Source organism: Rhincodon typus, chromosome 33, assembly GCF_021869965.1.
Source record: "Rhincodon typus isolate 14 chromosome 33, sRhiTyp1.1, whole genome shotgun sequence".
Lineage (NCBI taxonomy): Eukaryota > Metazoa > Chordata > Chondrichthyes > Orectolobiformes > Rhincodontidae > Rhincodon > Rhincodon typus.
The window spans coordinates 33,169,498-33,231,217 of record NC_063364.1 but is presented as its reverse complement, the minus strand read 5'-3'; the positions used below and the strand labels follow the sequence as shown (position 1 = coordinate 33,231,217).

Genomic DNA, 61,720 nt, shown 5'->3' with positions numbered 1-61,720 from the left:
TCATAGGAGCAGAAAGGCTGACGTTTCAGGCTGCTGTGGCCTGCTGTGTTCATCCAGCCCTGCACCTTGTTGTCTCACTCTTTCCAGGTATCAGTCTGGTAAATCTCCTCTGATCTGTCTCTAATGTATTTACATCCATCGTTCAATAAGAAGACCAAAACTGCACGCAGTCCTGTGGAAGTGTATCAGAACTTCTTTACTTTTATATTTTAATTCCTCTTGTAATACAGAAAAGCATCTCATTAGCTTTTTGATTACTTGCTGTACTTACAAACTAACTTTTTGGGACTCATGCACTGGACACCTAAATCCTTCTGCATCTTGGATTTCTGTAGTTGCTCTTAATTTAAGTAATTCTCTGCTTTTCTATTCTTCCTGCCAAAGTAGATAATTTAACATTTTCCCACATTCCTCCATTGAACAAACTGGAGACCTTCACTTTAGAAAATAGCAGACTGAGGGGTAAACTGATAGAGGTCTTTACAATTATGAATGGGTTTGACTAATAAATTCAACTGGGAATTCGGGAGAAACTTATTTACCAGAGTGGTGAGGATGTGGGTGGAGGAGGGGTGAGTGGTGTGGTGGTGGCACGGTGGCTCAGTTATCAACACTGCTGCTTCACAGCGCCAGGGACCTGGGTTCAATTCCAGCCTCGGGCGACTGCCTGTGTGGAGTTTACATATTCTGTACATGGCTGCCTGGGTTTCCTCTGTGTGTTCTGGTTTCCTCCCACAGTACAAAAATGTGCAGGTCAGAAGGATTAGCCATGGGAAATGCAAGGTTACAGAGGTAGGATAGGGCGGTGGACATGGATGGGATGCTCTTCGGAGGGTCAGTGTGGATTTGATGGGCTGAATGGCCTGCATCCACACTGTGGGGATTCCACGATGATACTATACATGATGAATATGCATCTTGCTACCATAAAGATGGCTGAGGCAAATAACTTAGGTGCATCAAAGGGGAAAGTGGATAAAGGTACCATGGTCCCTCACCCTTGTTAGAGAGACATCCGGTCATGGTTTAACCTGAGGGGAGAGGTTGAGAAGTACAGCCCTTCAGGGTAACCTTAGCTGGCACAGGAATTGAACCCACACTGTTGGCATCACTGCATCACAGACCAGCTGTCCAAATTAACCAACCGCCTGAAAGTAAATAAATACGTGTGAAATAAAGAAACAGAAGGATATGTTGATGAGAGTAGATGAGGAATGGAAATGCAGTGCAGGTTTGAGGGGAGACTTTGGTGGAACATTAATGCCACCAAAGACCAAGTTGGTGGGGTGGTCTGTTCCTCTTGTGTAATATAAATTTGTTGTAAATAGTAGCCAGCACGAAGTATTAACTATCACATGTTCAACAAATGTAACAAATACCAAAACTGTATATATCTGCATGTCTCTGTAAATAAATAGTTACTTTGCTTTGTGTTATATTAAGAGGCAGATGACATATCAAATAGACACATTTCAAGCATTTGGCCTCACTTCCCATCCAGAAAGCCAGGATAGTTCCTCATTTCAACATCTAACAGTCTCTCTACTGATCCATACCCCGGGCTGCATTTACCTTCAGTGTAGAATTTTCAGGGGGCTATTGGGGAACATTTGCACAGGTAGTCGAACATGTCACTTGAATCACGTGGCTGCATGACATCCAGATTGTAATTTTAGATTGTAATCCAGATTAGCATTTTTTGACATTTCTCCACATAAAGAAACAGGTAAAGTTCAAACAACAGTTTCAATTTAACAGAAAACATAGAAATTAAATGATGAAATATTCATCCATCCTGATGTTAAATGTAGAAGTTCACAACACAAATGCTTCCCACTTGATAAATCTGAGCAACTTTGAATTTATTTACATTTCAATGTATCAGATTACAACTCTGCTACATTACTGCCAATCTGTCATAACAGGAAATGTAAATATTGTGCATTTGTTTTTTTAAAATAAAATTTGCTGTAAAGAACAATAAACTACGGAATTTCCACGAAAATTCACATAGAGTCAAAGATATATACAGCACGGAAACAGACCCTTTGGTCCATCCTGTCTATGCTGACCAGATATCTTATATAAATCTAGTCCCATTTGCCAGCATTTGGCCCATATCCCTCTAAACCCTTTCTGTTCATGTAGGCATCCAGATGCCTTTTAATTGTTGAAATTCAACCAGCCTCCACCACTTCCTCTGGTAGCTTATTCCATACGCGCATCGCACTCTCTGTGAAAAAGTTGCCCCTTGGGTCCCTTTTGTATCTTACCCATCTCACTTTAAACCTATGCCCTCTAGTTTTTGACTACCCCACCCCAGGGAAAATACCTTGTCTATTTACACTGTCCATGACCCTCATGATTTTATAAACCTCTATAAGGTTGCACCTCAGCCTCTGATGCTCCAGGGAAAATAGCTCCAGCCTATTCAGCCTCTCCTTATAGCTCAAACCCTCCAACCCTGGCAACATCCTTGTAAATCTTTTCTGAACCCTTTCTAGTTTAACAACATCCTTCCTGTAGCAGAGAGACCAGAATTGCATGCAATACTCCAAAAGTGGCCGAAACAATGTCCTGTACAGCCGCAACATGACCTCCCAACTCCTTTATTCAATACACTGACTGATAAAGGCAAGCATACCAAAGGCATTCTTCACTATCCTATCTACCTGTGACTCCTCTTTCAAGGAACCATGAACCTGCGCTTCAAGATCTCGTTGTTCAGGAACACTGTCCAGGACTTTACCACTAAGTGTATAAGTCCTGCCCTGATTTGCCTTTCCAAAATGCAGCATCTCACATTTATCTAAATTAAACTCCATCTGCCATTCCTTGGTCCATTGGCCCAACTGATCAAGATCCCATTCTACTCTGAGGTAACCTTCTTCGCTGTCCAGTACATCTCCAATTTTAGTGTCATCTGCAAATTTACTAACCGTACCTCCTATGTTCACATCCAAATCATTCATTAAATGACAAGAAGCAGTGGACCCAGCACCGATCCTTGTGGCACACCGCTGGTCACAGGCCTCCAGTCTGAAAGCAACCCCCCACCACCACCCTCTGTCTTCTTGAGCCAGTTCTGTTTCCAAATACTTAGTTCTCCCTGTATTCCATGTGATCTAACAAGTCTACCATGAGGAACCTTTTTGAATGCCTTACTGAAGTCCATAAAGATTGCATCCACCACTTTTCCCTCATCAATCCTCTTTATTACTTCTTCAAAAAAAACTCAATCAGGTTAGTGGGACGTGATTTCCCAAGCACAAAGCCATGTTGACTATCCTTAATCAGTCCTTGCCTTTCTAAATACATGTAAATCTATCCATCAGGATTCCATCCAACAACTTGCCCACCACAGATGCTAGGCTCACCGGTCTATAGTTCCCTGGCTTTTCCTTATCACCTTTCTTAAACAGTGACATTACGTTAGCCAAACTCCAGTCTTCTGGCACCTCACCTGTATCTTTTGATGATACAGATATCTCAGTAAAAGGCTCAGCAATCACTTCCCTAGCTGACCAGGTCCTGGGGATTTATCCACCTTTATGCATTTTAAGATGTTATCACCTCCTCCTCTGTAATATGGACATTTTTCAAAATGTCGCTATTTATTTCCCCATGTTCTGTAGCTTCCATATCCTTCTCCACAGTAAACACTGATGCAAAATACTCATTTAGTATCTTCCCTTTCTCCTGCAGTTCCACACATAGGTGGCCTTGCTGATCTTTAAGGGGCCATATTCTCTCCCTAGTTACCCTTTTGTCCTTAATGTATTTGTAGAATCCCTTTGGATTCTCCTTAACCCTATTTGCTAAAGCAATTTCATGTCCTTTTTTGTCCTCCTAATTTCCCTCTTAAGTAAACTCCTACTGCCTTTATACCGTCCTAGGGATTCACTTGATCCCTGCTGTCTATACCTGACATATGCTTCCTTCTTTTTTTTGACCAAAACCTCAATTTCTCCAGTCATCCAGCATTCCCTACACCTACCAGCCTTGCCCTTCACCCTAAAAGGAACATACCGTCTCTGAAGTCTCATGACCTCATTTTTGAAGGCTTCCCATTTTCCAGCTGTCCCTTTACCTGTGAACATCCACCCCCAATCAACTTTTGAAAGTTCTTGCCTAATACCGTCAAAATTGGCCTTCCTCCAATTTAGAATCAGATGTACATCCAAATTGATCAGCTTTGGTAAATTAATATTAAATGACTAACAGTTCAGCTCCTGAGTGCTGGATAAGGCTCCAGATTTTATCTTACCTGTTATCCCTTCTTTATGTGTGTAGAGTGGGGAGAAAACATGATCTACAAGCAACTTACAGTGTTCAGAGAATCAACTCAAACAGATCCAAAATACCTCGCAGCCCCACACAGCTCCAAATCTAGCAACACTTTGAAGAACAATCCAGCACATTATGCATTGAGAGCAAACTTCTTTTGGAATTCAATGATGTGTTATTGAAATTAGCTGATCGACACACTTCTCTTTGTACCCAGTGAGTTTCCTGAGGTAAGCAAACATTTTGCTGTATTTAAACCAACAACTCATCTGTTTTATTGTTTGATGACATTGCTTTACAAAGAGAAGGGACAAGCTCTCCAGCATTTGATTGAAATAGTTCTGAGTGGAAGCGAATCCCTTAGAGAGACAGTGCAGTGCAATACATTGCAGACATTCACCGAAAGATTGTAAACTGCAATCACTGACCAAGTCATTTTTTATTGCACGTAAGCCTGAATGGGATTGATGAACCATTTGGGAATGTAATTATTGTAATTTTTCATTCTTCTGAAACGTGTTCTTCCACTTTTTGGAAAAATTTGCAGCAAACATGGACTCCCTGTTGTAAATCAGAATGAATTGTTGCTGCCTCACCAATTGGATAGAGGGAATTGTTGTTGTAATTATCTTTAGCTTTTGTTGGTGTTCTAACCCTTCAATGGGTTCAGGAGAGATGCAAGAACAATCCACATCTGTCCATTCATGCAGCTGTGTGTTCAACCTTAGTCACAGGGCTACAGTCACCATCTTCACTCAATGTCCCTGAATGACAGAATGAACCAGTTAGAGTCATAGTGTTGTAACAGCACTGAAACAAACCCTTCAGTCCAACGCATCCATGCTGACCACATATCCTAAATTAATCTAGGTCTATTTGCCAGCATTTGGCCCATATCCCTCTAAACCCTTCCTAGGGATTCTATGATGATTCTATGATGATTCTATTGATGTATCCAGCCAAATGCCTTTTAAACGTTGTAATTGTACCAGCCTCCACCACTTCCCCTGGCAGCTCGTTCCAAACCTCACCACCCTCTGTGTGAAAAAAGTTGCCTCTTAGGGCTTTTATTGTCTTTCCCCTCTCACCTTAAACCTATGCCCTCTAGTTTTGAACTCCCAGACCCTGGGAAAAAGACCTTGGCTATTCACCCTATCCATGCCCCTCATGATTTTATAAATCTCTATAAGGTCATCCCTCAGCCTCTCACACTTCAGGGAAAATAATGCCAGCCGATTTAGCCTCTCCTGGCAGCTCAAACTTTTCAACCCCGGTAACATCCTTGTAAATCTTTTCTGCACTGTTTTCAAGTTTAAAAACATCTTTCCTGTTGTAGGGAGATCAGAATTGAATGCAGTATTCCAAAAGTGGTCTAACCAATGTCCTGTATTGTTGCAACATGACCTCCCAACTCTTATATTTTATGCACTGACCAATAAAGGCAAGCGTACCAAACGCCTTCTTCACCGCCCTGTCTACCTGCAACTCCACTTTAAAGGAACTATGAACCCACACTCCAAGATCTCTTTTTTTGTAACACTCCCCAAGACCCTACCATTGAGTGTATAAGCCCTGCCCTGATTTTCCTTACCAAAATGCAACACATGACATTTATGTATATTAAACTCCATCTGCCAGTCCTTTGCCCATCTGATCAAGGTCTTGTTGTATTCTGAGACAACCTTCTTCACTATTCACTACACCATGAATTTTGGTGTAATCTGCAAACTTACTAACCATACCTTCTCTGTTCATATCCAAATCATTTATATAAATGACAAAAAGCAGTGGACCCAGCACTGATCCTTGCGGCACACTGCTGGTCACAGGCCTCCAGTCTGAAAAACAACCCTCCTCCACCACCACCAAGTCAAATGGTGAGCTCTTCCTGGATTCCACATAATCTAACCTTGCTAACTAGTTTACCATGCAGAACCCTGTCGAATGCCTTGTTGAAGAATGCCTGGTTGAAGAATGCCTTTCTGAAGAAGGGTCTAGGCCCAAAACGTCAGCCTTTCTGCTCCTCTGATGCTGCTTGGCCTGCTGTATTCATCCAGCTCTACACCTTGTTATCTCGAATGCCTTGTTGATGTAGGATTATGCCTGGGTAGAAATGGTTCTCCTTGGAGATGCTCACATTCCCATTGGAACAGAAAGTACCAGCCTCTCCTAAAGTGAATGGTCATGGCCTTGTGAACAAAAGGACAACTCGATATCTGGAGATATTGCTCTGAGTGGCAACAAACCACAAATTCAGTCTGAGTTACCATAGAGTCAACCAGAGACTATAATCTCACACTTGGATTTTCTAAATTCCAAAGCTGAATTTTGGGGTAATTTTCTTGCATTTTTATGCTTTTGTGTTATAAATGCTATTTTCAAAATTAAGTTCTCAGTGGAGAATATTAACTAATTATTTGGTTAATCTCAGTTATTGGCAATCATCGCTGACTGCCATTTTTTATGCAAACGTTTATCTTGAGATTTGTGGTTTAGAATTTTCATTCCCACTTGTACATGGATCATCAACTTGTCATCTTCTTGTGGCTCTGCTTACAGTAGGCTGATGACAAATAGTTTTATAATGACAGGTGTACTGTACCAGTTGTCAGTGCCTCTGCAATTTTAACTCTCATTTCCGTCAAAATCCTCAGAATTTAATTATTTAGTCAGAAAGTCTTGCATATTGTAAGTGCTTATCAGATTTAACTTCAGGTGAATATGTGCTCAAAACTAAGTAATTAGCTTGTTTTGTTCTGAATCAATGTGTCCTGCAGTCTGTATGTGACTACTTATTATTTTATTGTTGAGATAGATAGTTTAATGACTTTCTCTGTTGTTTTTACACAGCAAACTGGGTTCCGTACTCCAACACGCTTTCTACGGATCTGGTGGCTGCTTAAGTAAAAACCAGAAAATGCTTACTAGCATTGACATCCTGAAGATTGATTGATTGATTTATTGTCACGTGTACCAAAATACAGTGAAAAGCTTTGTTTACAAGCAGTACAGGCAGATCACAGCATGCAAAGGACGTACAGATCAAAAAGACTTAGAGGCATACAGATCACATTGCAGGTTATATTATTTGATGCTAGAGTTCATTCAACAGTCTGATAACAGCCTGAAAGAAGCTGTTCCTGAGCCTGCTTGTGTGTGTGTCCAGGCTTCTGTATCTTCTGCCTGACGGCAGAGATTGTAGGAGATCATTACTTGGGGTGCGATGGGTCTTTGATGATGTTGGCTGCCTTTCTGTGGCAGCGAGCCGTGTAAATGGAGTCCGTGGATGGGAGGTTGGTTTCTGTGATGGTCTGGGCTGTGCACACCACCTTCTGTAGTTTCTTATGGTCCTGGGCAGAGCAGTTGCCATAGCAAGCCATTATGCACCCAGACAGTTTGCTTTCAGTGCTACATCTGTAGAAGTTGGTGAAGGACCTTATGGACATGTCAAATTTCCTGACTCGCCTGAGGAAGAAGAGGCTTTGTTGTACCTTCTTGACTGTTGCATTTATGTGGGAAGTCCAGGACAGGTCTTCGGTTATCTCCGAGGAACTTGATTCTCTTCACTCTCTCAACCTCATTTCCATTGATGTAAATGGGGGCATGTTCTCCTCCTTTCTTTCTGAAGTCAATAATCAGTTTTTTAGCTTTGCCAACGTTGAAAAACAGATTGTTTTCATTGCGCCATGTTACCAAGCCCTCTATCTCCCTTCTGTACTTTGTCTCATCATCGTTAGATATCCATCCCACTACAGTGGTGTCATCAGCGAACCTGTAATGGCATTCATTTGGAATTTGGCAACACAATTGTGGGTGTACAGGGAGTACAGAAGGGGTCTGGGGAATGCATCCTTGGGGGGCTCCAGTGTTGAGTGTTATCGTGGAGGAGGTGCAGTTACCTACCCTCACTGATTGCGGTCTGTGGGTCAGAAAGCTGAGGATTCATTTGGAGAGGGCGGAGCTGAGACCAAGGTCACACAGTTTTGAGACCAGTCTGGAAGTCATGCATATTGTAAAGTGCGTGTCAGATTTAACTTCGGGTGAATATGTGCTCTATGTTAAGTAATTAACTTGTTTTGTTCTAAATCAATATGTCCTGCAGTCTGTATGTGTCTATACATTGTTTTAATGTTGAGATAGATATTTTAATGACCTTCTCTGTTATTTGTGCAATCACTAATGTCTCAATTGTTATGATCCAACCAAGTGACCCTATATGCAGTAAGGTATATAAACAGAAGTTGCTGAAAAAAAAAAATCAGCAGATCTGGCAGTATCTGTGGCGAGAAATCAGAGTTAATGTTTCAGGTCCAATTCTGATGAAGGGTCACTAGACCGGAAACGTTAACTCTGATTTCTCTCCACAGATGCTGCCAGACCTGCTGAGCTTTTCCAGCAATTTCTGTTTATATACCTTACTGCATAGAGGGTCACTTGGCTGGATTTCTGATTTCTAGCATCTGCAGTTTTTTTTCCAGTTTTTATTTAGCAGTAACTGGCATCTGCCCAAAGCTGTCAGAATGTAACTTCCCCGAGAGATGCATTTCTGTGCAGGTGGAGAGTGGGGTGTAAGTAGTGTTATGGGTCAGGCCAAACCCTCTCAAAAAATATTAAGAAGATAGCCTAGACGCTATTTTTTTCTTCTTTTAAAGGCAAGTGCCAGGCAATGCATTCCAGATGCAGTTTGATTGGTCAAACTACCAGCCTTGAAGCAAAACACACTTTATTCATACACTATTATTAAAATGCAACAACAAAAGAAATTGGGATAATTAAACTCTGTTGATTTTATTGTCACATGTACTTTACAGTAAGAATACAATAAAATAGTGAAAAGCTTTCATTGGTCACCATGAAACTGCCTTGCCAACAACACCTACATCCTGAGAACGAATTCTTTAGTGGCTTTCTTGAATACAGGTTTGGGCTCAGGCTGTGATGATTTCTTCAAATGGAAAGCTAATGGGATGCTATTCTTTATTACAAGAAGAGTTGAACCTATAAGCAAGGATGGGAACCCTCTTGTGGTGCAGAGGTAGTGTCCCTACCACTGAACTGAGAGACTTGGCTCAAGTCCCATCTGCTCCACAGGTGTGTAATGACAGGTTGATTCAGAAAATAGGATATGAGCAAGGATGTTCTGCTTCAGTTATACCAGGCATGGGTGAGACCACATCTTACATAACGAGTCACTTGTCTTCCTTATTTTAAGGAAGGATGTGTATCCATTGCAAGTGTTTCAGAGGAAGTTTATTTGATTGATACCTGTAACAAGCAGGTTGTTTAATATGTAAAGGTTAGAGTGACTGGGCTTGTTTTCACCGGAGTTTTGAAGAGTGAAGGGGACTTAACTGCACTTTAGAAGTTCTTGAACAGGCAGCACAAGATTAACACAGAAAGATTGTTTCCACTTGTGGGTGAAACCATTGATAGGGGACACTCCTAGAAGTGTGACTCCTACTTTTAAATAGAGATGAGAATTTATTTCTTCTGACTAACACCTGCTACAGTGCAGGCACTAAATTCTTTGGCTTCCTGTTGTCGACAATTGGGTCAGAGATGAGGGTGAAAGATTACAGTGGTTGCCAGTACCTCTGGGACGTGCATGACAAACAAGCATACAGCAACTACAGCAGTTTGGCACATCAGACATCTCCCTCTGTGACAGCCCTGAAACGGGGTCGGTGGGGGGGGGGTTGTTCAGAAATGATCTGATAATGTTGCATGATGCACTAAATTACCAGCTATCAACAAAACCATTATTCAGTAAAATTCCTTTACACAAAGCAGCCATTGAAAGATCAAAAATTTTCATAATAGAAAGAACTTCGTGATAATCAAAAACATAAATCACTTTCTTTATCAAACGGTACATATCAGTACTAAGAGATGTAGGTTGATAGTGAAATAGTATCTCACACCAGGCATCCTTGAGCTTTAATTTGCTTTGCTTTGGCAAAGGTACCAATTGGAAGTCAATTACTTTGTAGACATGACCTTAGCAACCTAAAATGACATTTGGCTTGAAACAGAATGGACAGAAGTTGTTCAATTCTCACAAAACAAGGTTTGTTGTAGGAAAATGACAGCATTTTGTCAGTCAGAGATAGCAAGAATCACATAGAATCCCTACAGTGTGGAAGCAGGCCCTTTAGCCCAACAAGTTCACACCGACCCTCAGAACATCTCTTCCAGACCCAGAAGCCTATAACCCAACTATTCTATACATACCTGAACACCGGGCAATTTAGCATGGCCAATCCACCTCATCTACACATCTTTGGACTGTGGGAGGAAACCCACGCAGACACGGGAAGAATGTGAAAACTCCACACAGACAGTTGCCCGAGGGTGGAATTGAACCCAGCCCCTGGTGCTGTGAGGCAGCAGTGCTAACCACTGAGCCACCATGCTGCCCCAGAGAGGCCAGTATCTCATCACCAAATCACCCTTTATTTACTTGTGCCAGCTTGGAGTAAGTTGCCTAGACTGAGGAGATTCCCACCTCCTGGTTATATTAGTTAGCCAGGGCTTTCCTGATTGATTGGGGTTGTTAATGTGGGCCATTGATCCCGTAGTCAATGGTGTGTACCAGACTGTAGCCTATCTCTTGCATCTGGAGCATCTCGGGAGAATTTCCTCCTCTTCTTCTGATGGCAATGGTATCAAGGCTGCATTCATCTTGGACTCTGAGGTTTGCTTCATACTATACAGAGGGGAGAACCTGCACTTTCTGACAGGCCTTCTGGCTGTTCTGGGGGGCCAGGTAAGTTTTGCTCCTGCCCCGTTTGCAAGGTAACAGCTTTCAGGTGATCCTGCTGCCATTTCACCCTTAGCACTTCTTCCCACCCCAGGTCATGTTTAACCTAGTGCAGAGTCTTCTCCCCAATATTAACTCTGCTGGAGCTATCCCAGTTGTTGAGTATGGGGTATTGAACAGCAATTGGGACAGTTTGGTATCAAGTGATGCTGTAGGCTGCTTCTTTAAGCCTGCCTTCAACATTTGGACCTCTCTTTCAGCTTGACCACTGGACGATGGATGGTTTGGAATTGTCCTTATATGCCGAATGCTATTTGACTTTAGGAAATATTCAAAATCCCTGCTGGTAAATGACGTCCCATTGTCCGTAACCAATACTTCTGGGAGACTGTGTATCATGAATGATGCTCGCAGTTTCTTAATCGTCAACCCCGAGTTTGCCAAATGAACTTTATGCACGTCCAACCACTTTGAATGCATTCATGATGACCAGGAACATTGAGGCCATGAAGGGACCAACATATTTGACATGCAACCAAGTCCAGGATTTTCCCTACCATTCCCACGAATGTGGGGGCACTGCTGGTGGCCATTTTTGTCCTTGTTGGCACTCTAGGCACTGCCCCACCAACACAGCTATGTCAGCATCCAACCCCAACCACCAGATATAGTTTCTTGCTAGCATCTTCACCTTGGAAACCCCTGGATGATCCTGCTGGAGTTCGGCCAGTATCTCGTGGTGACTTTTGCTCGGGACAATCACTATTGCTCCCAAAAACTGCAGATACTGGAGTCAGAATCAAGACAGTGTGGAGCTGGAAGGGTCTAAGCCTGAAGCATTGACTTTCCTACTTCTCTGATGCTGCCTGACCTGCTGTGTTCATCCAGCATTTTGTCAGTGACTAATCCAGAGGCTGTAGTGTTAGATTGAAGTTGACCATCTCTTGTTCAGCAGGGGAGCAGGTAAAGAAATATTTTATGCAGAAAAATAAGAATGAATTTAAAAAAAAACTGCAACCATTGACATTATCAAACTGTATCAAATATCTTTGTGCCTTGAAATCAATATGGATCATTCACCATCTAAAATCTGCTTATATGGAAAAAAACTGCTTTTCTGGAAGGAAGGTTACATAACAGGCACCGTGCTTGAGAAATAATTTATTGTTCAATGTCAAAGTGTGAAGCTGTTATGCAATTCCGGTTCTTAATTATTTCAGTCAAAATATTATCCATATTACCTGTGCACATACTGAAGATTCTTAGGCTTATGGCAAAGCGGTAATGTCCATATCTCTGAAGCAGGAGGCCAGAGTTCAAGTCCCATCCGTTCCAGAGGTGTATAACATCTCTGAATAGGTTGATTTAAAAAACAAACTGAGGAAGTTAAGAGAGGCTATGCCAAACACTTCACTGTACTGAGCTTCCAGCTTTGATACCTTTGATTTTGGCTGCTATGTGTTAAAGGCTCCCATGGTGCAGTGGTACCTCTGGGCCAGGCCTGGGTTCAGATCCCACCTGCTTCAGATGTACATCATAACACATGCATCCCTTTTAATCAAAGTATCGAGATTGAAGATGCCCAACTGTTTCTGTCCTTCAGTAAATTGTGACCAGTGGTGGGACTCAACTGGTGCTTTTGATAGTGACTATCACTGGGCTAGTTGACCTCACAATTAAACCTGATCCCATCCTCAATAGGGGAAAATCACTGGATAATGATCATGAGTAGAAACTTTAACTGACTTTTCCCTCCCTTTTTGGATCGAAGATTTGTAACCACTTCCTGAAGCCCTGAATTAAGATCAGCCACCTTAGTACTAAAAGGGAGTCAAAACACGAGCCATAGTGGTCAGTCTGGTCAGTGCACTTGGCACAAGACACAAAGTCCCATTTTAACAGAATATTGTCTAATTTCCCACCTCTCCGCAACCAGCACTAAACTTGCTGAGAAATGAGTGTGTTTCACAGTGAATGTGCATCATCCTTATCAGACGTTGTGCATCTAGAGCAGGAAGAACGCCTTTAAAGTGAATTACAGGGTCAGTATATATTTAATTTTCTTTTCCATTCCATCCTAGGTGGGTAGCCCATTGGGATGTAAATTACCAAGGCCAACACAATATTCTGAAAAAGAGAAACTTCAGTAATTATACTGAGTGGGCAGCACTGCTGCTACGGTGGTCTCCATTTGTCATGTACATTTCCATTGTATTCATAAGTGAGTTACTATTATCACAAGAAACAAAAATCAATTTTATTATTCATTAACTTTGTAAGAGTGCAACTAATTAGCTGCAAAAATCTTTCACAATTTTTCACTTAAAGGCCGACACATTTATCTTGCAACAATACTCAAAATATGTCAATAGGCTTTCAGTCAGAAAAATACAACTACTATGTGTGTCCTGAAACAACTTGACCAGTCTGGTGATAAATACTAGCACTATTATTCTCATCTCAAAATTTCTTCACGTACCCCCAACTCCTCAACAAAGTCTCGAATGGCCAGCTTTACAAACCCTTCAGCAGCCTTTGTTAATTCTGAGTGTGCCTGCCAGAAGGGAGAAGAGCTTTTGTCAACTGTGTTTTCAGTTTTACCTACCAACTCTTCCGGAGCAAAAAATCACAAAAATGCAATCCATGTTTAGCTGGCTCTAAAACAAGTTCACTGTCCTGGCATCACCACCTTTCGAGCTCATTTCCGTTTGCACATGCCTTTATAGTGAATACTGCAGCTCATCACTAGCTCTCATTTCATCAACCAGGACACTGCAGGTTAGTGTTAACTATTGGCCACATAATTTAACTGATGAGCTCAACTTAAAATGAACTCTAATGAAAAACAAAACACAACATACATGTTATTTTCACAGACAAAGAAAAGCTGTTCACTTGCCATTAAGATGTTACAGGGCACACATTTTTCTTCTGTATGTTTTACACAGTTTTACAGTGTTTTAAAAATAACTATTACATTCACAGTTTCAATATCAGGCAAAAGCTTAAGAATTTATTTGAAGCTGCGAGGCAGTATCTCAAGATCTTGACCATAATAACCTAAAAGCACATTCATGGATTTACTGATAACGCTACAATAGTAAAATAATACATATGTTTATAAAGCAGTCATTAATCCATCTCCCATATATTAAGAATCTGCATACATTTGATGTCAACTTATTTTCTCCATTGTAAATTCTTGTGTCCGTGACGATAATTTAAAGTTTTAATCATAAAATGTGCCACACTGAAATTATACATACCTGCAATTGGAGGTCTTGCAGCATTACCACTGCCAGGACACTTTAAAGACAGTGCATTGTATTTAAATTGGAATTTATAGCGGATATATAAAATAAAAGCAGAATTTGTAACTTCAAAGTAGGCATCAAATTATCTCTAGTCCTGTCAAATTATATTCAATCTTCTAAACCTGCTTTCACCTAAAGACAAATCTCTTAAGGTGTTACCATAGGAAACCCACTCTTTCAAAATAAATCAGTTGAGAGCTACCCACAAAGGAATATCATGCAAATATATGATTTTACTCTTAAAAAAACTAAACGAAAACCTTTTAGATGGTTTCAGACACAAGAGAAGGATCATTTTGCTTGCAGTACCTTAAGGGATCATTAATCAAAATATTCAATTTTGGAGAATGCTCAAATATGCAGCTTCATACCTAATGCTATAGAGTCAACATTTGGTGTGGTTTGAATGAGCGCAGAGAGTCATGGTGCATTTCATTCAAGATTGGATAGTACTTCTCATGAACGGCTTCATGAACCACTGAAGACCCACGTGACCTGGCACAGTGCCACCTCTATGTTAAAAGGCACACAAAAAGTCAACAAAATGGTGGCTCTTTTGAAAAAGGCGTGGTTACGATATAAATGCATCCCATACAAACATTTTTGGCTTGACTAGTGGACTCAGTGGAATAGGCCACAATGCTGGGAACTCAGAAGATAACTGCATTTTAAAAACACAAGCGATAACTGAATTAAACTCAGCGTTGTATAATTCTACACTCCTGCTCTGCTTGTTTGGAGGCAAGTCTCAGTAACTGACACCGACATATTGTCTTGGAGTCAGGCTCCATGAATTCACAAAGTTAACCTACAGGTGGGATACACCTGTAGGCTGCAAATTAGCTGCATTTGTGCAAGTCAATAACAGAGTGATTGTGGATAATCTCAAATACAGCGACTGTGAATCACAATGAAGAGACTAGCTGACTGAAGTTGATGATTACAGGCTGCAGTAACTGCTCTTCATGGCTTTATAATCAAAAAAAAACAAAGTTGTCAACATCTTGTAGAACATTAAAATCTCTTCCAAAACGCAACAAAGAATGTATCCATGCAGAAGCAAAACACTGAACCACATCCAACTCACCCTCATTATTAAATACAACTCTATTATTCAACATATTTAACACTATTATTTCAAAGGCATATAGCTCAAGGCCAACAATCTTCAATTCTTTTGTAGTTCTTTTACGTAAGAATGTTTGTCACAAAATACTGCTGTGGTATCAGTTACCCACCATTAGAGAACCACAGTGAGGCTCACAAACAGTAAAGTCTCGAATTAGCTGAGAACAGATATGACAGGATTCATACATACTCCACAGACCTAACTGACTTTTAAATTTGCCTGTTGTTCTGATGTTCTTACAACAATGCTTCAATAAAAGCTCAGCACTGTAGAATCTCAGGCCCACTTTTATTCCTCAGCCACATTGCGGCATTTTAGTTTAAAATGTTCTTAATCCAAAAATTCTTCAATGTTTTACTGTATCAAAAATGTTTATGACACTTAACTTGCTGTATAAAGGTAACAAATTCCCATTTTCTTTTCATCTTCAGTCTTTCTTTGTTTCTCTCAAGAAAGAGGCATAGCAAGGAGGATAACTATTTCAAATGCACTCAATATCGCAATAGTTAGCAAGCTGCAGGCTCAGAGATGGCAGAATCTGTCCCCTGAGGCAACCATCTTTCCAGTGCACATATATTGAAAACTATGAGCTCTGATACACTGCTGTAAAGAATGAAGTCTCTGAATACAAGTGCAGTTCAACACTCCAGCTTAAAATGAAATTTTGTTTGTACAACTTCTTTGCATTCTTTTCTGAAAATTGACCCATTTAGGAGTTGCATTCTTCTTCATCCTCCTCCTCTTCCTCATTTTCCTGCGATGCACTTCTAACAGACTGTAATGTGCTCAACTGAAGCTGGGTTTGATTGATAACACTTGCATCATCTACCTGCATTGAGGACTGCAGAAAGAAACAAACACAGCCATCAACTGAAATATATCACAATAGTGGCAATGTCAGACCAGGCTAAAACTTTAACATCTCTAGTTTCTCATGTGCTGAGAATACTACTTCTTGACTATCATTCTGATGTAAAAGATTATACTTCAGAATCAAAGTAAATGCCGTCCCATTCTCCTGTTCAAAGATGCGCAGGTTAGCTGGATTAGCCATGGGAAATGCAGGGTTACAGGGATACTGTAGGGAGGTGGGTCTGGGTGGGATGCCCCTTTTGAGGGTTGGTGTAAACTTGATGGGCCAAATGGCCTGCTTCCAAACTATTAGTCCACATTGTGGACATTAGTGAACCAGATGGACATTGGATTAATGGTTATCATTAGACTCGTAATTACAGATATTTATTAAATTCAAATTCTACCATCTATTTCAGGGTTCGAACCTGGGTCCCCAAAACATTACCTGGGTCTTTGGATTAATAGTTCAGCGATATTACCACTAGGTTGTCTCCCTGTACTTAAATGATTGGTAAAAGAACCAAAAGGGAAATAATTTAAAAAAAACACAGCTCAGCTTTTTCGATGAAGAATCCTATAAGTCATATTTCACAGGTTTTTTTTCCCTGGAACCCTACTATTTTCTCAGAGAAGAAATAGAAGACAGAGTGACCAAATGATGGGTGGAATGAAGCAAGGACAGCACAAGCCAATATCAGATGGGGATGTAGAATTAAAAACACAAAAGTTATTAAACATGCATTTGCAGAGTGCTGGTTACCTGAAATTTTAAAAGAAAAACGTACTAACATTGATAGCTCAGGTCAGATTTCTCACCTGTACAGGTTCAGCTGCTTGACCACCGTTATCATTGTCGTCATCACCATCTTCCCTAGTCATGATCATCGAGCGAAGGGCCAACTCTTCTACCTAAAAAGGTACACACATACCCACTTACCACAAGGATACTTTCCAAAAGAATGCTAGCATCCCTGGATGAGGGCGTAGAAGGATGGGTTAGTAAATTTGCAGATGACACTAAGGTCGGTGGAGTTTTGGATGGTGCGGAAGGATGTTGCAGGTTACAGAGGGACATAGATAAGCTGCAGAGCTGGGCTGAGAGGTGGCAAATGGAGTTTAATGTGGAAAAGTGTGAGGTGATTCACTTTGGAAGGAGTAACAGGACTACAGAGTACTGGGCTAATGGTAAGATTCTTGGTAGTGTGGATGAGCAGAGAAATCTCGGTGTCCATGTGCATCGATCCCTGAAAGTTGCCACCCAGGTTGATAGGGCTGTTAAGAAGGCGTACGGTGTGTTAGGTTTTATTGGTAGACGGATTGAGTTTCGGAGCCATGAGGTCATGTTGCAGCTGTACAAAACTCTGGTGCGGCCGCACTTGGAGTATTGCGTACAGTTCTGGTTGCCGCATTATAGGAAGGATGTGGAAGCATTGGAAAGGGTGCAGAGGAGATTTACCAGGATATTGCCTGGTATGGAGGGTAGGTCTTATGAGGAAAGGCTGAGGGACTTGTTTTTGTTAGAGAGAAGAAGGTTAAGAGGTGACTTAATAGAGACATACAAGATGATCAGAGGATTAGATAGGGTGGACAGCGAGAGCCTTTTTCCTTGGATGGTGACGGCTAGCATGAGGGGACATAGCTCTAAATTGAGGGGTGATAGATATAGGACAGATGTCAGAGGTAGGTTCTTTACTCAGAGAGTAGTAAGGGGGTGGAATGCCCTGCCTGCAACAGTAGTAGACTCGCCAACTTTAAGGGCATTTAAATGGTCATTGGATAAACATATGGATGATAATGGAATAGTGTAGGTTAGATGGGCTTCAGATTGGTTCCACAGGTCGGTGCAACATCGAGGGCCGAAGGGCCTGTACTGCGCTGTAATGTTCTATATTCTACATTCATGTCGCGTCTTTAAGATACCAAGCCTACCATGACACGTAGACAGGAATAAAGCTGCACTGAGCTATGGGAAGGGACTAACAAACAAGAAATCGTGCAACCTCTAATTTAATTAGATCACTGCAGGTCTGTACCTTAATTACACGTATGTGTCTTTTATGGCATCATATCCCCCTACCAGCTGCAGATTAATGCAGCTGATTATTTGGCTAGCCCTGTCAGGGCCAGGGCATTAGAATCCCATAATCCATTACAGGCAGGTGGGCTGGGGCACCCAAAGCTTTGAAATGAATAGCAAAAAGGTTTGGAGGGATATGGGCCAGGAGCAGGCAGGTGGGACTAGTTTAGTTTGGGATTATGTTTGGTGTGGACTGGTTGGACTTAAGGGTCTGTTTCGGAGCTGTATGATTCTATGGGAACATGCTGCTTGACATCAAACCAGAATTTAGAATCAGAGTTCGACTCCTCTGCAATGTGTCTAGCTTTCCACTGATTGACCCTGAAGCAACACTAACCATTAAATTCTCACACAACTTGTTACCTTTACTTGAAACAAAATCATTTCATAATCTTCCAGTGACTCTACATATCTACAGTTTTGTTTGGGGCTGTGGGGTGTGGTGGCTTTTCCACTACCCTCTTTCTGAGTAAATGTTTACTGGTATTGTTCTTAAATGGTCTAATTTTAATTATAAGATTAAAATCCTTTTTCCTAAATATCCCCTTAGATGCAATTGTTTTCCTGTGTTTAGATTTGAAAGATTAGCTGAGCTAAATTCCTGGCTGCTGTGCAACAGAAATGACTTAACAGTTTGTTTACACTTTAGGATGGGGTATAGCCGAACAGGATTTTAAGGAACACCTGCAGCCAGTCGCTGGCGCTGTGATGTTTGTAAAGACGTAATCAATTAGGAACTTTAATGCCAGCTCAGCTCAATTTATAGCAGCAAGAGTAAGAGGGTACTGCACCTTTAGAGGTCCTGACTTTATGATAAGACTCCCACTACCACATAAGTTTCATGTAAAAATTTGACATGTCACTGCCAGTGAGTGCTGCTCAGCATTTCTTCCTCAACCAGAAACTTGCCAGGTATAAGACCATAAGAAAAAAGGAGGTGGAGTAGGCCATCTAGCCCTCTAAGCCTGTTCCACCATTCAATAAGATCATGACATGATCTTTTTGTGTCTCAGCTCCACTTACCTGCCCGCTCACCATAACCCTTAATTCCTTTACTGTTCAAAAATCTATCTTTTCCTTAAAAACATTCAATGAGGTAGCCTGAACTGCCTCACTAGGCAGGGAATTCCACAGATTCACAATCCTTTGGGTGAAGAAGTTCCTCGTCAACTCAGTTCTAAATCTGCTCCCCCTTAGTTTGAAGCTGTGCCCCCTAGTTTTAGTTTCACCTGCAAATGGAAACAACCTCCCTTCTTCTATCCTATCTATTCCCTTCATAATTCTATTTGTTTCTGTAAGATACCCCTCATTCTTCTAAATTCCAATGAATATAGTCCCAGTCTACTCAATCTCTCCTCATAGGGGAAGCCTCTCAACTCCAGACTCTGTTTGCCTGGAATAGCAACAGTTAGTCACACATGGGAAAGGTGCGGAAACACCCCGAGACCTCAGATGAATTATAAACTGCAAGCTCCCAGTGAATGAATGGCACAAACATGGAGAAGTGAAGAAAACACCTTTTAAAATAAAGTAAATAATTCAATGTTCTACCCAATCCGAGCTGTAGCTTGTTTATTCTTATCCCATCAGAGATGAATGTATATATCAGCCCTATGCAACACTGCCGGATCTGCTGATATAGAGTTACTGAAATATGCTACAACAAAGCAAATGCAATCAAATTAAGCAGTTCAGGGACATTGTTATTTTAATCACAGGAGAGAACAAAGACTAAGACTCAAGAGTGTGTTTGAAAACAACAAATGCTGGAGATCACAGCGGGTCACACAGCATCCATGGAGAGACAGCAGGCTAACATTTCGAGTCTAGATGACTCTTCATCGGAGCTGACATGATTGTTGGATGGGACAGCATTTATGCTATAGTTTTGGTGGGGGGGACACATGGATGCAGAGAGTGGAGAGTGCTGATGAAGAAAAGATGTTGATAGTTCAGATTAAATGATCAGAAGCACCTCCCACCCTAAATTGTCTCAGTGCAGCAGGAGCAAACAATGTCAAAAATGAGGCAATGGATTTGGGGAGGAGGAGGTCCATGAACTTTACTGCCTGTCTGTGCTATACCTCACTGGGGAACATCTGTTATGGCCCTGCTTGTAAAGGCACTTCATCCACCTACAGGGAAGAGCAAAATGTAAATATTTAAATAAATAATATGGGATATTTGTTGTATGTAGGTATACCTTGAGTCGGTTCAATTGATCTTGTAGAGTGGTTTTGGCTTTCAGTAGAGCTTCTTCTTCTTTCTTCAACTCCTGCAGTCGGCTGAGCATTCTGAGTCCTTCGGAGTTTTAACGTTCACCTGCAGGAGAAATAACTGCACCTTATGGAGAATGGTGCAACAAGATTCTGTGGATTGTACATTGCACTCTCTGTAACAGCAGCAGCCTGTGAAGACCAGGATACAGGAGAGCACTGCACACTGCTAATGAACATCAGAAAGGGGCATCAAATGAAACAGAGATTCTCACTGCCAGGCCAGTCAACACCTAGAACAGAAAGATACATTAGCAGTTTTGATGGACTTGCGTACACAATGCTAACTAATTTTTTATGATATCACTCTAGCACACTGGTCATTTACACCATTTTAAAGAGCAAAGGCATTTACACCCCACCTACACCCTATCCTGTCTAAACAAATGCCTCTTAAATAGATAATGTCTAGGATTTCCCCACCATGCTACCAACCCCAGGTTTAGAAGATTCATGGATAATCTAATTGACAGGTATAAAATGATGTGTTAGGGTCAATGGAGGGAAGATATTTACTATAACTAGAAAAAATGGGGATGCAACCTTAAAATTAAAGTTAGGTAATTCTGGAGTGAGATCAAGAAACAGCCTTTTTCACACTAGTCACAGGCCTCCAGTCCAACAAGTATCCTTCCACTATTACTGTCTGCTTCCTACTTTCAAGCCAATTGTGTATCCAATTTGCCAGCTCTCCATGCAATCCAACCTTCCAGAACAGCCTACTATGTGGAACCTTATCAAAGGCTTTACTGAAATCTATGTAGACTATGTCTACTGCCCTGCCCTCATCAACCTTCCTGGTCACTTCAAAGAACTCTAAGAAATCTGTGAGGCATGATCTCCCACGCACAAAGTCATGCTGACTACTCCTAATCAAACCCTGTCTTTCTAAATGCATGTATATCTTGTCTCAGAATCTTCTCAAGTAGCTTACCTATCACAGATGTTAAGCTTACTGATCTATAATTCCCAGAACTTTCTTTGCAGCCTATCTTGAATAAGGGCACAACATTTGCTACCCTCTAGTTTTCAGGGACCTCATTCGTGGCTATCAATGATGCAAATATATCAGCCAGGGCCCCTGCAATTTCTTCCCTAGCTTCTTGCGGGGTTCTTGGATATATATGATCAGGACCAGGAAATTTATCTTCTCCTTCATACATGCTACTATGTACAACACCTCCTCTACTGTGATATGGCCTGTGCCCAAGATATCGCCACCAACTTCCCCAAGTTCCCAAGTCTTCATATTTTTCTCCACGGTAAACACAGGAGAAATATTTATTGAAGATCTCGCCCATCTCTTGCGGTTCCACACACGTGTCTACTTTGGACCTTGAGGGGTCCTATTTTTTCTCTAGTTATTCTTTTTCCTCTAAGATACTTAAAGAAACTCTTTGGATTCACCCTAATCTTCTCAGCCAATGCCATCTCGTGCCTCCTTTTCGCCCTCCTGATTTCCTTCTTCAGTAAACCCCCTGCATACCTCCAGGGATTCCCTTGATCCCAGCTGCCTGTTCCTCAGCCATACCTCCTCCTTTTTTCTGGTCAAAGCCTCAATATCTCTTGTCATCCAGGATTCCCTACTTCTGCCAACCTTGCCCTTCACCCTCACAGGAACATATAGACCTTTAACTCTAGCTATCACACTTTTAAAGGCCTCCCACTTGCCAGAGGTTCCTTTGCCTGCTATCAAACTACTCCAATCAACTACTGCAAGCGCCTGTCTAATTCCATCAAAATTCACCTTGCCCCAATTTAGAAGTTGAATCTGTGGACCATAACTATTTTAAAATTAATAGAACTACGGTCACTGGTCCCAAAGTGCACCCTCACCGTCACTTCAGTCACCTGTCCTGCCCTATTTCCCAAGAGTAGGTCGGGTTTTGCCCCTTCCCGAGTAGGATCCTCTATATACTGCTTGAAGAAACTTTCTTGAACACATTTAACAAATTCTACCCCATCTAAGCCCTTAACACTATGGCAGTCCCAGTCTCTGTTCGGAAAATTAAAATTCCCCACTATGACAAACCTATTGCTCCGGCAAGTCTCCCCAGTCTCCCTGCATATTTGTTCCTTTAATTCCTGTTGACTGTTTGGGGGCCTACAGTACAACCCCAATGTCATCACCATCCCCTCCTTATTTCTTAGCTCCACCCACAAAGCCTCACTAGATGATCCCTCAGTTATTTCATCTCTGACTAATGCTGTGATACTCCCCTTAATCAAAAATGCAACTCCCCCTCCTCTCTTTCCTCCACCTCTGTCCTGCTTAAAACACCTGTACCTTGGTACATTAAGCTGTCAGTCCTGTCCCTCCCTTAGCCATGTTCCTGTAATGGCTATAATATCCCAGTCCCACATACTTATTTACGCCCTGAGTTCACCAGCCTTACCTATCAGCCGTCTTGCATTGAAATAGATGCAATTTAATCCAATAGGCATTCCTTGCTCCCTGTCCTGTTTCAGCCTGACTTGTCTCTTCAACTTGCCATTTCTGATTACTGTATCTCCTTCCAGCCTCACACTTGCCTCGCTGCTATTGAGGATTGCAACCCCCTGCCAATCAAGTTTAAACCCCCCCCTTGCAGCGCTAGCAAATCTGTCTGCCAGATATTGGCCCTCCTCCACTTCAGGTGCAACCCATCCCTCTTGAACAGGCCACGTCTACCCTAGAAAAGATCCCAATGATCCAGGAATCTGAATCCCAGCCCCCGGAACCAATTCTTTAGCCAGGCATTCATCTGCCATATCCTCCTATTCTTACCCTCACTAGCATGTGGCACTGGAAGTAATCCGGAGATTACTACTGTCAAGGTCCTGGTTTTTAAACTTTATTCCTAGCTCTCTATAATCACTCTACACGACCTTATCCCTATTTCTACCTATGTCATTTGTGTCAATGTGCACAAATAAGTACTCTGTGATACCAGGTCCACAACAATCCACTCCTCAGTGTGGGTAATAGCTTCCAGGATCTAACGTAAACAATGAAGTGATACCTCTCCTTCTTGGTCACCCTCTGCTGGATGGTTGAGGTACAGATTGAGTATAAAAGAATGGTGGAAATGGCTCAAGAAGCCAAATGGTCACTAAATACTCTCTACAAGAATCACAACCATGAATAGGAGCTATGAATTTTGGCAAAGTTTTGTCCTCAATTCGCTCATGGGATTTGGGTGTTGCTGGCTATGCCAGAATTTATTGCCCATATTTATTCGTCTTGGAGAAGCAGCACGTTCCCTTTTGAACCAATCTGTCAGGTGGAAGGAACCCATAGTACTGTTAGGAAGTTCCAGGATTTCAGCCCAGTGACAGTGAAGGAATGGCGATATATATCCAAGTCAGGATGGTGAGTGGTTAGAGGGAATCTTATAGGTGGTGTTCCCATGTATCTGCTGCCCTGTCCTTCTAGATGGTGGTGGTCACAGGTTTGAAAATTACTGACTAAGAAGCCTTGGTGAGTTGCAATGCATCTTGTAGATAGTATACACTGCTGCTGATTGGTGGTGGTGTTGGGAGTGAAAGTTGGATGGTGTGCCAATCAGCGTGCCAGTTTGTCCTGATTTGTGTCAAGCTTCTTGAGTATTGTAGGAACTGCACTCATCCTGACTTATGCCTAGTAGATGTTGGACTGGCTTTGGCGAAACTGGAGGCCCCCACTCCTTAAGTCTCACTGCACATTTGGAATTGACCACAATTTTTCACTTTCACTATCTGCTTCTCAAGAGACACTCCATCATGGATTGCCTCAACTGTTCCTGTTCTGGTCGATCAACCTCCTTTCCTAAAGCTATGCTCTGCACTCCGTCATTCACCAGCAGCTAGCTTTAGCAAACTGAAACTACCCTTGCATTTCTTCTAAGCTCTAAGCTGGCTAAATCAAACACTCTGTGAATACTGCTTGTTTTCAAAAGCCCGACTCACTCACCTGTAGCATATTAATGTTCAAAAACTTCTTCTAATCCCACTACAGTTTCCCCAGCACACAGCTAGTAACCTTCCCACTTTCTCAGCTCTTTAGAAGTGCTCAGTCCTGTACTTAGCCATCTCCTAAAACTGGAACATTTTCCTGAACTCTAACAGCACAGTGCATCAAGCTGCTGTCAATTTATCACCGAGTCTCCTACACAGGATCAGTATAGTTCACAGCAGTATAGCTGGCTGCCACACTTCTAGCACAGTATATTTCAGTTTGTCTCTTTATCCAACTAACTGTAACCTTTGAAATCTTTGACCCCAAACTGTCCTGAGTGGCTACCACAGTGCAAAGAAATACTTACAAAAAGGAGAATTTATCAAAAACTGATTATCAAAAGATGCTAGATGAGGCTTTGTCCTGAATGGTATCACTTTTAGTGTTAGAATCATAGTTGGAGCTACACTCACCCAGGAAAATGGAGAGTATTCCACTGTATCTGACTTGTGCCTTGTAGATGGTGAACAGGTGAGTCCACTCACCACAGAATTTCAAATATCTGATCTGCTCTCATTATTGTAGTATTTATATGCTTGTCCAGTTCATTTTCTGGTCATTGGTAACTCCCAGATTGTTGTTAGTGCGGGACTTGATAATGGTAATGCGATTAATTGTCAGGCGTGAAATGGTTGGATTCTCGCTTGTTGGAGTTGGCCATTATCTAACATTTGTCATTGCAAGATGCACGATGGAATTTAAAATTTGACTTAAGTCAGACAAGGGAGTTATTAAAAGAGGTGAATAACACTGAGAAAGAGAAAATAATGACCCTACTAAATGTCTACATGCTACATATCTGAAAATTGCCAGGAGTGGAAACCATGGTCATTTCTGCCCAAATTCTAGGAATGTGGAACAAGAATTTGCATTTATATAACACCTTCCACAATCAATGACTCAAAGTTCTTTAGAACCATTAAGTGTAGACCATAATGTAACATAGAAAATAAGGCAGACCATTTGCAGGTGACAGAATCCCACAGCAGTAATGCAGTGATGGCCAGGGAATGTGTTTTTCGCCATGTTCATTGAGGGATAAAAATTGGCTAGACCACCAAAGTGTTAAACTTTCCTGATCTCTTTGAAATAGTGGCAGTGGAATATCTTGTATAAATCCATGTAGGAAGATGGTGCCTTAGTTTAACATTTAATCTGAATGACATTAGCTTTGACAATGAAGCACTCCCTCAGATGGCAGTCAATTCTTGGGCTCAGATTTGAACTCTTAAACCTTGGTACTAAAACTTGTTAACACCAGTGCTCCAGCTCAAAGTGGGGCCTGCATTAATAACCTAGAGCTCTGATATACGTTCAGTTTCACTTCAGCAAAGAGATCAAACCAAATCTTGAACACTAACCAGTCAAACTTAGCCCTCAGTTACCCATGATCCAAAACCCACTCCCCAATCCTTCAACGAAACCAACCCCAAGGGGCTCCGTCCCATCTTTCAACCAAACCAGCCCCCAGCCCCCCGCCCCCCCCCCCCCCCCCCCCAGCCCCCCCCCCTGACCTCAGGTGGACCATCGAATTCCAAGGATGAGCTGCCGGCATTGCCCACACAGCTCCCTGGTACAACAATTTGTGACTCCTCCTGCTTTTCCGCCGCCATCCCTATCCCTTATCCTTCCCTTACCTCAATCTCAGCCAATTTCCAGGAAGTAACATCTGTCTAATCCAGTCACACAACGTCACTTCCGACGATATACACACGCGCAGTAACGACTTCTCTACGGCGATATGTTCAGGGCAGACCCCGCCCCCGACACACCAGGCCCCACCCAGTGCACCAGACCCCGCCCCGTGACGGAACAGACCCCGCCCCCAACACACCAGGACCCACCCAGTGTGCACCAGACCCCGCCCCCTGACGGAACAGACCCCGCCCCCGACACACCAGGACCCACCCAGTGTGCACCAGACCCCGCCCCCTGAACACATCAGAGATTATGAACTGGAGATGCTGGAGTCAGAGATAACACAGTGTGGAGCTGCAGGAACGCAGCAGGTCAGGCAGCATCAGAGGAGCAGGAAAGCTGGCATTTCGGGCCTAGACCCTTCTTCAGAAATGGGGAGGGGGAAGGGAACTCTAAAATAAATAGAGGAGAGGTGGGGCTAGGGAAGGTAGGTGGGATGGTGATAGGTGAGTGCAGGTAGGGAGTGGTAGGGATGGGTCAGTGAGGTGGGAGAGATGATGGGCTGGTTGTGTCAGGTGAAGGATGCGGGGATGAGAGGGAGGGTTGGTCATGGGATGAGGATGAGGCTGGGGGTGGGGAGATTTTGAAACTGGTGAAGTCCATGTTTAGGCCGTTGGGTTCCCAAGGCGGAATAGGAGGTGCTGCTCCTCCAGTTTGCGGGTGGCGTCATTGTGACACTGGAGGAGGCTCAGGATGGACATGTCACCCAGGGAGAAGGAGAGGGAGTGGGAGTTGAAACGGTTGGTGACGGAAGGTGTTGTCGTTTGTCGCGTACAAAGCGGTCTCTGGTCTCCAAGCCTCCGCTTGGTCTCACCGATGTAGAGGAGGCTGCATCGGGAGCAGCGGATGCAAAAGAACACCTTGACAGATGTGCAGGTGAACCTCTGTCTGATGTGAAATGTTTGTTTGGTGCCTTGAATGGATGTGTAGGGGCAGGTGTAGCACTTCCTGCGGTTGCAGGGTAAGTTGCCGGGGGTGGTGGGGGTAGTGGGGAGTGTGGAGTGGATGAGGGAGTTGTGGAGAGCGTGGTCCTTATGAAAGGCAGATAGGGGTGGAGGTGGAAATATATCTTTGGTTGTGGGATCGGATTGCTGGTGGCGGAAGTGGCGGAGAATGATATGTTGGATATGGAGGTTAGCGGGGTGATATGTGAGGACAAAGTCGATTCTGTATTTGTTTTTGTTGGGGGCAGGGGATAGTTGTGGAAAACGCAAGAGATGCAGTTGAGAGCATTTTTGACCACCGAAGGGGGTAAGTTGCGGTCCTTGGAATAAGAGGACTTCTGGTATACTTGGGAGTGGAACTCCCCATCTTGGGAGCAGACGCGGTGGAGGCGGAGATATTGGGAGTTGGGGATTAATTCTGGCAGGAAGGTGGATGAGAGGAGGTGTAGTCTAGGTAGCTGTGGGAGTTGGTGGGCTTGAAATAGATGTAGGTTTCGAGGTGGCCACCAGAGATGGAGACAGAGAGGTCCAGGAAGGAGAGAGAGGTATCAGAGATGGTCCAGGTGAACTTGAGGTTGGGGTGAAAGCTTTTAGTATAGTTGATGAACTGTTCAGGCTCCTCATGGGAGCCTGAGGCAGCGCCGATACAGTCATCAATGTAGCGGAGGAAGAGGTGGGGGATAGGGCCAGTGTAGCTGTGGAAGAGGGACTGTTCCATGTATCCTATGAAGAGGCAGGCATAGCTTGGGCCTATGCGGGTTCTCATGGCTACCGCCTTAATCTGTAGGAAGTGGGAGGAGTTGAAGAAGAAGTTGTTAAGGGTAAGGACGAGTTCGGTTCAGCGGATGAGGGTTTCGGTGGAGGGGGATTGGTTGGGCCTGCGGGAGAGAAAGAAGCTGAGGGCTTTTAGGCTATCCATGTGGGGAATGCAAGTGAATAGGGATTGGATGTCCATAGTGAAGATGAGGTGTTGGGGGCCAGGGAAGTGGAAGTCTTGGAGGAGGTGGAGGGCATGGGTGGTGTCCCGGACATAGGTGGGGACAAAACAGAGTCAAAGTAAGCATAGATAAGTTTAGTGGGGCAGGAGCAGGCAGAGACAATGGGTCAGCCGGGGCAGTCAGTTTTGTGGATTTTGGGAAGGAGATAGAAATGGGTGTTGCAGGGTTGGGAAACGATGAGGTTGGAGGCTGTGGGCGGGAGTTCGCCTGAGGTGATGAAGTTGTGAATGGTTTGAGAGATGATGTTTTGGTGGTGAGGGGGTGGTAGGAGGAGGTGTCAGAGAGTTGGTGCCTGGCCTCAGCGATGTAAAGGTAGTGCGCCATACCACTACTGCACCCCCTTTATCTGCAGGTTTGATAGTGAGATTAGGGTTGGAGCGGAGGACTGCATGTTCCGTGGAGGAGAGATTGGAGTGAGTGAGAGGGGTGGAGAGGTTGAGGTGATTGATGTCGTGACTGCAGTTGGAGATGGAGATTGAGGTTGAGGGAGGGTAGGGGGCCTTTGGGTGGTGTCCTGAAGGATGGGGTGTGTTGGAGGCGGGAGAAGGGGTCTGTAGAGGGTGGGTTAGACGCGCGGTTAAAGAAATAGGCGCAGAGGCAGAGGTGGTGGAAAAAGTCATTGATGTCCAAGCATGATTAGAATTCATTGAAGTGTGGGCGGAGAGGAATGAACATGGGTCCTTCAGTGAGGACTGATTGTTCGTCCTCAGTGAAGGGGAAGTCTGGGGGGATGGTGAAGACCCGGCAGGGCTTAGAGCTGGTGGCTGGGTCGGAGCTGTGTGTGGGGTTGGAGTTAGTGATGATGTCAGCAACATTTGCAGTGTGTGGGGTGACATCAGCAATGGGTGGGGCGATGCTCTCTCCACAACTGCCTCATCTGCTCCACACTCCCCACTCACCCCACCACCTTTTCCTGCATCCGGAGGAAGTACTACACCTGCCCCTACACCTCCCCTCTCACCTCCATCTAAGGCACAAAACGAACCTTTCACATCAGACAGACATTCACCCGCACATCTGTCAATGTGGTCCACTGCATTCACTGTTCCTGATGTTTTCATAGAATTTCATAGAATCCCTACAGTGTGGAAACAGGCCCTTTGGCCCAACAAGTCCACACCGACCCTCAGAACATACCATCCATCCCCATCCCCATCCCCATCCCCCTAATCTACACATCCCTGAACATTACGGGCAAATCCACCTTGCCTGCACATCTTTGGACTGTGGGAGGAAACCAGAGTATCCGGAGGAAACCCACACAGACACAGGGAGAATGCGCAAACTCCATGTTGCCCAAGGGTGGAATCGAACCCGGGTCCCTAGCGCTGTGAGGCAACAACCACTGAGCCACTTTGCCACTGTGGGCTCCCCTACATCGGTGAGGCCAAGCAGAGGCTTGGAGACCGTTTTGTAGAGCACCTGCGCTCTGTTTGCAACAAATGACAACACTTTCAGGTCGTGAACCATCTCAACTTTCCCTCCCACTCCCTGGGTGACATATCCATCCTCAGCCTCCTCCAGTGTCACAATGACGACATCCAGAAGCTGGAGGAGCAGCACCTCATATTCCGCCTTGCTCTCAATGTGGATTTTACCAGCTTCAAAATCTCCTCATCCCTGCTTCCTTGACCTGATACAAACTGTACATCTTCTCTCCCGCCTATCTGCCTTACCCACCTCACTGACCAACCCCACCACTCCCTACGTGCACTCACCTATCCCCATTCAACCTACGTTCCCCACCCCTCCTCTCCTCTCTCCTCTCTCCTCTCTCTATTTATTTCTGAGCTCCCTTACCCCTCCCATTTCTGAAGAACGGTCCCGACCCGAAAAATCAACTTTCCTGCTCCTTCGCTGCCTGGCCTGCTGTGTTCCTCCATCTCCACGCTGTGTCATCCCAAGCCCCGCCTTTTGGGCTGCAGGCCCCGCCCCACCTCCGGCCACCAGCGCCCCGCCCCGTAGGCCAGGCCCCGCCCCCCCCCGCCCCGAAGGCCAGGCCCCGCCCCGCCCCGCCCCGAAGGCCAGGCCCCGCCCCGCCCCGCCCCGAAGGCCAGGCCCCGCCCCCCGAACGCCGCCGGCTCCCAGCCGCTTGGATTCAGTCAGTTCGGGTCGCTGTGTGTAGGTCCGTCATGGTCTTGTGGGACACGGTGGAGGTTTTGCAGTGATACTGGGCGTTGGCCAGTTCTCTGCTGGTGACAGGTGAGATGCTGAGGTTTTATTCCATATCAAGTCGGGGCCGGTGGAGCTGCGCTCGCCCGATCGAAAGCTCCTCGGCTCAGAGGCAGTCGCTGTTCAACGAACTTTCTGGAAACGGTGGGCAAAATTTTGGCGTTTGAACGCGAAATGTTTGTGGGAGAGGCGAGCGGTGTGGAGCTGGCGGCAAGGTCTCGATATTGAATTATATGTACTTTAACGGGGTCGAGGAGTGGGGGGGTGTTTGTAGGGGAGGAGTGGGGAATTAGGGATGTGGGTGTGGGGAGTGTTTGGAGTAGAGGGTGTGGGGAGGGGACAGAGGGGTTGGGGATGAGTGGGGCACGTGGATGACATGGGGATGTGTGTGGAATATGGGGGGGGGGGGGGGCAGATATGTGGGTTGGGGTGTGATGATAGAAGATGATTAGGAGTTGCACCCCATATTTACCAGTGCCTGAGTAGAGAGTGAGTGGAAGATGATGAGAACTAAGTTACTTTATTTCATAAGAACATAAGAACTAGGAGCTGGAGTGGGCCTTCTGACCCATCGAGCTTGCTCTACCATTCAATAAGATCATGGCTGATCTTTTCATGGACTCAGCTCTACTTAACCTGCCCACTCATCATAACCCTTAATTTGTTCACTGTTCAAAAATCTGTCTTTGCCTTAAAAACATTCAATGAGGTAGCCTCAACTGATTCACTGGCAGGGATTTCCATAGATTTGCAACCCTTTTGGTGAAGAAGTTCCTCCTCAACTCAGTCCTAAATCTGCTATCCCTTAATTTTGAGGCTATGTCCCATGGCTCTATTCTTCAAATATTAAAGCCACAAAACAGGTTGTCACTGACAAGAGGAAACCAAAGAAACTGTTGTTGTGTACCACTATAACTTGGTGATGTTGAAAATAAGATGAATTTGAAATTGGATTCACGTAACATAGTTAGACCATAAGACCATGATATAGGGATCAGAATAATGCCATTTGGCTCATTGATTCTGCTCTGCCATTTGATCATGGCTGATATGTTTCTCAGTTCCATTTCATAGTAATCAAGAACACTCCAGCATTAGGATCAAGATTTGACCAATTAAAGCAACTTTTCTTTGTTGCATACAGTAGTTTAATCTAGAACCTTGCCATAAGTTACTTTATTGTTGGTGTGTACTCCTGGTTTATGGGTTTAGCAAAAATTGGGCAATTTGTTTCCTGGTTCAACTTATTTTAAACAGAAAACAGTTTTTCTGCCAAGCATGTTTAACCAGCCTGACTTCTTATTGCCTAAATATATGTTTTGGAATGAGTTTGACTAGTTTGTTGTCATTTGAAAAATGTGTAATGGATCTGGAATGTGCCCTGCAACACTCTGTTACCCCTGCAGTTTGCAGATCTGTTGTACATTTTTCAAATTTGATTTTATTTATTTATTGTCGCACGTATCTTCTTACAAAATGTAGTTGTATAATGTGACCATCATAAAACACAGAAAAATACAAAAACAAGAAAAGAAGTGTATAACTTTACAATCCATCTTAAGTACTTTGTTATGGGCCTGGTGGCCAGGCATGAGTCTGCTTCGCTAAACAGCTGCAGCATAGCCTCCTTATTTTTAAACTACATCCATCTAGCAATGAAGGACAATATTCCATTTGCCTTCTTACCTGTTGCACCGGCACACCAACTTTTTGTGATTCATGTACAAGGACACACAGGTCCCTTTGCACAGCAGCATGCTGCAATTTTTCCTTACATTTACCGACATTGTACTCCATCTGCTAGGCCCTTGCCCATTCAGTTAACCTATCTATATCCCTCTGCAGATTTTGTGTCCTCTGCTACATATAAATGTAGTGATTTAAAGTAGTATATTTCATCTTACAAGGTACAGTTTTTATTCTGTTGAGAAAGACTCTTGGGAACCTAACTCTAGGTTTAACATTGATTCCTGTAAGACCTTAAGACTTTTGGAGTAGTGTGTGCAATTCTGGTCACCCTGCTATATGTTGTGAATGTTGTGAAACTTGAAAGGGTTCAGAAAAGATTTACAAGGATGTTGCCAGGTTTGGAGGGTTTAAGTTACAGGGAGAGCCTGAATAGGCTAGGGCTATTTTCCCTGGAGTGTCAGAGGCTGAGGGGTGACCTTTTATAAAATTGAGGGGCATGGATAGGGTAAATAGACAAGGTCTTTTCTCTGGGGTGGGGGATCAAAAACAAGATGGCATAGGTTTATGGTGGGAGGGGAACAATTTAAAAAGTACCTAAGGGGTGGCTTTTTCATGCAGAGGGTGTAATATGGAATGAGCTGCCAGAGGAAGTGGTGGAGGCTGGTGTAATTACAATATTTAAAAGGCATCTGGATGTGTATATGAATAGGAAGGTTTTAGAGGGATATGGGCCAAATGCTGGCAAATGGGACTAGATTTATCTAGGATATCTGGTTGGCATGGACATGTTGGACTAATGGATCTGTTTCTGTGCTGTACATCTCCATGATTCTATGACCTGAAAATTGCAGGTTTAAGTGAAACAACTTTAAGTAAGGACTTCCTGTATGTTTCACCCCTGAAGCTATGGATAGTGATGGGAGAAGCTTCTTTTCGTCGCATGGCTGACCAGAACCTCGCTTGCTCTTGCTACCTTCCATTTTGTATAGTTGGAAGGTTTTACAAGTTGATGTTCAACCTATTTGTCCACATTATGAATGCATCTTCTTTAGCCATCAAGTTCTGAAGTGGATTTAATCCTGGCTGCAGCTCAGGGGCATGAAGAACTGTGGCACAAAAACCTTATATGTAGGGTTAAACGACATTAAAGAAAACAAGGCACTTTTTGGAGGAAGAGCAAAGAGGTTTTCTGATGTCTTAGCCCAAGTTCTTCCTGCAACAGTACAAAAAACCTGAATTTTCCCTTGTTATTTACGAAATTCTCTTGTCCACAATAATTGACTTGAGGTGTTTTGTTAATGTGATGAGGCATTAAATGTATCAAGATTTGCTCATAAAGATATCTTTATAAAGACGAAGAGTAATTCCCCCGGTCACTAATTCTCATGGATCATGTTTGTTTCATTTGGAAGATTTCGCACTGGCATTCATTTGTTGATACCACCAAAAAAAAAGTTTCATGAGATTCTCTGTGACTGTGGGGCTGGTTTTGTGTTGACGCTGGTTGTATTGTCAATGCAGCCTCAGTTCCGAATCAAGGTCTAGTCCGAGTCAACAAAAGTTGCTAGAGGAAGTGTCTCGTTCTGCAATGCTGTACAGTCAGCTGGGGTTTAACTCTGCAATTGCGGTCCTTTGCTACTTTGAGCTATAAGCTTTAATTTTAATTCAAATGATTAAAAGACATATAGCAGCCTGTCATTACTTTTGTAAGTGCTTCTTTTGATTTGTAACAAGGTTATTACAATTTTTAAAGATGTTCCAGCTAAGTGAACTTTCTTATTAAGGTAGTGACAATAAAAGCAGTGTTGCAAGGTCATTGTACCTGTGGCTATATTGGCCATGTTTGCCTTTGTTAACAGACCGTTGTGATAGGATTTAATCAACAATATTTTAAACACTTTTAATACTGAATTAAAAACTGAATGCTACAGAAATTGCAAACGTATAATGCTGGAAACCCCTAGCAGGACTGAAAGCATCACTGGAGCAAACAAGGTAGCTTAAAATTGCAGCTTGGAATTTTCATTAGAACTCGTCATCCTGAAATAATTCTTTCCATGGAGATAGCCTGATCTGTTCAGTGTTCCAATTTATGGATGTATCTAATAGATTAATATAATGTAACGTCTAGCGTGTTAGTGCAATCTTGCAGTTTTTGTGTTAATTTGCTTCTCATTTTCACCCCATGCTACTGGTTAGCAACCATTGAGAAAAAGAAACAATGTGTAAGTCCTCTATATAAAGGATCCCCCTGCTTTCCAGGATGTGTCTCACCTCATGCTTTATTCTGCACCCTTCAACCACTAAAACTGGCCTGTTTCTTTGTAAAGGCAAAGATGCCATAGTCTTACCAGACCATAGGCTTGCTCTGGCATTAGAATGAGGTGACTGACGGTGGCTTAACCTGAGGGCCACCACATTTGTAACTTTAGCTAGCGTGGGAATTGACATCAAGCTGTTGGTATCACTCTGCGTCACAAAGCCGTCCAGCCAACAGAGTTAATGAATCCCCCTTATCTACCTCTTGAAGAAATAACGGTCATTTCATGTGGCCGCTGAGATATTGTACTAATTGCTAGACTCTGTCTGCATGGAGTCCCTGTCTGCTTATGCACAATGGCATATTAATATGAATACCTGAAATGTATCTTTTTTTCTCCTAGAGACTTGCTGTTAAATGAGACAATAAACTTTAGCAATATACCTTGAGTGTTTAAATTCCTGGTGGCGATCTATTCTTGTTTATCAATCCCGGTTTGCAAGTTTTTCTTTCTGTCCTTTTAAAGTGTTATTGTTTGTCTTTAAATTCACAAAACCATTCAAATTACTCTTTTTTTTTGGTTTTAATTAAGATTTAAATTTTCCTGGGATTTTATTTATCTACTGATTCATGCCCTAATTTTGGGGATGACATTCTTTTGCATCAATTGACCCCTGTTTTAGCTGTAAATATTTTGTGATGCTTGTAGATAATTGAGTTTATTAATTATTGACCTCTTGTGTTACCTCAGTTCTTTTCTGACTGCATCAGTTAGATTCTAAAACTAGTTGAGCTACTATGGTGTTGTTCTTGGGCAAAAAGATGAAAAATCTGTGTCTCGTTCAGGATAAGCCTTTAAAATCTACATACTTGTCACTCATTCTGTCACTATTCTGGTTCTGCACTTTCCAGTTTGTTGGGTGGGGTGGAGAATGGGAATAAAATGCACTCCCTTCTCCTCCTCCTCCTCCTCCTCTTCTTCCTCCTCCTCCCCTCCCATCCTCTTCCCAAACTCAGTGTTTCTACCTCTGTCTTCAGTTCATTTGTTTTGTATTTTTTGTTTTCTTTGCTGTAACAGTCTCATTAAGTAAATTTCCTATTCCTGTTCCTAAGCCTAGCCTTCTTCAATCTCCGTAAACAGAAGTAGTATCCAGGCAAATACGCTAGCAAACGGTAGCAAAGGATTAAATCTAGAGGACCGGACTAATCATCTGGAGAGGCACATTCAAATTTCATGATTGTGGCTGGGAAATTTAAATTGTTAATTAAACCAGTCTAAAATTAACAGGTAGGAGACTGCCAAAGATCTTGCTCAGAGAGGTAACCCTACTCTTTACTATAATGTTTTATTTTGTGTGTGGCTACTTGTTGCTTTTATGTCAATCTGTATGACAATTAATATTTGATTATCTGAGACTGAAAGTGCATTTCTGGTTTGCCGTGAAGCCTGCATGCCATGTTGCTCCATCTTGACAATGGTACAGGAAAACCGCAACCTGTTTTGATCTTGAGCAGTCCCAAAGTGCTTTGCAACCAATGGAGTCATTTCAATATTAGTGACTGTGTAACCATACGATTGTTGTAAAAATCCACCTGGTTCATTGATGTCCTTGAGAAAAGAAAGTCTGCCATGTTTATCTGAACTGACTTCTATGGACTTCAAGTTCAAAGTAATGTGGATGACTCTTTATTGATCTCTCAGCTTTTTGCAAAACAGCGTTCTGTCTGTTCTCCTCTTTGTGCTGTTGTGGCACCCCCGTACCCTTGTATTGTTGCTCTGCCCTCGTGCTCTCTTGTTTTACCTGCATGAGAACCTTCTGTCACGCACCATTTCTGGAAGATCTGCAGTGCAGCAGGTAACTTTACAGTCTCTAAAACCTGCTTTTTAAATGGGGGATACTATGGAGGTTGGTGTGTATGAATCTGAAGAAAGGTCACAAGACTCAAAACATTAATTTTGTTTTCTCTCCACAGATGCAGCCAGACCTGCCAACAATTTTTGTATCTCCAGAATCCACACTTCTTTGTTATATATGCATTGACTCCTTGTGTAGTTGAATGGATAAATATTCTTATCTCTTCTTTAGCCAATTTCATACATGACAGTCACAATTACCCTTTCTCCTGTTGTTTTAATGATTCTACAGGAATTGGGCTAATTTTTGTAAGACGATGGTGTTCTGGTGGGGTTTGTAAGAGTAAAGCACAACTGGATGGAAAAACAGTGATCGTTACTGGCGCTAATGTTGGGATTGGAAAGGAGACTGCCAAAGATCTTGCTCAGAGAGGTAACCCTGCTCTTTACTATAATGTTTTATTTTGTGTGTGGCTACTTGTTGCTTTTATGTCACTCTGTATGACAATTAATATTTGATTATCTGAGACTGAAAGTGCATTTCTGGTTTGCCGTGAAGCCTGCATGCCCTGCTGCTCCATCTTGACAATGGTACAAGAAAACCATAACCTGTTTTGATCTTGAGCAGTCCCAAAGTGCTTTGCAATGAATGGAGTCATTGTCAGCGCTGTTGCAATGTGAGATGTACATGTTGGAATGTACTGAACTTTGATTTCTGGGACACTGCCTTATTACTTACTTGAAGGTAAAAGTTGGCAGAATTGGCAGAGTGAGAGTATAAAATTATCTCAATAGTTCCATCAAATAACCAATATAAGGGCTAAATGTTCACTTCATTCGCTGTTTTGCTGTAAGTTGTCTTACTTAATGAAGAGAATTCTAACAGCCTCCCTTTCTGGTTGCAGGGGCACGTGTAATATTAGCTTGCCGTGATTTGGAAAAGGCCAGTAAGGCAGCTGATGAGATCCGAAAAGAAAGTGGGAACAGAAATGTCCTGGTGCAGAAACTGGATTTGTCGTCACTTCGGTCTGTGCGTTCCTTTACAAACAAAATTGTAGAAACTGAAACACGCCTGGACATCCTCATCGATAATGCAGGTAAGAGCAGTTTACGGCACTAGATAAAGAAAAATAATTTTATTCATAGCAAATCTTTTAATTTTCAGATCTTTCAAAATGCTTTTCAGCCAATTAGTTACTTTTGAAGCATATCTTTTCGTTGGCGTGCGTATGTTTGAATTAATATAAATTATATAATTTTTAATGTGGGAGCATTGTCCTAACTAAAATTCTTGAAATAACCTCAAGCCATTTAGTTCAGATTCAAATTTGACACAGATGCACCCATCATGCAAGTCAAGGCACTGCGTTAATGAATATTAGCAAACTTTTATGAACATTTTGAATTAAGAGCAGAATTAGGCTATTCAGCCCCTCTTGCCTGCTCTGCCATTTACTAAGATCATGGCTGATCAGATTGTGGCCTCAAATCAGTGTTCCTGTCTACTCACAATACCCTTTTGGAGTGTGGTGAAACAAAACATTTGCACTCCTCTAACAACTTAGGGCTATTTAAGTACTTGTAAAACATACAAGTTGTCATGAACAGAGGACAGATTCATTTCCCTCTTGAAGCCAGATATCCAGAACCCAGTTTGTAGACAGCAAATCTTTACTTTGTTGAGGCAAGATTCCTTCAGTTTTCATGCTGACAGGGGTCTTTGCCCTGGAAATTAGGCTTTCTTAGATTCATCTATATTCCAGCCCTGAAGTAGGAATATGCCCTGACTTTCTACATGATAAAAGAAGTATTCAACATTGTGGCTCCTGGAACTTTATTTTTAATACCCACTTTGGGATTAACCCACCCTAACTAACAGTTATTGTTGAAATCTAATTTGTTAATAATGTAGTAATAGTTAATTTCGTTCGATTTGTTAGTGTGCATGCATTGCCTTAAACATGAAACAGTGCAGTGATCTGGAGTGTTCACTTTTTCTTCAAAATTAATAGGCCACCACTCTCTAGTGTAATGACCATATCTTTACATTTTCTTTATTTCTGGATTGTGGAAAGTACTGGTCTATCAAGGACACTATGGAATGAGAATGGCAGCAATTTTACAAGTTATGTTTAAAGAAGCTGTTTGCAGCATTCAAAGCAAATGGAGGCAACAGGTACATAAGAAGCAATGGGCAGAATCCAATAGGGACCTGAACAACGTGGACTATGGCAAGAAGTCAGTGAGGCCTGTCTCAACTTTGGGAGCAACTTGCTGCATCTTTTAAGCCCCAGGCATTGAAATGTGATTCTCACTTGGAAGTGGTGATTTGTTTATTATGGGGAATTATTGCTTGTTAACAACTCTATAAACTTCACATCTTGCCTCATTAATATGTAGCTTCTAGGCCTACCATCTGTTGCGAGCAAACTAGATGCTGAAAGTTCTAACATTGCTAGCCAGAGTGCATACCTGATGACTTTGGCTTGGTGCTGGCTGTGAAAAGCCTCCGTATTGCCTAAGCAACAGCAATGCAGGGCATGATCTATGGGCATCAGCCTCGTGTAGCTCTCGTCCATGGACATTGGCATCTGATATTTGCCAACCCCTCAGGATCGTTGTGGCACCTATCCGATCTCAGGAGTAGGATGCATAGAAATCCCAGAGTTGCATTACACTGCACACCAGCAGCTAGTATTGAAAGGCTGCTGCAAGGACGCACTGTATGCAAGGACGGGCGCATATCTCTCAGGATAAGGCTGGTTGTTTGCTGTCATAGTGCTTGCTGACTTAGCACCAGCCTTCATGCTCACAGCATCCCTACCCTTTTTTTTTTGCCTTGCCTTGCTGCACTTACTAGCACGGTTAACACAACCAGGCAAATTGTCTTGCTGCATGACAACTATTTCAATTTTGCATCTGCACCACGCACCAACAGCTTACACAGCAAAAACACTGCATGTCTGGCAAGGAAACAGCTATGCCTCAGTCTTAGGGGACTAATTTTCACCAAGGTCCATGAAGCACTCATCAGTCAGGGGATCCCACCACAATGTCGAGATCAGTCTGTGATACCAGTCCAGGGGATTTACTATGGTCAGGCATGTGGTTGGAGTGTACTTGGTCAGGGGTCTGTCCTCTGCCATTGGGGAGTGGATGACACACGGTTCTGTGGTTCCATTGTGTTCAGCCTGGGGACTAGGGCCAACATGGCCGGGAATATGCAAGGCAGCATTCGGGGGCTCAGCATTTCTCATCAGTTGTTTTGGTTAGTTAGCTAATGGGGTGGGCCACAATCATTCTGCCTGGACTAGGTGGACTGCTGCTGTGTGAAAGGGCTTTGAGAACCTAATTGCAAGAACTGGGGGTTGCAGGCTGGGGGATAGTTGGGGGGAGAGGGTAAATGCGGTAAAGCATAGATGAGTGATGTAATATTGGGGGGGACCGGCAGTGTGACGACGACATTTGACATGGTCCCCTCATGTTGGGTGGGAACCTGCGGAGGTGTAAAGCCTGTGGGGTTTGTAAGAAAAGCCTTCAAGATTGGGATCTGGGTGTTTAGGGCCTCACTGGCAGAGGCTGGAAATCACTTCCTGAAGAGCGTTCATTCCAGCCTTCCATTGTACTGGAAATCAAAACTGTGCACTGTGGGGGAAAAAAATGATTGTGACTGCCTGGAGTAGGTGTAGCAAGTGTCTTCTCCGAGGGAGAGGGTTACAAAACCCGCTAGTATGAGGCCCATTAGAAGGTAAGAATATTACACCTAGACCTATACACTGTTTGGAAGGCAAACGTGTGGGTTCTCTAATCCCTAATGCATTGGTTCCATGTGTGCTGTACATCTTCCTGCTCCACCTGTTTCTGACCACTTTGTAACCAATGGTTAGAAATGGTGTTTAATGAAGAACACTGACAGTGGGGTTAATATGGGAGTTGCATTGGAATGGTGAAGCGTTGGCAGGATATGGAATTATTTCAGGATCCCTGCTGAAGTGCTTCTGATTTTTCTTTTCCTCCTGGTTAATAGGATTCCCCTCTCCTAGTGGCTGAGGTGATGACATAGTGGTAATGTTACTGTACTATTGCCTTTACAATTGCCAGGATTTCATAATTGGTGATAAAAAGTGATGACGTTTGCTGCCGAATTGTATGAAAACTGTCTACGAAGATCTAAATTTGTGTAGTGTGTATTTCTCCTTTTCTTTTCTAATCTCCCTTGCTCTCTAATCTTTCCCTGACCACCTGTCCTGTTCCACCTGATCCTTCCCACCTTTCCAATAGCATAACACCCCATAACTTTTCCATCCCTCTCATAGAATCATCTTGGATTTGAATTGTCAGTTCTTTCGCTGCTCGTAGTTGCTGCCAGACCTGCTGAGTTTTTCCAGAATTTTCTGTTTATGTTTCAGATCTCCAGTGTCCAGAGTATTTTGCTTGTTTTCACTTTTCCTGATGCTGGTTTAAATCTGACATCATGTCAGATGATCTCCAGCCATCTAGCCAGTTATGTCAGCAAGCCAATCACAAACATTTTCCAAGACAGTGAAATGTGCTGATATTTTTTTTTGCTTTAAAATGTTTATGTAGAATTATATAATGTAAAAATTTGATTATTAAAGCTATATTAGCTTTGCAGAGCCAGAGGGTTTATCAAAAGAAGTTATGAATGTATTCCACCATTTGAAAACCCAATTTTAGCTCATTAACTGATAGTTTTGCTGTCATTACTCCAGGCCAACATAAAGTTACATACAGCCTGGTCCCACAAGAACAAAATGACAAAAGTGGCCAGCTAATCAGTTTTAAAGATATTTGTGGAACTTTGCATACTAGACAATACACCAGGACTGCAATATTCTTCCAATAGCAGCAAGAGATCTTTACATCTTCCTGAGAGGATAAACCAAGCCTTAGTTTTGCATTGTATCTGGTCAGTACAACACGTGTTCTGTTAGGATTTTATGGTCATTCAAATCCTTTTTATCAAGAACCTACAGCTCATACTTTCTTTAAAGTACAGTATTGACAGCTTTTTTTTAAACTTGATTTGAAATAATCCTCTACAGATGGGAAAGTACAGGCTAAAACTGAAGTGCATTTTGCTTTACTGCTGCTGGTTTTTTCATTTTGCGAGTCTGCTATCTGGTGCACAGAATGTCTTGTTCTCACATGATGTTTTTATTTGTGTCTCCAGGTATCATGAGGTGCCAAAGTGGAAGACTGAGGATGGGTTTGAGATGCAGTTTGGAGTTAATCATTTGAGTCATTTTCTCCTAACGAACTTCCTGCTGGACCTGCTCAAGAAGTCTGCACCGAGTTACTGTGTCCAGTTTAGCCCACATCCGTGGTACATTTACTGCTTACTTGCAATGGTGTGGTGTTTTGTGAAACCCTATAGACTAGGAACATTCCAGTCATCTCCCCACGCGCCCCCCTCCAAAAATCATACTGAGTAGCTGATTTTGGGGATAGAAGTCAGATCTTTGAAGCTGGAGTTTCAGTAAGATGGGGAAAGCAAGAGGTGGGGAGTGAGTAATTAGCTAGGCTCTGCATCAGTTAACCAACAAGCCTGATTAACAGTGGCAGGCTGGATTTAGCTCGGCTGCAATGGTACCTTGGTTTGAACAACTTGTGTGCTAACAGTTACTGTTAAATTCTACTGTAATTCATTGCCACTTTGGCTACATAAAAGTTATAACTGTGGGGTCTTAATCTAACAAAGCCAGGAAGGACAGAAAGATGAAAATGCATGAAGGCAAACAGCAAGGACAGAGATCTCTCAAAATATACATCTCCAAATCAAGGCCAGAGATAGAAATCACTGAGGCCCAGTGCAGGTCCTGACCCAGGCGTTTGGGCCCAGACCCAAAGACATCTTGCCTCCGGAGCTTCTGTCTCTAATTACTACTCTCGTATCCTCCCCCTCCACCATCAACTTCCTCCCCACCGCCAAAAAATGCAGGGAGTGCAGTGAGCTAGCTAAATTAACACTTTGTAAAATCGAATAGCTGAGAAATTGAAATAATCTACAAGCCGTTGATGCATTCTCACTAAATGCACAGGTTTCCGAATGCAATAAATGAAGGAACCTATCACCTTATTCACGTCTTAAGTCAACATTGCAAATTCCTTATTCTTGTGTACTGCACTAAAAATTTAAAAAATAACCACTGCACCACTGGAAGCCCTGAACACTGCTCAACATAAACTCCTTCACACCCTGTAAGGCCAAAAGCTGGGGCTGTTTTGATAGAAATGTAGATATTAGGAGTAGGAGTAACCCATTCAGCTCTTTGAGCATGGTCTGCCATTCACTATGATAATCCAGTTCAGTCATCTGTTCCTGCTTTTTTCCTGTATCCTTTGATCCCTTCAGCTCCAATTTCTAAATCCAACTCCTTCCTGAAATCATACAATGTTTTGGCCTTGCCTACTTGCTGTGAAAGTGAATTCCACAGGCTTACCACTCTCTGGATGAAGAAATTTCTCTTCATCTCAGTCTTAAATTGTTTATTCTGTGTCTTAGGCCGTGGCTCTTGGTTCTCCCACCGTCAAGAACATCCTACGTCTGCCATGTCTAGTCCAGTTAGAATTTTAGAGCTCTCCATCAGATTCCCCCTCATTCTTCTAAACTCCTCCAGTGTATATAATCTGAACCAATTCATCCTCTGCTGATACGTCAGTCCTGCCATCCCAGTAATTAGTCTGGTAAACCTTTGCTTCACACCCTTGGCTACAAAAACAACCATCCTCTGATAAGGAGACCAAAACTGCACACGTTATTTCAGGTGTGGTCTCACCAGGGCTCTATTTATTGGAGCAAGTCATTCCTGCTCCTGTACTCAAATCCTCTCGCAATGAAGCCCAACATACCATTTGCAACTTGCACTCCCTGCTGCACATGTATGATTACCTTCAGTGACTGGCGTACAAGGGTATTCAGGTCTCATTGCACATTCCCCTGTCTCAATTTATAGGCATTCAGATAATAACCTGCACTACTTCTGTTTCTGTTACCGAAGTGGAATACCTCACATTTAGACTAATCATACTGCATCTGCCATGTATTTGCCCACTCATCCAGCTTGTTCAAACTACACTGAAGCAGGTGGCACCACCCCACCCCATGGTTTGTGCCATTTGCAAATTTTTCAATATTACATGTAATTCCCTCATCCAGATCATTAATATATATTGTGAATAGCTGGTGTCTTAGCACTTTCTTGATGAAAATTGATTTCTTTCAATACTTCCCTCTCAGTAAACCCTGTGTTCCCAACATTTCTCATATGTTACTTATGTTCTCCTTTGTGACCATAGAATCAAATCATGTAATTAGTTGGTCAGCCATTTCTTTGTTTCCCCTCCCTCCCCATTATAAATTCCCTTACTTCTGACTGTAAGGGACCTACGTTTGTCTTCAATCCCTTTCTCTTTACATATGTGGAAAGCTTTTACTCTGTTTTTATGTTCTCTGTAAGCTTATTTTGGTACTCTATTTTCCATTTAATCAATCCTTGTGTCTTCCTTTGCTGAATTCTAAACTGCTCCTGCTTCGCAGGTCTGTTTTTTTTCCTGGCCAATTTGTATATCTTGACCTTGAAACTAATACTATCTCTAATTCCTCTTGTAAGCCATGGTTTGGGCACCTTTCCCATTTTACAGTTTCACCAGACAGAAGTGTTGCAGTTGTCCCATGTGCTGTTTGAATGTTTGCCGTTGCCTTTTCACTTTCATCCCTTTAATGTTCCCAATCTATCATAAGCAACTTGTGGCTCACACCATCATAGTTTCCTCTATGTTTAGATTCAGGACCCTAGTTGCCAAATCAACTATGTTACTCCATTTTGATGAGGGATTCTATTATGGTCGCATATCCCCTCATGCAACTAGATTGTGCAATGAGAAGGGAATAGCTGACAATACCCAGAGTAGGATAGCCTGTTCTCTAATTGGTTCCTCAACATATTGATACAGAAAGTCATCCTGTATATACTTAAGGAATTCCCTTTCTGTGGTGGTATTAGTAATTTGATTTGCCCAATCTATACGCAGATTAAAGTCATAATTGTGGATGTTCCTTTATTGCTTGGAGCTCTAATTTCCTGTTTACTGCCATTCCCAAAATTACCCCTACAGTTTGGGGGTCTATTTACAACCCCACTAATGTTTCTTGCCCCTCTGTGTTTCTCAGCTCTTCGTACAGATTCCACGTCGTCAGAGTTAATATCCTTCCTCACATTTTTGGTTTAATTTCTTCTTTAATGAACAATGTAATAGCATTGATTTTCCTTTTTGTCTGTTCTTCCTAAATGCTGACATATTTGGAGCTTTAATTTCCTAAGTTATCAACTTCTACTAATTTCCTTAATCAGCATACAGTTTTTAAACTACAGTTTTTACTACAGAAGCTAACAGGTCTTATTCTGAGTTTTAAAACTCCTAGTTGCAGAACTGGTAAACTTTGGTTTAATATTCCAGATTCTTGAATTGTCCCAGTGGTTTACATGTAGTAAGTGCAATCCCACTCTCCAAGACCAGTGAAATAGAGAAAGCATGCACCTTGGCTTATTTATTTGACACCAATAGTAAGGAAGCACTAGAATCTTATCATTTTTGCACACTGCCAAATCATATTAAGATTTTGAGTCAGCATAATCTTATGAAAGCAAAATCATGCTTCACAAATGTATTAGTGTTTTTTACACAAGTAAGAAAACATTTAAGAGGCAATATGTCAGTGTGTATTTGGACTAGTTAATGGGTTGAAAATAAAACAAGAGTAATTGAGTAGTTTTTGGGTTGGCAGGCTGCAATTAGTATTTGTACTTCAAGGATCAGTGCTTTGTTCTCAGATATTTCCATTATATTAGTGACCAAGTATGATGTATCTATGTTTGTTTACAATATAAAATGAGCTGGGAAAGTAAGCTGTCTAGAGGACACCCTGGAATGAAGCTGTTTGTATGTACATTAAAGTTTACTTTATTGACCAGTTCTCTCATTCTGAAGAAGGGTCATTGGACCCAAAATATTAACTCTGCTTTCTCTCCACAGACGCTGCCAGACCTGCTGAGTTTTTCCAGCAATTTTTGATATTGTTCCCTCATTCCAAGAATTAATGAGAGGAGAAAGGGCCATATTCTCTGGAGCTTAGATGAGGTAGTGGTCTCATTCCAATATTTAATGTTGAGTGGTCTTCACAGGACAGGTGCTGAGAGTTTATTTTTCCCTGCCTTATGAATCTAGAACTAGAGGTTCGGATTGCGAGGAGGAAAGACTTCTTGGGGTGTAATTTTGAAATCCTCTGTGTCAGACAGTATTCTGATGTGACAATGTTTGGAAGCTAAAAAAGCAAGTATCAGGGTGGGAAAGTGGAATTGAGGTCCAAGATCAGCCTTAATTATATTGAATGGTGCAAGTTCAAGAGCTTACACAATCTACTTATGCACCTTCTGAGGAAGGGTCACCGGACCCAAAATGTTAACTGTTTTTTTTTCTCCACAGATGCTGCCAGACCTGCTGAGCTTTTCCAGCAATTTCTGTTTTTGTTTCTACTCCTACTCCTGTTTCTTGTGTTAATTTGACTACCTCTTGTTTCGAGACTTCTCTTGATGTGGTTATAAAATAAACGTTTGTTAGATCCCTTGCAAGTAGCTGTATTATTCCCATTATGCTCCTTGTTCTCAATTATCTCAACTTCCAGTAATGAAAAATTTGTGCTCTCTTGTGTCCTCGCGATTAAACTACAACTTTAACTAAAACCAGGAAATTAACTCCAAAGCCTACTTTAGTGTTTAATTAAAAGCTTTCAACTTCATTAGCACATGGGATTACTGATCTTGGAAGTCCAGCTTTTTAATTCTTCTTCCTGAATCCTTGAATTCTGCTTCAAGGCCTCACAACACTTCCTCCTTATGCCAATGTGGACTATGACTTCTTGGTGACTCCCTGTCCCCCAGAATGACATAGTTAACTCTGGCACCAGGGAAGTACTGTACTAGCCTGGAGTCACATTTTATGCTGCAAAAAAATGCCTGTCTGATCCCCTGGCTATGAAATCCCCTATCTATGGAATTTTAGAAGATGGTGACTAGTGCATCGGCTATATCTATAGCCATCTCCTTTCAACACTTTGGGATGGAAACTGTCAGGTGCTGATGACTTATCAGCTTTCAGCTCCATTAATTTCTCCATTTTACGAATACTAATTTCCTTCAGTTCCTGATTCTCCCTAGTCACTTGGGTCTCTAATTCTGGGAGATTTCTTGGATCATCATCAATGAAAACAGACACAAACAGGCACCCTTCCATTCTTCTTTCCTTCTTGAGTACTTCATTGTGCGCATGTGTGTAGACCCCTCAGACCTTTATGTCATGGACTTGTCTGTGACCACACTTGCTTGTGGAAATATTGCCATCATTAGCTTCCAAAATGCAATGCTGATTGGCAAGTAGGATAGACTCGAGATTCCTGCACAACCTGCCTGACTTTTTTGACTGCCTGGCCAATTCCCTCTCTGCTTGTTTGTTTCTAATCTGCAGTGTGATTGCCTCCATGTAAGTACAGTCCATGTAGTCCTCTGCCTTGTGAATGCACAACATGACCCAGCTGCTGCTCCAGTTCTAAAACCAGAGCTCAAGCTTGTGTAGCTGGTGACATTTCCTGCAGACGTTTGTCAGAGGCACATCATATCTTTGTGACTTCACATAGGATGTACACTCCATGTCCTGCTGACTTGCCATCCTAAATCTTTGAAAGTTATTTTACATTTTATTGCACTCATATTGACTTTATTTTACTTTGGTTTTACTTTATTATTTGATTTTACTTTGACTTAAATTTGCCTCCCTTTTGCTAATGTTCCTTCCTAAAATTCAAGAAACTCCTTTTTTATGAATTCTTTTTCAGTTTCAAGCTATTTTGATATACTCTGTAACGACTAACCAACTAATTAAGCTTAGTAATTTCCTATAATCTTACTGTTGAATGTTTTTCACATTCAGCCTCTCTGGTGTGTTCAGAATGAAGCCACTGTCCTCTCTGCCCACTATTTAACATGCCCCCTCACTTGATGTTTTGTTCAGACTGAAGCAATTGAAATAGTGTTCTGATCCTTTACATCCACAAGAGGGCATTCAGAACTTTGCTTTAACAGCTCATCTGAAAGCCTGCTTATTTAAAAGTGCAGCACCCCTAAAGTACGTAAGGGTATCAACCTTGATTATGCTGAAGCCAATGGAGTGGGTCTTTGAATCAAGCAAAATTGCTACCATACTAATGCACAGCGGACTCTTTGTAAGAGAGATTTCTGCAAATAGGTCGGAGTTTCCTGTAAGCTGAACAATTAGAGGTGTAGTGGACAGCGAGGAAGGTTGCCTCTGAAAACAACAGGGTCTTGATCAAATGGGCCACTAGGCCACTGAGTGGCAGATGGAGTTTAATTTGGATAAATCTGAGGTGCTGCATTTTGGAAAGGTCAATCAGGGCAGGACACATACACTTAATGGTAAAGTCCTGGGGAGTGTTGTAGAACAGAGATCTTGGAGCGCACGTTCATAGTTCCTTGAAAGTGGAATCACAGGTAGATAGGATAGTGAAGAGGGCATTTGGTATGTTTGTCTTTTATGGGTCTGTACATTGAGTATAGGAGTTGGGAGGTCGTGTTGCAGGTGTACTGGACATTGGTTTGGCCACTTTTGGAGTATTGTGTTCAATTCTTGTCTCCTATAGGAAGGACGTTGTGAAACTAGAAAGGGCTCCAAAAAGATTTACGAGGACGTTGCCTAAGTTGTAGGGTTTGAGCTTTAGGGAGAAACTGAATGGGGTGGGGCTATTTTCCCTGGAGTGTCAGAGACTGAGAGGTGACCTTATAGAGATTTATAAAATCATGAGGGGCATGAAAAGGTTAAATAGGCAAGGTCTTTTCTCAAGGGTGGGGGAGTCCAAAAGTAGAAGGCATAGGTTTAAGGTGGGAGGGGTAAGATATAAAAGGGACCTAAGGAGCAACTTTTTCACAGAGAGGATGATGCATGTATGGAATGAGCTGCCAGAGGAAGTGGTGGAGGCTTTTTGATTTACATCATTTATAAGGCATCTACATGCTTACATGAATAGGAAGGGTTTAGAGGGATATGGGCCAAATGATGGCAAATGGGACTAGATTTATGTAGGATATCTGGTTGACATGGACAAGTCGGACCATAGGGTCTGTTTCTGCGCTGTATATCACTGACTGTATGACCTAATTCATTCATTGTTTCCTAGGGCCTGTCCCTAAAATAGATTTTAACTCTGACCAGGTGAACTCATTTGGTTTTTTCTTTCTGTCTATCCTTTTGAGGTGATACTTGTCCTGGTAAGATAAGTATACTTCAATCAATGCTGTCTATTTAACCTACTGTCTTGGCCATTACGGCCTAGAACTGTTATTGCAAGACTGTTAATCCAGAATTTGGCTTAGGACTCAGGTTCAAATCCAGCTATGGCAAATGGTAGGATTTGAGTTCAGTTAAAAGAAAGTAGAGTTAAGAATCTACTGATGACCATGAAACTATTTTTGACTGTTGGAAACACATCTGGTTGACTAATGCCCTTCAAGGAAGGAAATCTACCATCCTCATCTTGTCTGGCCTACATGTGACTCCAGACCCACAGCAGTGTGGATGACTCTCAATGGCCCACTGAAATGGCCTGGCAAACCACTCAGTTGGCCTAATTACTATTAAATCTCAAGGAAATGAGACTGGACAGCCTATCTAGCATCGACCTAGGCACTGGAAAAGACAACAACAACAGAAACAGTCCTGTTGACTGTGCGAGGTCCTCCTCACTAACATCTGGGGTCTAGTGCCAAAACTGGGAGTGCTGTCTCTTAGACTAGTCAAGCAATAGCCGGACATAGATTACAGACAATTATTCTATATATATGACTATGACCATCACTATTCTACCACCAGGACAGACCCAGCAGAGATGGTGGTACAGGGGTATATAGTGGGGAAGGAATTGCCCTGGAAGTCATCAACATTGACTCCGGATTCCATGACCTATCATGGGTTCAGGTCAAATGTGGGCAAGGAAATCTCCACTTGGTTACCACGTACCGTCCTCCCTCAGCTGATGAATCTGTACTCCTCCATATTGAACAGTATTTGGAGAAAGCATGGAGGGTGGTAAGAACGCAAAATGTACTCTGGGTGGGGGCTTTAAATGTTCATCACCAAGAGTGGCTCAGCAGTAGCACTACGGATTGAGCTTGTCAGGGCAAAAGGACATAGCTGCTGGACTGGGTCTGTAGCAGCTGGTGACAGAACCAACAAGAGGGGAAAAGTGTACTTGACCTCTGCCGAGTTATCTATCCATGACAGTATTGGTAAGAGTGACCACTGCACAGTCTTTGTGGAGATGAAGTTATGCCTTCACATTGAGAATCACCCCCATCACTATGCTAAATGGGACAGAATTCGGATAGATTCATGAGGTGCTGTGGGCCATCAAAAGCAGCGGAATTGTACACAATCTGCAATCAAGCCAGGGTATCAACCCTGGTTCAATGGAGAGTGCAAGAGGACATGCCTGGAGCAGCACCAGGCATACCTAAAAATGAGGTATCGACCTGCTGAAGCTTCCAAACAGGACTACTTGCATGCCAGACTGCATAAGCAGCAAGTGATAGAGCTAAACAAGCCCATAACCAATAGATCAGATCTAAGTTCTGCAATCCTTCCACATCCACAAGTATCCCCATCCTCAATGATGAAAGAGCCCAGCACATCTGTGCAGAAGATAAGACTGGAGCATTTGGAGCAATCTTCAACCAAAAGTGCCAGTGGATGATCCATCTCAGCCTCCTCCAGTGTCCCTGAATTACGGAATGACAGTTTGCAGCCATTTTGATTCAGTCCGCATGATTTCAAGAAACAGTTGGAGACACTGGATACTGCAAAGACTACGGGCCCTGAAAACATTCAAGCAGTACTACTGAAGACATGCTCCAGAACTTGTGGCTTCCCTTGCCAAGCTCTTCTGGTGCATTTACAACACTGGCATCTATCTGATAATGTGGAAGATTGCCCAGGTATATCCTATGCATAAAAAAGGACAAATTCAACCCAGTGAATTACTACCCCTTGAGTCTATTCTTGATCATCAGCAAAGTGATGGAAGGTGTCATCAGTAGTGCTATCAGGCAGCAGGTGCTCAGCAATAACCTGCCTAGTGATGCCCAGTTTGAGTTCTGCCAGGACTACTCAGCTCTTGACTTCATTACAATCTTGGTTCAAACATAGACAAGAGCTTAATTTCAGAGGGGAGATGAGAGTGACAGCCCTTGACATCACAGCTGCAATTAGGGGGAGAAAAAGTGTGGCATCAAGGAGCCTTAACAAAACTGGAATGAATGGGTATCGGGGGTAAACTCTCCTCTGATTGGATTCGTACCTGTCACCTAGGAAGATGTTTGTGGTTATTGGGGATTGGTAATCTCTGCAGGAGTTCCTCACAATGGTGTCCTGGGCCCAATAATCTTCAGCTGCTTCATCAATGATCTTCCCTCCATCGTAAGGTCAGAAGTGGGGATGTTTGCTGATGATTGTGCACTGTCCAGCACCATTTGCGACTCCTCAGATACTGAAGCAGTCAGTGTTCAAAATACAAAATCTGGATGATATCCAGGCTTGGGCTGACAAGTGGCAAGTAACACTCACACCACACAAATGCCTGGCTATGACCATCACTGCCTTGACATTTGATGGTGTTACTATCACTGAATCACCCACTATCAACATCCTGGGGCTTACAACTAGTCTCGTCATATAAACACAGTGGCTATGAAAGTAGGTCAGAGGCTAGGAATACTGCAGTGAATAACTACCGTCCTGACTCCCCAAATCATATCCAGATCTACAAGGCTTATGTCAGGAATGTGATGGAATACTCCCCACTTGCTTGGATGGGTGCAGCTCCAACAACACTCAAACTTAACACCATCTAGGACAAAGCACTTCATTGGCAACATGTCCACAAACATCCATTCCCTCCACCAGTGATGCTCAGTAACAGCAGTGCAGAAGTTCATCAAAGATCCTCAGACAGCACATTTGAAACCCATGACCACTTCCATGTAGAAGGGCAGGGGCAGTAGAAATGTGTGAACACAACCATCTGCAAGTTCCTCTCCAAACCACTCACCTTGGTGACTTGGAAATAGATTGTCATTCCTTCGGTGTGGCCAGGTCAAAATCCTGGCATTCCTTCCCAAAGGAACTGGTGGACTGCAGGGTTTCAAGAAGGCAACTCACCACCACCTTCTCAAGGGCAACTAGGGAACGGGCAATTAATGCTGGCCCAGCGAGCAGTGCCCACATCCCATGAATGAATAAAAAAATCTAGTAATAACTACATTTTGAGAAAGAGCAATCCATATTTTTTACCCAGTGAGTTTTGTTTCTTTGTGGTCTCTAGTTTGCAAGTTTTCATTTTAGCAAATGTAAAATATTGTAGACCTAACCATCTTCAGCTGCTTCATCAATGACCTTCTCTGCATCATAAGGTGAGAAGTGGGGAAATTTGTTGATGATTGCACAACATTCAGCACCATTTATGTTTACTTGGATACTGGAGGGGGTCCATGTCCAAATGCAGAAAGACCTGGTATCCAGGTTTGGGCTAACAAGTGGCAAGTACTGTTTGCATCACACAAATGTCAGGCAATGACAATCCCTGGTAGGAGAGAATCTAACAATTTCCTTGACATTCAGTGGCATTACCATCACTAAATCTTTCACTGTCAGTATTCTGATGGTTACCATTGACCAGAAACTGAACTGGATTAACCATATTAATGGCTACAAGGGCTGTTCAGTAGCTAGGAGTCCTGCAATGAGTAACTCACCTTCTGACTACCTAAAGCCTGTCTAGCATCTATGAGACATAAGTCAGGAGTGCGATGAAAACTCCCCACTTTCTGGATGAGTGCACTTCCAACAACATTCAACCCACTCCATTGACTTGAGCATAATTCAAAGCATTCAAAAATTTGACACCATCCAGGACAAAGCCTGATTGATTGATGCTGTATCCACAAACATTCACTCCTTCCACCACTGACGCTCTGTGGCAGCAGTGTTTAATATCTGTGAGATGTACTGTAAAAATTCACCAAAGTTTCTTACGACACCACCTTCCTAAACCAAAACAATTACAGTCTAGAAAGACAGGGAAACAGATATATGGGAACTCCACTACCTGCAAGTTTCCCTTCAAGCCATTCAACATCCAGACATAAAAGAGTATTGCCATTCCTTCAGTCATACTTGGTCAAAATCCTGGATCTCCTTCTCAAATGATATTGTGGTTTTATCTACACCAAATAGACTGCAGCAGTTCAAGAAAGCAGCTCACGGCCACGTTCTCCACTGCAGCTAGGGATGGGCAATAAATGCTGGCCCAGCCAGCGAAGGCCATTAATGTGAATTAATAAAAATGCTTCAGTTTTGAAAGCAAAGTCTGTTCATTTCCTTTCATGTGCTGCATTAAAAGAAACAAAGGAACATGATTTGTTTCCAAATAATCTGGAAAAGGATCAGAAAGAATTTCACCTGAATCACTTATACTCAAAGATAACAATTGCTTCTTATTTATCTACAAAATGTGATTTGATCAATAATCTGAAGTTAATGCATGGGTTACCGATTCCTTTTTCATAAATACAGGGAAAATTAATTTTGATTACATTAATTTGGAAAATTGTTATGATCCTGCTGTTAGTTATGAACAGAGCAAGCTGGCCAATGTCCTGTTCACCAGGGAACTTGCAAAGAAATTAAAAGGTGAGTGTTGTAGAAAGATACCAGCATTGTCAGGGAAATTTGAACTGGCTGGGGGTCCTCTTCCTATAACTGAGACTAGTGAGGGGTGATCTGATAAATGTGTTTATAATTATATTGTATGACTATATGACCTAGAGAATGCTTAGACTACACATTTGTTATCACGGAACCACTGAAGTGAATTGCATTGATTTTATAAGAGCCAAGCTAGTAAACATATGGAAGGAGGTAGATGAAAAAAGGTGAGTGGAGGTTCATGTAGAGTATAGACGGATCAGCTAAATCAAATGACCTGTGTATGCGTTAAGTACTTTAATAACAGTACTATGTATTATGTTCAGAAAGATAATTAAACTATTTATGATGCCTGAAGCCAGGGGTAGTGCTGATAATTGTTGGGACAAAACTTCCAGTTATTTAGTTAACTTAAGTTATTGGCCTTTAGGATCCTAACTAAGTATTTGTGGGTTTCTTCTTTATCCTTGCCTTTTTGAAGTTGAAGGATGTCTACTCGTGTGAAATGTATTTAAATTCTGTGCTTCCAAGTCAACAATATCTTTTGTTTGGATGCATAAAAAAATGTTTATACTGAGTATTGACTTGCATTGTTTAAGCCCAAACTCTGAAAAGTGCTTCAAGCATTTCCACTTTATGCACTGACATTGATGGATGCCAAATTATTGGCAAGTTTTATAGATCTGTTTGTTCTGATCGGAATCCTAATTCTCAGGGGACCAATCCTTAGCAAACTGGTTTTGAACATATATCCTAAATTTCACATTTTTGCCTTCATGATTGTCTGTCTTTATTTCAGGCACTGGAGTTACTGCCAATTGTCTCCATCCGGGAGTAATAAAGACTGAATTGTTATGTCACATGTACCCTACTCTGTCAATATGGTCAAAGATTCTCCTGGTACCTCTATCCATTCTCACGTTTAAGAGTGTATGGCAGGGAGCTCAGACAAACATCTATTGTGCAGTTTCTGAGGAACTGGACGATGTTAGTGGCCTGTACTTCAGGTGAGGTTGCATTCTTTATCTTGTATCATGTAGCTTACTTCTTGAAACAGTTGAAAGTGCCTGATTTAAAATTTTAGTTCCCTCGATGTTCCTGCCAAGATTCCTGTGATGGTGAACATAACGACTTTCAGGTAAAGCAGGTAATAAAGAAATAGTTACCGACCTGTTGCGCTCTGGCTTTTCATAATCTTGGACCATTTATCCAGTGGTGTCAGCTTAGGGGTAGCGGATAGTATTCTTATCTCCAAGACAGTAGGTCATGGGCTCAAGTCCTCTTCCTGAGACTTAAATCTAAAATCTAAGCTAAGAATTAAGTGTGCTCCTGAGGGAATGTTTCTTTTGGATAATGTTAAAGCAAGGGCCTATTTGCTCTCTCAGGTGGAGGTAGAGATCTTAGTGCACTATTTTGAGAAGAGCAATGATCCTCAATAATATCTTTGCCAAATATTTACTTATCAGTCAACATCACTGAAAAAGATGATAGGACCATTATCAACTTGCTGATTATGGGATCTTGCTGCGTACGTTCTGAGTACAGTCAAACATTATGACAGTGACTATCTTTTCTCATTGTCTATATTGCACAGACATTTTAAGGATGTGAAACTGCTTCATAAATGCAAATGTATTTTTTTTATACTTGCTGCTGTATTGCAATTTAACAGTGTATCACATTGCTTTGAAATGTTGTATCAAGGAACATGAATGTGTATACAGCCCTCCTCCAAAAAAAATGAAATCAATAAGAATCATGCAATTGTACACTGATGTTACAACACTGTGACTATTGTACATGAACATTGTCACCACATGGTCATGTGACTGCTATACACAGATATTCATTGTTTTCATCTGAAACTCTTACTATTGATGCCTATAGGTGCTTAGGAACTGTGTGAGTATCTTCACCCTGTAACCTTTGTAATCCCAAGGAGCCAACGATTTTTTGAGCCAGTCAGCTGGCTGTGTACATTTTGGAATCTTTTCCATCAGTTTGTACCAATAGTGGTGTTGAAACTTTGAATAATTTGCAACTTCACTAATGTAAAGTTCTGCAGAAAATAATGAATCTGTGCTTCCTGAGTGGGTTGTGGGGGTGGGGAGCTTTGGCGTGTGCAATGTCATGGAAGGAAAATGCGATGAAAGAAGAAGTGTTCTGACCTTATGGAAGACTAAAAGGTTGATGGCTGTGATAAAAGATCTGTTCTGTTCTGTTCACACATTCATATCATCAGGAATGGGAAAGCCAAAAGCCAAAAGATTAAAAAGAAATTATGTATATTGGGGTCAGTTTTTGACTGTGGCATGTTAGGAGACAGTTTTGCAAATGGCCCTTTACACCATTGCACAAAGCCAACACCTCCTGTATTGTCACCCAGTGGACCATCTGCAGTTAATACTGCATGCTAGACTAATTCCAACTTATTCATTTTGACAGTGATTGTGCTGTTAAAGCAGTTGCCCCTCAAGGCAGAGATGATGAGCCTGCAAAGAGACTTTGGGAACTCAGCGAAAAGATGGTGGGTCTAGAATCTGAAGGACAACGACTTCATGTTCCTGAATCCTGAGATGTTAATCCATTTGTCTTTATTCTACATTCCTGATTGAAACTTCTTATATACAGGGTGTGTGGTGGTGTTTCGGAGTATCTTAATATGCAATATTATCAGTTCTGAGAGAAAATTATTGTCACCGTTTTAGGATGTTCTGGCCTGTGGTTTGTGCAGATTTTGAAGTTTAGACAGGGTCAATTAAATCATAGTATCTTTCAAGACAATAAAATTCAGTAAATTTCAAGATGTTGCATAACTGTTACTGATTTCAAATGTGCAGTTTGTAGGGAGAGGAAATGCAAAGATCATTCTATCACAGGCACGGTCACTGGCTTTTAATTCAGATGGAAAGATCAATGTCATTCCAACATACAATTTCAAAAGTTACATAAAAACTCATGAGTAAAATGGAATGACTTATTTGATGAATACAATGGCCTGGATATTGGGAAGCAAGACATGACTGTAGTGTATGAAAATTATATAATGTGTCCAGTGAAATATTTTACTGTTATTCCAACCTTGTAACATTCTAATTGTAATTATGGATGCAAGAATTTATAATGGAAACTTGACACACTGCAAGTACACCTTCCCATTTGGCAGGAGCATATGATCCCAGTGTGCTAGTTAAAATATTTATAAATCTGAATATGAGAATGCAAACAGAATAATAATAGCATAGGATTCTGTAAAATGAGAACTGTAATACATCTGTACTTCCTCATCCAAAATATTGCACACCCTCTAGCCCCACCTCACAATTGCATCCCAGGTTAGGTAGGTAATGCACTCACTCTTTGGTCAGGAGGTCATTGGTTTCAGCCCCACTCCAGAAGATACTTCATTTAATGTAGGCTGATACTCCACTGCTGTGCGAGTGCTACATAGAATTCTAGCCCACATAAATCCCTCAAACACCACAGATGATCATCCAATAGGTAAAAAGGCCATTCATTCCAATGCTGTTTTGTGAGACCTTAACAGGCATGTAGTTGTGACTACACCTCAAGCTCCAATTGATGTCTACTCCTCAATCAAATTTCTTGAAAACTGATCATCTAGTCCATTGCTGATTGTCGGAAAAATCCATGTGACTCACTAATGTCCTTCAGGGAAAGGAAAGCTGCCATTCTCACCTGGGCTGGCCTACATGTGACTCCAAACCCACAGCAAAATGGTTGATGCTTAACTGCCCTCTGGGCAATTAAGGATGGGCAATGAGTGCTGGCCTAGCCAGCGATACCCACGTCCTTTGAATGAATAAAAAAAATTACTTGTTTGCTATTTGTGGAACCAAGGTGTATGAAAATTGGATGCTGTATTTTTCTGCATTCTAACAATAACCATACTTCAAAAATACTACAGACAATGTGTTTTGGGATAGTGTGTTTGTGAAAAGTGATATACAAATGCAAATGTTTTTTCTTGCTTTATTCAGAAACTGCACTAGTTATTTTTAGTACAATTCTGCAGAAGATTAAACTAGTATTTGGAGGTGAGAAAAGAACTCAACATTCTTATCTGAAAAATAGGAAACATTCCTCTTGCTAGACCTCTAGTACTAGAGTAAACAATGGTCTGAGTAACTGAGTTTACAAATCTCAGGCCCATTCTGCAGCAATGCATAATTATCTGCTAAGCCTAAATCCGCTAATGTGGGCTGTTTAAAAAAAATTGCATGTGGGAAATTGGGTTCACACATTCTTAGGCTTGTCTCTGTTGGATTGCCAATTGACACACCATTTTCAAATTGAAAGGAATTTGCTTCACTACAGTGTGAAGGAGGCATTTAACCTGTGATCCAAAACTTGCTGAAGCATTTTTCAGATCTTGCATTTTCAAAAATAAAGTTGATTCATTTTTCCGATTTCATGAAGTAAGTCTGATTAGAACTGGAATTTCTGTCTTTAATCTTAGTCTCGTTAATACATGGGTCACCATAAATCTCTAAACAAGAATAAAATATGTCTTTGATCATTGTGAGTGACAGTCTGTACCTGTTGATTGATGGAAAGTTTGTAGAGTTTAAAAATGTCACATTCTGTCCTCTGCAATGTATACTCATAGCCCTGCATTAACATATGAATTTTGTACACAAAGCCTTTAAAATATATTATGCACTGTAGTGAATTTGACTTTTTAAAAATTGTACAGTGAGTGTTGAGACTGAAGAATCTGCTTGTAAAGTTTATAAAGCATACTAGGTATTCACTCAGAGGTGGGAGCCACATTCTGCATCATTCTTCCTCTGTCACTGTCCACTGTAACTGTTTTTATCTCTCCCTTGTATCAGACTTGTATCTCTGTACTTACGAGCCCTCCCCATTCGTTCGGTGCATTTAATCCGTGATTTGTCCCAAATCTTTATTAACACTGCTAGATCGAGTGGACTATTTCTCCTATGTAGTGTTCATTAAAGAATTAAAGGTTTTTGTATGTTGTATAATTCTCTTCAGGAGAACTGTTCATCTCTTGAATGAAGAATGGTAGTTACCTCTCTTGTAGGAACTCTGACCACGGATGTAAACTGTAGTACTACCCTATTGATAATCAATTTGAACCATTGCTTGTTTTGAATTATTCTTGCCAGACCCTTTGAATTCCTCCCACCAGTCGTGACTGAGTCTGGGCATAGAACCATAAAATTGATCATTTTCATATAGAGTCATACAGCATGGGAACAGACCCTTCAATCCAACCAGTCCATGCTAACTGTAATCCCAAAGTAAACTAGTCCAAATTGCCTGCTCCTGGCCCATATCTAAAGTGAAACTGGGCATCACATTTGTTTACTATAGCATTGTTGAATAGAGGGAAATTGTTCTCTAAAATGCAATAGTGAGGTTTTGCTCTTCAATATTTTTGTAAGATTTTTGTCCAGTACAATGCAATGTTACATGCCGCAGATAATATACCACTCATTTATTTTATGAAAATACTCTTGTACACAAGATGCTGTAACAATCTGCTTACATTCTGTAAAGAAATGCTTGCTCTTTCAAGCGATAATTTAAATCCTAGAACAGTCTCTGAACCTTCAGTGAAGCTCCAAATGACATCCATCATTTAGACAATGTGGGTTAACATTTGCAAGTTCCATCCTGGGAAAGTTGCTTATTTACAGACATTAAATTTAAAATATTAAGAAAATACATATCATGTTATTTACACATTGACAAAACACAGAACAAAGGACAGAGTTAGACCAATAAGCAAAATGGCTTCCGCAAATTGTAATTTTAATCAGCTCAACACTTCCTGCTTCATTTGGTTTAACAAACTTTGTCCAACCATCATTCAGAATGGAAGCTTTGGATTTGAGGGAGTCTCACCTCTGACAAAACTTTTAAGGTGCTTTAAACAGAGAAACAAACACATCTTAATGCACTTCCAGTTGGCAAACTGCTAATTATAATGATTCACATTCTAAATTTATTTCCACAGAAATACACAAATATTTACTTGAACAATATTTTTTTAAATTTAAATTTATATTTACTCACACAATACTCTGCAAAACCAATGCTAATACTTGTTTATGTTATTGTATTATTTTAGTCTATTCATGTAAAGTATAAGATAGTTACTTGTACTCTATTTTGTAACTTTAAAGTTTGCAATGGTTCAATCTTAGTGGATTTATAACCTTGGTAGAATGAGTCAGATTGGTGACTTTTAAGTCTTCTGCCCTTTTTGTTTGATGAACTGACATCCTTGGATAATGTAGGTTAATATTTGATTATTAAATGCAAATACACAAGAATTGACTGTTGTGATTCAGAATCCATGTGATGGAGGGAATAGAGTTCAGGAGAAACGGAGATGAGACATTTGTAATTAGGTGATTAGTACTGAAATGTATTTAGAAAAAAATAAACATTTTTGACATTGGTCTGATTTGTTTTACCAACTTTAGTTTCTAATGTTTATTCTTCACTTTTTAATATATAAATCCAAATGACAATAGTTGTCACTGCTCCACAGCCTATATGCATTTCCCTGATGGGAGAAATCGAGGTCCTATTTGACCTGTTTGCTTGGGGCACATGGAATCCCATGGCACTGTTTCAGAGCAGAGCATAGCAAAGAGCTCTAACATCACTAAAACATATTGACTGGTTATTGCTTTGCGTGGGGTCTGGTTTTAAGCAAATTGGCTGCCATATTTCCTGCAAGACAACAGGAATTATACTTCCAAAGTATTTGATTACCTGTAAAGCGCTTGGGGATGTCCTGAGGTGGTGCAAGGTGCTAATATTAATGATCAACCTGACATGAACACTCAGACCACTAACTGCCCAAGTCAAAATAAATGCTAACTGTTCCCAGTAGACGTCTTCAAGTGGTTTCATCTAGCTAGAAGGATTACTGATAATATCCAATACCATCAAGTTGGATCAAGGAACACCGCCTAAGCTGGAGATCCAGTTAGAGAGCATACAAAAATGGACAGTAGTAAATGGTCTTATCGAAATAGTAGAATTCTGCTGCTTAAACAATAATCAAGGTTGCCTTTCTGATTCTGGCAAGTTTGGTTTATGTACATGGGTACACCGTCTGGCTGCGGCTGCTGTATAACCAATCAATTCACTGGCCATGCATAAGACTTCCAGGTAGAAAATCTGTCTTCTGTCACCTCCACCCTTCTGGTTCCATCATAACTCTTATCAATTGAAAGCAGGATCTTAACGTTGATCTCTTTAAGAATAATTTAAAAACCGTCCGAGGAGTACGCAGGAATTTCCGCTAGAAGGAATTTAGGTAGTTAGAATATTAAATCCGTCACAATTAATGAAGTATTAACGATGATTGGCTCGCCGGGAACTGCTAGCTTAATGCAGTAAGTGTAAAGGCATCAACATCGAGCATCAGCGTGTCTGTGTGCGGCTTGGGGATTTTGATGCTTCACTGAAACCAAAACAATACCAGCACTTTGGTTATGTCGGGAGTGGCCACATATTTTGGCTGTTAATGGGAGACGGGGTAGTGAGGAAATACCCTTTGAAGTGGAATTGGTAGTTTTCCTGCCATTAAAACCTGGATCTTGGCCATCGCCATTGGAAAGGCTCTATCCATTGGGACCATTTCGTTGTAACCAGATCAAACACAAAACCGGCCCCAGTCTCTTCATCCCAGGCTAAGTGAGGAATGTGAGAGAGCAGCACACCCGGCGGACGGTGGAAAGGAAGGAAGGGAATGTTGGTGGTGAGCCACTGATATCTCCGCCATTGTTGAAATTGCGCTCATTTCGGTCCAATTGTATCCCAATAAAACGTGGCTCCCTAATGTTGCCAGCCCGGCTCCCCTAGACACTGGAAAGGAAAAGACTAATCTAGTTTGTTGATTTGTTAAACTATAATTTTGAATTAATTTACATCTTGGATATCTGAAGGTGAGATCGTGGTGTCAGATGCACTAAGTGTTCAGCTCCTCAAAATCCGAGAGTTGCTTCATCTGCTCCACCTGCATGGAGTGCCTCCTCACCAGCTTCTTTTTGGTTTTCGTCTCGTTCCGTTTTGGTGAAGATGGTGCCACAGGGACCAGAGATTTCAGGCCCATAGTTAGAGGCGATGACGGCTTGCTGTTGCAGCCGATGTCAGGGATGGGCGGGTTGGGGTTGACATTCAGTGGGGGGAGGTGACCTGGCCTCGTGTGGGAGATGTGATCGAGAAGGAGGGTCCCAGAGCCTCTCCTCTCCAGGAGACCAGGGGGCCTGCGGCGGACTGAACCCGGAGATGTGCTGGCGATACTATCCAGGGACTCCCGGGAGCTGGTCAGCAACGTCAGCGGAGAGGTGTTGTGCTTCTTTCTTTCAAACGTGATTTTTATGGACTCGAATGGATTGGAGATCGAGTCAGAATAAAGCTGAGAGTCTGAATCATAATGGTCATTGCCCAACCTCCTGCGGTGGACTGTGTCCCTCAGGCTGACCGGGCCAGTAGCAGCGAAGCTACTAACCGTGTCCTGCTCGGAGGGTAGGGTGCTCCTCCGGGCTAGAGGTTGGTGTTGGCACTGGCTT

At 42.1% G+C, this 61,720-nt stretch overlaps 3 protein-coding genes across 4 annotated transcripts in view; 1 reads left to right on the top strand and 2 right to left on the bottom strand.

Annotated features, from left to right (window-relative positions):
* Positions 1-13,285: 13,285 nt before the first annotated feature.
* On the bottom strand, positions 13,286-26,415 carry snapc5 (small nuclear RNA activating complex, polypeptide 5). Of its 2 annotated transcripts, none has more exons than XM_048616011.1 (4): positions 26,312-26,415; positions 20,626-20,931; positions 17,162-17,254; positions 13,286-16,331 (listed from the first exon to the last, which is right to left on the bottom strand). In XM_048616011.1, the coding sequence occupies exons 2-4, from the start codon at positions 20,713-20,715 to the stop codon at positions 16,200-16,202; spliced, it is 315 nt and encodes a 104-aa protein (XP_048471968.1). In that variant the 5' UTR covers positions 20,716-20,931; positions 26,312-26,415; the 3' UTR covers positions 13,286-16,199. The 2 variants fall into 2 exon arrangements, with proteins under 2 accessions (XP_048471968.1, XP_048471969.1); XM_048616012.1 differs by lacking the exon at positions 26,312-26,415 and adding an exon at positions 26,189-26,296.
* A 4,106-nt stretch (positions 26,416-30,521) lies between these two features.
* si:ch211-107o10.3 (uncharacterized protein LOC407663 homolog) lies at positions 30,522-56,863 on the top strand. Its single transcript, XM_048615765.1, is given in 9 exon segments — positions 30,522-30,630; positions 36,583-36,723; positions 37,196-37,387; positions 41,485-41,496; positions 41,499-41,604; positions 41,606-41,637; positions 53,007-53,123; positions 53,938-54,145; positions 55,584-56,863. Coding segments are annotated over 9 exon segments (1,047 nt in total). The 3' UTR covers positions 55,714-56,863.
* Positions 56,864-61,116: 4,253 nt separating this feature from the next.
* ankrd34c (ankyrin repeat domain 34C) overlaps positions 61,117-61,720 on the bottom strand; it is a 1,614-nt gene continuing 1,010 nt past the window's right edge. The window contains exon 1 of the mRNA XM_020532598.2: positions 61,117-61,720. This exon is cut by the window's right edge and continues 1,010 nt beyond it. Coding sequence (XP_020388187.1) covers positions 61,117-61,720 — 604 coding nt within the window.

What these genes read in the sequence shown, in the direction of transcription:
- snapc5 (XM_048616011.1), bottom strand. Translation starts at nt 20,715, where the DNA reads ATGCTCAGCCGACTGCAGGAGTTGAAGAAAGAAGAAGAAGCTCTACTG. An exon ending in ATCAATTGAACCGACTCAAG is followed by an intron (nt 17,255 to 20,625) that starts GTATACCTACAT and finishes GTACCTTTTTAG; the next exon opens with GTAGAAGAGTTGGCCCTTCG. An exon ending in AAGCAGCTGAACCTGTACAG is followed by an intron (nt 16,332 to 17,161) that starts GTGAGAAATCTG and finishes TTCTTTCTGCAG; the next exon opens with TCCTCAATGCAGGTAGATGA.